The sequence below is a fragment of the Odocoileus virginianus genome, unplaced genomic scaffold, assembly GCF_023699985.2.
Source record: "Odocoileus virginianus isolate 20LAN1187 ecotype Illinois unplaced genomic scaffold, Ovbor_1.2 Unplaced_Contig_2, whole genome shotgun sequence".
In the NCBI taxonomy this organism is placed as follows: Eukaryota; Metazoa; Chordata; class Mammalia; order Artiodactyla; family Cervidae; genus Odocoileus; species Odocoileus virginianus.
Genome location: NW_027224319.1, coordinates 4,043,897 through 4,114,864, shown reverse-complemented (window position 1 = coordinate 4,114,864; position 70,968 = coordinate 4,043,897). Strand labels below are relative to the sequence as shown.

Below are 70,968 nucleotides of genomic sequence, written 5' to 3'. Positions count from 1 at the left end.
AGGCGAAAGTGTCAGATACTCAGAAAACACATAAAGGACCACGATAAAGATACCACACTGTACATCTAAGGTGGGTACGTCTTACTCTTTTGGATTCCCATGGATGCTACAAACTGGGAAGGCTGGTGACGAATTGCAGGCTCCTCTTGGGACCAAAGGCCATCATCTCTGAAGGCCAGCTCTCCCTGTGACGGACGGGCAAGTTCAAGGTCGCCCAATCCTGAATGACAAAATTAACTCCTTGAGTCTATGTTCCAGGCCACTTGAAAATTGCCAGTGATCAAAAGAACAAAGTCTCTTACCAGCAACTAATCCCAGTTCAAGTGCTCTGGAAAAGGCCATGATCAAAATCACACTAGGAAGAGGAAATCAGACCTCCATTAGCAAAACAAAGCAAATAAAATCCCTTTGAGTTAACACCACAGGCCACTAGGGAGAGAAACCTACAGCACCGCTTTCCTTCCCCCCACCCCCGGCCTGCCTCTTTTGAAATGATTAATTTATATAACAACCCAAAGAAAGATGATGAGAATAAAGTCCAACTAATTTCCAACTCTTTCCAATACATATCCTCATATGCATATAATTTTAAGTGTCTTCTACCTTCTATATCACATATTTTTCTCCTGCACCTAGTTTTCATAGTAATTTTAAAAGGCTGGATGACATTCAATGTCATTGATGAATCACAGTTCACAAACTATTTCATTTACAGCAGTCATTTAAAAGATGTTCAAGGTTAAACAACATTTCCCATTATTCTTAACAGTTTCCAAATATTGAAAACCTGTCTATAACTTCAACCTTCTCAGACGTGTATTTTAAATTTCATTGTAATATTGACCTGTTCTTACAAAAGAGGAGGAAACCACTAGACATGTCAGGCAGAGCCAGTAACCTGACTGAAGATGATAAAAGCCAATAACAAAGGTAGATGCAACTTTAAGTTCCAGGTCTTTTGGAAAAACAGCAGCACTGTTGTTGGCAACTCTTTAAGGTTTGAACGAGATGAAATAAAACAATGCAGAGATACAGAACACGTTTCCTAAGCTGGCAAACTCTAGTAATAAAAAGTTCACACTCAAGATCAGTTCATACCTGAAAGAGAAGCACTCCATCTTCCTCTGGTCTGTGGCCCCTAACAATTTAGGAGGAAAAAAATATTAACCCGGCTTTAATCCACAGTCATTGCCAAAACACCCAAAGGAAAATGTTAATTTCTTGACGTGAAAAAGAGCATTTTAAAGGAAAAATATCCCAGATGAAAAATATGCTTTCCCCCAAAGTTCTTAGAAGCAGAAGTCGGGCTGTCCGGCGAAACTAGGGTACGCCTCACGGGTCTGTCCTAACAAACGCTTGGACTGTAACCTTCAGGGAGATTCGCCTTCCTCAGTCACAAGCCCAGGGGTTGTGGGGACAACCCTCCGGTGGGCGGGGAGGCGGCGGCCCGTTCGCATTACAATGCTTAAACACTCCGGGGTGGAGGTGAGAGGCTGCGAGGCGGCCAAACAAAGACAGAATGGAAAAGGCCACTCTTGTAAAACTGTTGCTAATTAGCCCTAATGTCTGTATCATTAGTTTTGGGTTAAAAATATCAGATTTGCTGTTTAAAAAAAAAAAGGCAAACCAATTACCGTATCAAGGTGGTGGAAAAGTATTGCTTTAATCAGGAAAACTGAAACACCAAGTTTGGGTCTCCCAAGGAGTTGATGTTTTATAAGTTTTATTTCCCGAAATTTGCTTTCATTTTTGGTTTTCCCAGGAAAGGTGTGTTGAGCCCGTGGTCCGAGAAGGGTGTGTCTCCGCGGGTGGGAGGGAAAGGTGAGGACTCAGGGAAAGTTAGGGTTAGGACAGAAGTTCAGGGTCAGGAAGGGGTTCCTGCCCCGGCTGGAGTGAATGGGTGTGAATTCCAGGCGCACCTGAATTGCAGGGGAGGCTGGAAGGAAGCACAGCCGGCGCCAGGCGGGTGGGTGGGCCAGGGGAGGTGGGCAGCGAGGCGGAGTGTCCGGCCGGCCGGGGCCTGCGCCTTCCTGGTGGACCGCAGGCCGGGGAGCAGCCGCTAGCGGTCTGCGCACCGGCTGCCAGGCCTGCTCCAGGAAAAGGATGTAGAAATACGGTAGTCTAGACTGGGAGGCCATTTTAGCTTTGCCACTGGGTTTCATTGCATTTTAGCAGTCTCCCAGAGCCCAATGTGCAGCCTCTTCCATCCCCTCTTAGTCTGCCCTGCCTCGCCAGGACACCAGAATTAACCCGATTTAGCTGTGTCCTGTGATTACCCTAAAAGTATTAATTTGGTGATTTCAGTAAGCTCCAGATGCTGCTGCTGGAGAGACTTGTCCCTGAGCCCTGAGGCCTCTTGAAACAGAGCAGGACCCTTTGGGGCCTTCCCAGGTATTAAAAAGTCCCTCCGTGTCCCTTGTCTCCTGTAAGTCACACAGGAGCAGGCTCAAGCAGTTAATGATTAGGACAATAGAGTCACAGAATCTTCAGTTCCTCCCTGAAGGGGACAGATAACAGGGTCTGATGCACATTCCTGAGCTGTATTGCAGACACCAAAACTGCCACCAAGGGAAAAGGCTAACGGCACAATGACCAGACTACAGCCGTGACATACGCTGCTCCATCTTGAGCAGCACTGATTCTCTGAAAGTGAAAGTGGCTCAGTCGTCTCCGACTCTTTGTGACCCCATAGTCTATACAGTCCATGGAATTCTCCAGCCAGAACACTGGAGTGGGTAGCAGTTCCCTTCTCTAGGGGATCTTCCCAACCCAGGGACTGAACCCAGGTCTCCCACATTGCAGGTGGATTCTTTACCAGCTGAGCTACCAGGGAAGCGCTATGTCTGGCCAGCACAATTCCAAGAATTGGCCTCAAGAGAATGGGGGAAAAAATTGACCCTGGAGTTGAAGATTAACTGGGCTTGAAACAATCAAGATGACGCTGACGCAACCTGCTACTTGGCTCCAACAGACCTTAGCCCACAGTACTTCCCTATTTCAAGGTGGATGAGATTGGTTTACTAACCTACTTTCTTGAATTTCCTCTGGGAGTGGGTCAATGCTTGAAGGAATTCTTAAATTGGAATTTTATCTTCTAGTCAAGGGGATCATAATTGGCATGATGAGTCTTTGCAAAATGATTACTTAAAATGTTAGTAATGAGATGCATCTTTTGGAGTCTCAGTGGGCATGTGAGGGAACAAGAGAATATTTCTTACACCATGTCAGATCCTTCCACTCTAACAATTCTTTGTCGCCCATGTTCAGCTTGAAATTACAGAAGACTTCTTCACCCTTTTTCCCTAGACATGGAAGGAAAATCTGACAGTGGGTGTTGTAACTGAGGAAGTGAGACTCTAACTAGGGACTGTCAGCAACTCAGCATTCTATTTCTTTTTCTTTCTTTCTTTTCTTTGGCTGCACTGAGTGGCTTTTGGGCCTTAGTTCCCTGATCAGGGATGAAACGCGTGCCCCAACAGTAGAAGTGTGAAGTTCTAACTACTGAGCCACCAGGGAACTCTTCCAAATCTATTTCTTACTTTTTACTATGCCTAACTTAGCTTGGCTTAGCTTGCTACAGATAGAGAAAGCTGTTGATGCACATCAAGATTGAAGAGTAGTTTTTCTACAGGCCTCATTTCTGTTCCTTACTCTCCAGGACTAGCTGACCAAGGATTTGTTCCAACTGCAAGCAAGACCTGATGGCTAATTGGAACCTTGTGATGGGGACAGTCATCTCTGAATATAAAAGACTGCCCCCTCCCCTATACAGAGCTCCTTCCTCTTTTCCCCGGGGTAATCTCTGAGCAAACCTGGGGATTTGGTTCTTTGTGACCCAAGTCTCTGTCTCTCCAGGGTTGCTGGCTTCCTTAATAAGGTTATCTTTCCTTTTATCCAACACTTGTCTCTCAGTATTGGACTCTTGAGCAAAGAGCCGCTGAGCATCGGTTTGGTAACACTTTCACCTAACACCTGAGTGCTCCAGATCACTTAGTTTGTTATTAAATACATCCTAAGTCATGAGTGAAAGTGAAAGTGTTAATGGCTCATTTGTGTCCGGCTTTTTGTGACCCCATGGACTCTAGCCTGCCAGGCTCCTCTGTCCATGGAATTTCCCAAGCAAGAACACTGGCTGCTGCTGCTGCTAAGTTGCTTCAGTCATGTCCGACTCTGTGTGACCCCGTAGACGGCAGCCCACCAGGCTCTGCCCTCCCTGGGATTCTCCAGGTAAGAACACTGGAGTGGGTTGCCATTTCCTTCTCCAATGCATGAAAGTGAAAAGTGAAAGTGAAGTCGCTCAGTCGTGTCCGACTCCCAGTGACCCCATGGACTGCAGCCTACCAGGCTCCTCTGTCCATGGAATTTCCCAAGCAAGAATACTGGAGTGGATAACCATTCCCTTCTCCAGGGAATCTTCCCGACCCAGGGATCAAACCTGAGTCTCCTGCATTGCAGGCAGATTCTTTACTGTCTGAGCTACCAGGGAAGTCCCTGAAGTCATGAGTAGTTTTTTTTAATATCATCTACTCCTAATTTCTAAAGTAAAATCCCTGCATTTACCTAATATTGCCAGGCACACAAATGTGAAACTTTTATCTACTGATGAAATGGCCCAACTCATCTGAGGACTTAATGAAGCTCAGGTTCTTTATGTCTCAGTGCAGAAGGAATTCAGTAAGAGGCAAAGTGATAGGTAAGAATTATAGATTTATTAATATACTTTGTAATGAAGTTTCAGGAAAATGGGGCCCAAAAGGATGGTCTTGTCCCAGGTCTCAGGTGAGTTCCTGGGATGGGCCACCAAATGAAGGTGCTTGGCTTTGAGTAGGAAGGAATTCAAGAGTGAGCCGTAGTAAAGTGAAAGCAGGAATATATATTTCACAGGCAGAATGTGGTCCATCTCAGAAGGCAAGAGTGGCCCCGAAATGTTGGGGTGGTTAGTGGGAGGATTATTTCATCTATTTTGAGGAATTAGATCACTGCCCCCTTTTTGGCCTTCCCTCTCAAAACAGTCATGGTGCCACTGGATGTGTCATTTAGCATAAGCTAATATATTACAATGAGCTCATAATGAGGCTACCAAAAGTCAAATCTTCCACCATCTTGGGCCTAGTCTGCTCTAGCCAGTTTCTGTCGTCTCCAGTTTTTGTCAACGGCTGTGTCATTCTTTAAAGACTGTGCTCTGCCCCCTTCCCATGGCAGAACGAATTGCAGCAATGGAGACTATTTCAGCATTCCTGTCTACCTGTGTGAATGTGACGGGTCCACTGGTGCTAAAGAAGAGCACTTATTTGCTTCTACATCAGCATTTTAATTCTTGGGGGAATTAAATTTTAAATGATTTTTATTGGAAGGTAGGTCCCCATCAGAGCAATGGTGGAATGGGATGCAGCCTGTTTACTTAAAGCTGGTAGTTACTCCACAGTGGCTGACTAATTCCTGCTGTGCATCAGCTCCCTGTGTGGCCTTCCAACTTGTTAAAAAGCTTCAGGTGTCACTCTGATATTCAGACGGAATGAGGAGCTTGGCTTGAAGCTCTAGAAGCTGGACGTGGGGGAGGGCAGTGCAGAAAAGGTTAATCAACTAACCCAGGAGCTGCACTGAGGCTTAAAGAACAGTACATTCTTAGCACACCTTGTGCTTCGCAGCCTTCAACTATCCTATGTGAAGTAGATTACAGTATTGACAACGTTAGTCTCACTTTATGGATGAAACAATGAACTCCCATTTGTGAACTTACAGGTCTTTTCCATGGAGGCTGGGCAAGTCTGTGGCAGACCTGGAAGAGGGACACCACCCCTGCACTGACACTTCCTTGTTTAAAGGGGCTCTTGTGGAACTTTTAGAACTTGGATTAGAACCCCTGGAAATCACCTCCTCATTTTCAGGAGGGAATCAAGGCCCTGAGTCTGGTGACGTTTGCATGACTGGTGTGAGTTCAGCCTACAGCCCACACAGGATCTCGGCGTACCCAAAGACTGGAGCTCATTGAAGAGATCTGTGTTCCCCACAGGGACAGAGGGCAGAGAAAGTCTAGTGTATGCAGTAGACAGAATCTGGGCTAAGTTTTAAGATAGGAAGAGGATGAGGGGAGGGGAGGGCTGAAGTGTCTGAGTGGCTAGATATTTGCTATTGGGCTGGGGGCCCACAGGCTGTTCATTCAACAAGTATTTAATGAGGCTACTGTGTTGCTGGTCAAAGGCTGGGCTCTGGGGACACAGTGATGAGAGGTGACCCACTGCTCAGTCGGGGAGAAAGGACAGTCATGATTGTAGTTGTGCTGCTGTCTCTGGGTGGGGAGTTGATCGGCATCTCTGAGACAGTCTCTGGACACCTCTGCTTGGTCATTGCTGAAATTGACAGAGGCCAAGAAGAACTAAAGAGCCTCTTGATGAAAGTGAAAGAGGAGAGTGAAAAAGTTGGCTTAAAGCTCAACATTCAGAAAACTAAGAATCATGGCATCTGGTCCCATCACTTCATGGCAAATAGATGGAGAAACAGTGGAAACAGTGGCTGACTTTATTTTTGGGGGCTCCAAAATCACTGCAGATGGTGATTGCAGCCATGAAATTAAAAGACGCTTACTCCTTGGAAGGAAAGTTATGATCAACCTAGACAGCATATTAAAAAGCAGAGACATTACTTTGCCAACAAAGGTCCATCTAGTCAAGGCTATGGTTTTTCCAGTAGTCATGTATGGATGTGAGAGTTAGACTATAAAGAAAGCTGAGTGCCGAAGAATTGATGCTTTTGAACTGTGGTGTTGGAGAAGACTCTTGAGAGTCCCTTGGACTGCAAGGAGATCCAACCAGTCCATCCTAAAGGAGATCAGTCCTGGGTGTTCTTTGGAAGGACTGATATTGAAGCTGAAACTCCAATACTTTGGCCACCTGATGCAAAAAACTGACTCATTGGAAAAGACCTTGATGCTGAGGAAGATTGAGGGCAGGAGGAGAAGGGGACGACAGAGGATGAAATGGTTGGATGGCATCACTGACTCATTGGACATGAGTTTGGGTGAACTCTGGGAGTTGGTGATGGACAGGGAAGCTTGGCCTGCTGCATGCAGTCCATGGGATCACAAAGAGTCGGACACGACTGAGTGACTGAACTGAAATGAACCCAGCCTCTGGCCAGTAATTACTGTGTTAGAGACCCATGGAGGGTCTGGGGATAGGAGACCCTGGAATAGGGGTTTCCCAGTCACTGGCAGCCCAAATTCTCTCTTATGGAGGGCGCTGACAGATGGTCTTGGTCTCAGGATGGTTCAGTACCACCCTTTTGTCATCCAACCCAAGTGACTGAGCCAGTGCACAAAGAGGCCAAACAAACCTAAACGTGTATTGGACATGTGAGCCTGGGTTCGACAACACTCTTGGGTTGTCTTGTATTAAAGCCTGGGGCAAAAGAGAGTTGTGTGTGTTTAAGATACACAAGTAAGAATTTGACTTAAAACCAACCAACCAACCAAGAATAGTCGAAGCAAAAAAAATAATAATAAGTAATCCCAAAAGAGATTTCCAATGTCTGTCTCAATATCAAGGGAAAAAACACCTTTGGAGGTAGGATAAGTTTTTAGCTTTAAAAAGCCAATTCAGCATTTCAGTGGTTGAGACCATTTAGAATTAAACCTCAACTAAATAGTAAGAACAGCCATTTCTGCAGCATGATGATGAGGTTTAAGGTCAAAGGCTACTTTTTTCATAGGACTCCTAGGGACAGTTGTGTGGCGGCTCTGTCATTGTCTCCTCAGGCTAGAAGAACAGCGAGCTAGGCTGGGGAACTTCAGCTGAGGAATGTGGATGCTACCAAGCTCAGCACCCAACGGCTTCTGATAAAACCCAACTGACACTTTGGCAGAAGTGGAGCCCTTACCTGTTCACCAACAAGTAAATGGCTTTCTCTTTTCACCAGTTAACTTAGCAAGTAGTCACTGGAAACCTCTTCTGTATTTGCACAGACAGATTTGTGGGGTTTAGAAGAATAGATTCTTGCTCTCAATACTCTGCAGTCTCAGAAGGGAAGACTGTTCAAATGAGCCAGTTTAATGCTATACTGTTATCGAAATTGGCTTAAGAAGGACAGAGAAGGCCTTAGGAGGAGACTCTGTGTGTGTGTGTGTGTGTGTGTGTGCGTGCGTGCGTGCATGGGGTGGAGGGTATATCATACAATTTCTATATAGACATAAACTATCTTATCAAGAAATACTTGGTGTGTTTCTACATTTACAGTGAGCTCCCTTGAATGTATATCCTGGTGATTTGGGGGAAATATATCTAGCCAGTAAGCTTCTAGCACTGGAATTGTTTGGTTAAAGGGAGGACATTTCCACATTTATTTTCCAAGAAGGTTGTGCTGATTTCCTCTGTCTCCATTCTCCTCCCTTCCACACACATCACCCAGGTCCTTATCAGCTGGCTGCAACAAGCATCTTGTGCATGCATGCTAAGTCACTTCAGTTGTGTCTGACTCTTTGTGACCCTATGGATGGACTGTAGCCCACCAGGCTCCTCTGTCCATGGGATTCTCCAGGCAAGAATATTGGAGTGGGTTGCCATGCCCTCTTCCAGGGGATCTTCCCAACCCAGATTGAACCCAGGTCTCTTACATCTCCTGCACTGGCAAGCAAGTTCTTTACCACTAGCGCCACTAGGATCTTAGTTTCCTGACTGAGGATCGAACCTGCACCCCCTGCAGTGGAAGCAGAGTATCTTAACCACTGGACCACCAGGGAAGTCCCGCAACAAGCATCTTAATTTTTGCTGATTCTGTTTGTGAAAATAGTATCTCGTTGTTGTTTGGATTTGCATTGTTGTTTACTGGATGCTTGTATTTCTTTTCCTATGAACTGGCAGGTGGTTCTGAGAGCGCATTTGAACTGGAGTTTCCCTCATTTTGTCAACCCTGTTGTTAACTACCAGTTTTCTTGTCTTTCACCAGCCCCTCTCCTTATGCCTTATCCCCCACACCAGGAGATCCAGAAACCTGGTCTTCTGGAAATCTCTCTTCCCCAACCTCTAGAGCAGTGTCTGTCTGTGTTGGTTTCCTTTTGGCTCAGTCTTATTCTGTCTGCCGCATCTGTGGCTGACACATTACCTTTCAGCCTTACTTTATAAGTGAGAAGGTGGGGTGGGCGTGGACTAGGTCTTTGAAAAGCTCCAAAGGAAAACAACTTGCGCCCCCTAGCCTGAGCTAGGAAATACGACAAAAAATAACTCCCTGCCCACAACAGTGAAGGAAAAAATAAGTGAATCTTACATACTCTAAGCAGTGCTGAATTCTGGGCAACTTATTCAAGAGAGGTCACAATGTACAAGACGAAATAGTCTTGATGCAGTTACCGGAAACCATGTTAGGGTGGGGGGATTCTGATTTAGACTTCTTAACATGGCTATGGTTTAGAATTCTCACCAAAATTTTCCTCTTTTCAATCAAATTAATCAAATATTTACTCTGCTGAGCGTACTAGAGGAGACAGAGATCTCCTAGATTGCACTACTGTTCCTTTCCCACTTCCCCCAGAAAAGATGAGCCCAATAATGTATTCCAAGTACCGTTTTAGTGTTATCAAAAAAACTGCTGATGGGGAAGGAGCCATCATTTCCTGATGGCCCCTGACCAGGTCAAGGTCAGTGGTTCCGGACAGACAGACAGATAGATGGGCAGACAGACTCTTTGAAGGGACTTGGGAAGGTGAGCTGGGGTCCCACTTGGTTTCCTAAGACCTGGAGGATCTCATTTTAAAGTGCTTCTTAAGTGGATTTTGTATCAGATTGCATTCAGGCATTCTTCACAGCTCTTAATGGTTTTGAAATGGATGAAATGCAAGTGGAGGGACAGAGGGAGGCCAAAGTGTAAAACCCAGGCTGTATCAGAGATGGGTTAAAGTGCTCCAGGGAGAAGATTTCCTGTATGCAAATGACCCTGGGCACTTTGAGATGCTCCCCACTCTGGAAACTCAGTTGATCCAGGATAGATATCTGATGTACGGGAACTGTGAATAAATGGTATTCTATTAAGCCACTGAATTTGTGAGAATTTGATACAGCAATATAAGATGAATAGGTAAAGTTTTTTTTAATGAAGTATGTTTTACATCGATAAAAGTCTACAAGTAATTAGGGTTACAGGTTAGTGAATTATTCCAAAGTCAGAACCATGGAGCCACAACCCAGGTCAAGAAGAAGAATATTACTAGAACCCCAAAAGTCTACTTCCTGCTTTTTCACAACCACCCCTCACTCCCTCTTCATCAGAGCTTTTACTGTTTAAATTTCTAATCCCAAAGGTTGGGTTTCCATGGTTTTGACTTTTTTATATCCATCAGTGTGCATGTATTTCTGCTTCTTTTTGCTCTTCTTTGATGAGAGTAATCCATATTGTTTGTAGGGGCTTGTTTATATTCAATTGCTGTATAGTATTCCATTGCATTAAATCTATACAAAGATTCAGCACCACTAATTGAAAAGATCATTCCTATAATACTGATCTGTCATGTTATTTCATTAGCAGTCAGTTGTTCATGTGTTTGTGTGAAGCGTTTTTTTCTTTTCTAATGCCTTATTCTCTCTTCTTATACCAATCCCATTCAGTCTTTAATACTGTAGCTTTATACTTTATAATTAAAAAGTCCTTGATATTCAGCATAGTAAGTTATTTCCCTTCCATATTTAAGCTTATAGCATCTATTCTTGACCTTTTACATTTCCATATAATTTTTAGAACATTTCTAAAAATTTTTGCCAGGATTTTGATAAAAGCACATTGATCCTTTAGAATTACTATCTGTGTCATATTGAGTCTTCCAGTCTATGAAGATCTGTTTAGGGGCTGTTTAATTTCTTTAAAAAATTTTGTATTAATAATTTCTATATAGAGATATTATAGAATTTTGTTGGATCATTCCTAAATATTTATTCTTTTAATGTTAAAGTGAATGGTATCTTTACCTTCCATTTTTGCGGCATTAATTTTTATATTGATCTTGTATCCAATGCTCTTAAGAAATTTACTTATTATATTAGCTAGCACTGCCATAATACCACAGACCAAGGGTCTTAAACAACAGAAATTTATTTTCTCACAGTTCTGGAGACTAGAAGTCCAAGATCAAGGTATTACGAGGTTTGATTTCTTCTGAGTCCTCTCTTCTTGGCATGCACGTGGCCATCTTTTTGCTGTGTCTCCCAGAAATTTTACAAATTAAGATATCTGACCGATATGAGAGATCAGATCATCAGCGATTATTTCATTATTCTTTTTCATAACACTCAGCTTTTTTGATTCATTGCATTAACCACAGTTTACCGATGGATATTTAAGTGTTTGTTTAGAGGACACTCTTCTAACAAACTGTGACATTCCAAAGGGCAAGATCCTGTTTAATTCACTACCAAATCCTTAATACCAAACATATTTCCAGGACTATAGTAGGCACCTAATAAATATTTGGTAAATTAATGGATGAATCCCTGTGGAAGAAAATAAGTATGTATGAGAGATTTCTTTCAGTTAGTTTTATGATTGTAGTTTCCACTTTCGGTAATGATAGAAAAGGTAAATCAGATCTGCAGAAAACAGTTAGAAAGTCGGACAAAATAATTTTTAAAAACTGGCTTAATAATCAGTAGATCAGTTGGATTCAATACCTAGTGCAGCCTTCCTGAAGCCAGGGTGTTGAGCTCAGGCACGACTGAGTGACTGTGTCAGTGTAAACTAGTATACCATTTAAAATGGTAGCTTAATTAAAATGCCAATAGAAAATGTTCCATATAGAAAATAGTCCCTCAGAAATCAAACTATTTTCTAATTAGAGTTATTAGGTACATATTAGGCAAAAGGTGTTTTTGCTGTTTTAGGGTGAAGTGTGTGAGGGACTGTTGTCTTGAAGGGTTGTGTTGGACATGATTACTGCTTATTAAGTGATTATCACATCATTCCAATGTTGAATATCAGGAAAACATATTTGCCAAATTAGTAAAATCTCTAGCGAGAACCTAAACTCACATATGTTTTAGGAAATTAATTTCTTAATTAAATTAAGAAAAAAAATGTAAATGAAACCAAGATTTTGGACATCTGTTGCTTCAGATACAGTGCGGGTCGGGGGGGGGGGGGGGGGGGGGGGGCAGCCCTTACATTTCCTTGGTCATATGGCTTTCTTATCCTGCTTTTGGTTTGGTTCCTAGTTTAGCGGGCTAAGAACGCGCGGCACCCTTGGCCTTCTCTGGCCTGTTCTATTTAACACGCTTCAGGATTTCCAACGTCAAAAGGCACAGCCCACTGCAGGGAGGTGCAGATAATCCTGGGTTATAGGGCTCAGATTGGCCGGCTCGTCGTCTGCCCTGTGCCAAACCCTCCCCTCTCAAGTCTGTTTTGTCTCATGCAGGGCTGAGTCACATAGAATAGATAGATAGTCTATCAGCACATGTCCTACAGATCATATTATCAGCTTACAAATATAGCCCGTTAGCGCACAGGCGGGCAGGCTCCCCTGGTCGGAGCGTTTCCGGCCGCAGCGTGTGGCGGCTGCGGTGTAAACAGGCAGGCTCGGATTCCGCTCAGAGAGCCGCGGCAGGGGTTCAGGTTCGCAGCGTGAGCACGGGTAGGTGGGCGTGGGGGGGGGGGGGTCAGTGCGCGGCAGCTCCTGAAACTGGGGGTAACTGTGGGGAAAGCGAGGGAGGGGGTGTGTGGCACCTGCGGAGGGGGGGCAGTGCCACCTTGTTTATGTCTGTCCCTGCTGTGCCAAGGCTTGAACGCGGATGCAGGCAAAAGATTCCGCATCTATCTGCGTTTGAAGGCAGGGCCTGGAATTGAAGGAGAGCCCGCGGGCCGCCCTGTCCAAGCCGCGGGTCTGCTGGCACCGGCTCCACACATTCCTGCTCCTGCTTAGTGAGTTACTCCCAGCGTCACCCTTGTACCCAAGGGTGAACTCAAAACCTTCTGGTCCAAAGTGCTGGCCAGGGGAGATAAATCATCTTTGTTTGTGCTTCTGAAGTGCCGGGGAGGGGATGATCAAGAGATGGGGGAAGTCTGACCTGCAGGAGAGGCTGGGGGTGAGGGTGGGAAAGTGACTGGAAACCCAGAGAATTGTCTAGTTTTGTAAGCAGTTCCACTGTGCGGGTGGCTCTTCTCATGACCAGATCCTCTCTGTTAACTCAGAGGCTGAGTATTCTCCCAAAGAACCTTCTGTTACCATGGCTGATAGAGAAAAATCCCCAGATGCTCGTGTGTTATATCTCTGTGCCTATCTTATGTTTAATTGGGGACAATGTCTGTATTAATTTCTTCTTTTCTTTAAATAACTGACAGCTTTTTGAGCTCTACTAGGTGCCAGGTACTGTCTTAAGCACTTGACACAAATGATCACTCGTGATCCACCCACTAATCCTATAAGCTCAGTGCTGCTGTTACAGCGTGTCCGCATGAGAACACTGGGGTTCAGAGGGGTTAGGTAGCTGTCTCAGGATGCAAGACTCCAGCCCTGCAGGCTGACTCTGAGACTGTCCTCTGTCTGGAGCCTCTGCCTCCCATGGCCAGATTTTTCTAGCCTAAAAAATTACCGTAAAATAATGAGTGTCCCCGGGGAAACTCTGATCAAGGGACATGAAACGTGACTTAATTTAGAATTTGGCTGAAATAGTGTAGCTGTTGTGACTGACCTCACTTGAAGATTTAGCCACTATTTCCCTCACTGTTTCTATCAGAAAACTCACTCTGTGTGCCAACTCTGGGGTCCAGGCCTTATGTGAGGGTGGGAAAGAATTTGTGAGCCACTAAAGACCCCAGTCTGCCATATTATTCTCCCACTGTACCTTGGTGTCCCTGGAAGTTCCTGTTATAGTCATTCCCTTGGATCCAGCAAGGCTGATGATAGGCGTTTTCTGCACACAGAGAATACACCCGGAAGAACACTATCTAAGGCCTGGAGCCAGTCAGTCCAAGGGAGTAAGCGCCCCTGGGGGCTCTGAGGGGCAGGTGGGGAAGAGGAAAGCCAGCCATCTCTCCCTGTGTCTGGTCCAGGTGACCCCTGACACCTTCTCCCTCCCCTCCCACCTGGAACCCTGGCGTATGACTCCTAAGTGGAAACTGGAGTTCTGGCTCGGGATAGCGGACGATTCTATAAAGGGGTTCTGATGTACCTGACTTGGGGAGGGAGCACGGAAAACCATTCAACTGATCCCAGAAGAATAGTTCTTCCCGCTCTCTCACAGTCCCTGTGGGACTGTCCACCCTCCTCGCAAACACACTGGAGGGCATCCGTCCCCTTCTGGCTCACAGCAGCTCCTTCAGTCTCTGCTGTCGATTCCACACGCCGCTCTGAAATGTATCCCTTTAAACATCTGTTCACCCCTCCAGGTTGAGAGCTCAGAGACAAGGACATCCATCTTTCTGCATTTAATGAGTGTCCCTAAATGTCAGTTATTTAGGGCTCCTGGGAGTCAGTGAGCAGAAGTACACACCAGATAAACAGGCTGCATGTGTGGGGTTTCTGTGCTGAGGTTCAGAGCAGGAGCCTGGCGCTTGTAGCCCCCTCTAGTTCCTGCGTCTGTGACCGTGTGACTTGGCGTCAGGGGCTGACTTGAAGGGTCAGGCCCTGAGCCCCAGTCTGCAGCCCCTCGGTGGCGGCTCCTGTCAGTAAACCGTGTTTCTGTCCGTCCGTGGGCAGATAAAGCATAAGTGAACAAATGGTCGGATGATTCAACTTGTATGATATGCTGCGAAGTAAGTAAGGAACAGTCTCAGAGACAGAATCGCAGGGGGCTCTACCTTAGACGAAGAGGCCGGGAGGCCGCGCCAACGGGAAAACAGCAGAGGCTGAGTTCAGAGGTGTAGGGGTGGGGGATTGTTTGGACGGGGGAAGTGTCTCGGCAGAGGGAGCCGCCTGTGCAGCCTGAGGGGGGACGAAGCAGGTGGAGGGGTGGACAGGCTCTGAGGAGGAGAGCCGTGGGGGCGAGTGGGGGTGTGGCTGAGGGGAGGTCACGCCAGGGTCTTATTGGGCCCTGTGAGGAGCTGGGATCTCCTTCTCAGCCCAAAGGGAAGTCTCTGGAGGACTTGGGCCAGGTGGCAGCATGGTCGGGTTCTCCTCAGATGGTGATGCTCACCACTGTGTAGCAAATGGATTGGACGCGGGTGAGTAGGAAGTCGGGAGACCAGCTGTGAGGCTTTTCCACAACTGGGGCCAGATGTGGCATGAATTGGTGGTGAGAAACGCATGCCCTCTAAGACCCACAGGATAGATTGGTGTGTGAATGAGTGTGTGTGTTTGTGTGTGTGTGTGTGTGTGCGAGTCTTCACAGTGGGTGATCAGGGTGAGGAAACAGAAAGCATAAAGAAATGACCTCCAGACAAATATGAAGTCATCGTCGAGCTGGGGAATTAAGGCAGCCATGGATGGCTAGATTCTAGATGAGTAAGTTTGGAGGGAATCGTGTTTCTTTTGAGATATGTGTGAGAAGTGGGTATGTCAAGGAAGCATAGACACCAGATCCCACTATAAATTAAGACTAATTTTTATAAGTGCCTCCTTTTTACTATTTTACCATTTTTTTATTGCTGCATAAAAATTATCCCAACATTTAAAAGAATAAACATTTGTTCTCCCATACTTTTGAAGGGTCCAAAGCCAGGAGTGCCTTAGCTGAATGGTTCTGGCTCAGGGTCTCTCATGAAGTCCAGATTTTGGCAGGGCTACTGTCATCTGAAGGCTTGACAGGGTCTTGAGGATTTGCTGCTAAGACAGCTTCCACTCACGTGGCTATTGGCAGGAGTCCTCAGTTTCTCTCACGAAATTTCTCACTCAAAATTTCTCCATAGGGCTGCTTGAGCACCCTCAGGACATGGTGGCTGGCTTTCCCCAGAGTGAGTGAACTGAGAGAGAGGGTGATAATCCATCTCAGAAGTCACACACCATCACTTTTACCACATTATAGTCATTAGAACTATAGACTGGACCATAAGTCCAGCCCAAGGTCAAGGAGAGAGGATTAAGCTCTAGATTTTTAAAAAGAAGAAAGTTGACGCATTTGTGCGTGTAATTTAGAGTGCTCACATCCACCAGAACTTTGTGCCCAGGAAAACCAGGGCCATTCAGGGAGCAGAGAGGAGGCAGATTCAGGAGCTGGGGAGCAGGTGCCACTCAGTCAGCAGCCTGGGGAGTGAAAGCTGCTCTCTTATTGTTCACAAAAGCTGGGGTTGGCAAATGGTCACCCGCAGGCCGGGCACGGGGCACTGCCAGGGCAACGTGAGCTGTGGGGACCAAACCGGAGTAACACCCTTTGTTCCCATCCCCCGCAGACTCTCAGCACCTGTCTACCTGGCCAGCTGTATCTCAGTGCTGCCCAGGGCCCACACTGGTTGCCATTCACATATTTGAGACTCTATTGCGGGCAAATGCCAGGCCCCAAGCAGTCGAATCTCTGCTCAAGAGTTGGCGAGTTAGCATGTCACCGACTTTCAGCCCACTGTCCAGCTTGAGATGAGTGGGAGGGGAGGACACACAGGCATCACTGGGGCAGAGAGCGAAGCTGACTATAGCAGGTCGCCCCTCCCCTGCCCCATGCTCATGGCTTGCCAAGCCTTTTCCTCTTGGGTCTGTTGCTCACTCTGTTCCTGAGAATGTGTCCAGTGGGCAGCAGTTGGGCGGAAGCATAGATGTGAGTTCGTTGCTTGGGCAGGCCCACGCCAGACAAGCAGGGAGGCCAGGCATTTTCTCTTTTGTTATATAAGTACTCTCATAAAATATTTACTATCTTGCCCTTTACTAAAAGTTTGCTGAAATCTTGCAGTAAAGCAAATGGTTTTTCCAGGAAAAAAAAAATTTGTTTCCACTGTGAATCCAACCTTTGAGCATCTCTGAAGGTTGACCGTGTCACTCAGGGCTGGAAACACTGGAGGGGAGTGAACCTGACCACACTTTGTACCTGTGTCCTTTTCTGTTGTAGTGAGGGACACAGTGGTCCCTCCCCCTCACAGTCCCAAGTATTTTCTTATCTGGAAGGTGCTCCATGGCTGTAGACACTATGGCCAAATCTAGGGAGACTTGTTCTCATGATTCTGTGCTCACCTTGTGAAGCCAGATCTCCAGCAGAGAACTGGCATGAGAGTCCTCTTGGAACCATGAATCCTTGCTGTTAAGTTCATTGTGGACTCAGCCTAAAGCTCTGCCTTCTTATGCTGCCTCAGGAGAGTCTCCTTGGTTGTAGTGTTTTCTCTGAAAGGTTAATGTTTCCTTTGTGTCCAGGGTTTGCAGACTGGACCTAAAGAGGTTAATTTTTCTCTTCTGCTACGGTGTAGTATTGCTGTTGTTTAGTTGCTCAGTTGTGTCCGACTCTTTGCAACCCCATGGACTGTAGCCCGCCAGGCTCCTCTGTCCATGGGATTCTCCAGGCAAGAATACTGGAGTAGGTTACCATTTCCTTCTCCAGGGGATCTTCCCGACCTAGGAATAGTGGATTCTTTACCACTGAGCCACCTGGGAAGCCTTTGGTGTAGTATATTTGTGATATTTCTATAGCTCTGCAGAGAGTTAATGCTTAGAAAATTGCATTTTATGTAATTACCTGAAAGAGTGGGCTGAATGGAGGTCATAGTACAAAAAAAGAGATTAGCTTTGTGAATTTGCCAGGGGACTCTCATTCCCCTCAGGCTGCGTCCGTCCTTGAATCTGTCTCCTCTCTGGCTCCCCCATCCCCGCCCTGGCTCCAAATGGCTTTTTATCCCTGGATAGAATGACTCATGGGCTCTTGTCGTGAAACCACTTTCCCAGTCTCAGCCCCACCCGTGGGCTCTGACCTCCTGGGTTAAGGTCAAACCTGTTCAATTGTCTAGGGGCCCCTGGACTTCAGCCCTGTCCTGCACTGGGTGCCAACAATGGGGCTGGACCTGAGACTCAGGAGCTGGGGTTTCTCCGCTTCCCAGGATCTCTGCTTGTGTCGATCCCCAGCATACACAGTCACCACTTACTGTTCTTAGAGTCTCTAGTTTTCACTACGCACATTTGTAAGCAGAATATCTGACAGGCAATACTTTGACTTAAATCCTGGCACATTCAGAACCCCCTTAGTTGAAGGATGGTGTCTCTTTATCTGCTTCGCAGAAAATGAAAATAAGAACGTGGTTAGATGACAATCAGGATAGATTCTTTCCCACCAAAATACCGAGACTAATGTTGGTTTAGTGAAAAGCGTTAGTTGCTCAGTTGTATCCAACTCTTTGTGACCACATGAACTGTAGCCCACCAGGCTCCTCTATTCATGTAATTCTCCAGACAAGAGTAATGGAGTGGGTTGGCCATTCTCTTCTCCAAGGGATTTTCCTAACCTAGGGATTGAACCTGGGTCTCCCGCATCGCAGGCAGATTCTTTACTGTCTGAGCCACCAGGTTTACAACTATTTAAAAATAGAACACAAAGGCATTGATTGAGAAGAGGCAATCTCTATAATACAGGGACTTTAATTACATATCTCTAAATGCATAGAAATTAATGTACAGATCTGGTTACTTTTTGTGGATTTACTGACCTAAGAAAATTAAAGAAATACCACAAAAGAATCAGAGCCATGACTGGCTGATCTAGAACACACACCCTGGATGGCAAGCGAGTCTTCCAGCTTTAGTTATTCTTGGATGACTGGCTGTCTACACCACTCAAAAGCAGTTCACTTTATTTTGGCTTTTTGGTTTGCTTTTATGCATAGACTTGGATTATGTGCAGAGATTTCCTCAAAGAAACTAGGCTGCCTGATTCTTTCTTTTTTAACAAGTATTCTCCATTACTGGCTATAGTCTTTAACCTCTCGTTTTCAGGCTGATGCTTGGCATTCCTTTATGAAAACTTTTAAAGCCAAAAGTCAAAACTTTTTAAAGTCATAAGTTGAAGCCTTAAGACTTTTGCAGTTTAGGGGAATTCCCTAGTGGTCCAGTGGTTAGGACTCTGTGCTTTCACTGCTGAGAAGATGTGGGTTCAATCCCTGGTTGGGGAACTAATATCCCACAAGTCACAAGGTGTGGCTTTAAAAAAAAACAGTGTTCCTGAGCTAAAGGTAACAGAGTAAGGAAAGTGGTGACAGGAAAATTAAATGCAGAGATTTCTGGTTTGGAGTAAGATGGAGCAGGCAGATTCTTTACTGTCTGAGTCAGCAGGGAAGCCCAAGATGGAGCAAGCACACTTAACCCATCTCTCTCACTAAATGCAGCTTTAAAACCTGGACGTACTGCTCAGAACAGCAATATGAAGTCCCTGAAAAGTAAACAGTTGCAAGAGGAGAAGGGAAGGACACCAGAATTCAAAGTAGCACAGAACCTGTGGGCTCTTCCCCATTTTTTCCCCTCAAGTATTCCCCAGCCTGGACTCAAGGCAGCCTGAAACCCAGAATTGAAGACAAAGTATTTAATTTTGCTCCAGGAGTGAGAATGGGGCTCCTAATGCTCAGACACTGGGGGGAAATCCCTGTCTTTTATCTTTTTCTTTTCTCCACTCTCTCACACCTCAGCCCACACAGGATTGTGTAGCAGGAGCTGTGAAGGGTGCTGGGGAGGAGATGGGTAGTGGAGGACGTCAGTCACCCAGACTATGAGAGAGAGGATCCCTCTTTTCTGATTGGAGAAACTGTGGTCCCCAGAGGGTGGAGGAAACTCTCATTGAGTTTTCCCTCTCACTGTCCTCCTGATGCTTGAATCAGTACAGTTGTAGGACATGCACAGTAAAGCAGGGTAGCTAAAGTCTCAGGTCTCTGACCAGAGGACTGAAAAGTGAGCCCCAGGAATCTGGAAGGACCAGAGAGATCACCAAGAGGGAGGGGCTCTGGAGAACAACTCCGAAAGGTTGCTTATGAGCTCCTGGCCTCATCCCCGAGCTGCAGCTCTTCTGATCTGACCCTGAACAGCTTGTCCAAGTCTGTTAGAACCGACCACCAGGATGGACCATCACACCATCCCAGGTGGCCACTAGGTGGCACCCGTGGAGCAGCTGAAAAGTGCTGCCAAGTCAAGACGGATCTGTTGTGCGAATGACAACCTCAGGGGGCAGGTTGGAATTGAGGTCTGAACCCAACCAAACTGATCACCTGCTGTGTGAGCTATCCTGTTATTGCCTCTCAGCTCAGAGTGCATCCTTCAACGTGTGAACTCTGTGGTATACGATGGAATTCCTCTAGGTATGTGTCCTCTGAAGTGAACATCATGTTAACCTTTCTCCGGAGAGGACACTGCAGGGACTGTGTAGTAGGAAGATGTTTCCTGCTTTTCCCATGGTGGGTGGCTCACAAGACGAGAGGAAGTTTTTTGCAAATCATACATCTGGCAAAAGACCAGTATCTGGAATATGTAAAGAACTGCCACAACTCAACAATAAAAAGACAAACAGCCCAGTTTAAAAAATGAGCAGAGAATCTGAATAGCCATTCCTCCCGAGAAGGTATACAAATGGCCAATAAGCACATAAAAAGATGTTCTGCATCATTAGCTATCAGGGAAATGCAAAGCACAAGACTCCCTTCACACCCACTGCGACGGCTGTAATACAAAGGGAGATATTAACCATGTCATCGAGTATGTGGACCTACTGGGACCCTTACACACTGCAGATGGGAATGTAAAATGGTGCAAGTGCTTTGGAAAACAGCCTGGCAGTTCCTGAAAAAGTCAAACATAGAATTGACATATGACTCTCTAGTTCTACTCCTATGTATTTACCCAAGAGAACTGAAAACATATGTACACACAAAAACTTGCACCATTTGCACCTTTGTCAAAAATTTCCTTTAGGTAGAAGAGTTTTAAGGGAGACAAAAGACAGCCCCAGATGTCAGAAAGGAAAGAGGGGAATCAATTGAGGTCAGTATTTTCAGCTCTTCAGACTAAATTTATGGACCTCAGATGTTCAGCTGCACAAACATAAGCCAATTCTCTCACTCATATTGGCAAGCCATTTGTGGAGAGCGCAAACTTGAGGCAGAAGAGGAAATATTTGGTTTTGTATCCCCACTGACCGCTATTTAAAAGTTTCTGGAATTGAAACAGAGAATATTCAACAGCCATACTATTTGCCAACTGACGCTCTATGTATTTTGCAGATCAGGAAATGGATTTAGCCAGATTTCAATGCTGTAGGTAGGGGAAGTTTAAAACAATATCTAGAAACTTGTGTTACTTCAATAAGGGAGAAATTATGCCTTAATGGAATGAATATCGAAATGTACTTTTGATCTTTTTTTTTTTGCAGTGAGCAAATAATCACCTAAAACAAACAGTAAAGTTGAGGTGGGAAAATAAAAAGAAGAGAGAAACATCACTGAGTGGGCTGAGAGTGAGGCAAGCTGGGTGCAAATCTTTTATTCACTTTCTTTCATTTATTCACTTATTCTTTCAATAAATATTTATGGAGAGCCTACTATGTGCCAGGTATCATGCTTGGTCTCACCAAGAGGTGATGACCAAGATGTACCTGAGTCTGAATTTTCTTGCATTTGGAAAACCACATAAACAGAGATCAGCAGCTTGTGAGCGTTCATGTCACAGGAAAAACCTACAGGACAAGTGCCCAGGCCATGTGGTTAGTCCCAGGCGGGAAAGCGCTCAGTGGGGTTTGGTACAATGCTTGGTTTCTTACTTAATGGTGGTTGGTGTTTAGCCTCAGATAACCAGCATGTGTGTTTTAATTAATTCATCAAATTTATCTTTGAGCGTGTTACAATGTATTTGGAAGATCAGATCCCAGTAAATTTAATAGAATGTGGAACCATGAAGCTTGAGGAATGCCCAGGGGGCTTTGGGAACCCATGTTTCAGCTGAGGGGTAAAGAGATAAGTGTGATGTTCTAGAGGAGATGACCCCAGTTGAGTGCTGAATTTTGACTTACAGACAAGAGTCCTCTCAGATGTTAAGGACATTAGAAACTGCCCTTCTGGAAGCAACGGGGCATTTCATCATTAGTGATAAAATTGATTCATTCATGTTTTAAAGTCCAAGTTAAAACTATTTTCTTCTCTGTGTGTATGAAGCTGACATATATATGTTTCTTCAATAGGTAATTTCATGCTTCCAAAATGGGACATAAAGTGGTCGTATTCGACATTTCCGTCGTCAGAGCCTTGTGGGAAACTCGTGTCAAGAAGCACAAAGCCTGGCAGAAGAAGGAGGCAGAAAGGCTTGAGAAAAGCGCTTTGGAAAAGTATGTGCTCTCTGTACTTGCTTTGCACTTTCTTTAGCGAATAGGGAGGCTGCAGTTATGTTGTAGAGGGGGTGCCTCTCCTCTGAGATTTCTCCCTGTCAGTGACATGTGCTCACTGGACTTCAGAATCTTCACGCTGTTGCCCACAATGAACGTTCGATTCCTATAACAGTAACACGCATAGCTATAAGGACCCACATACATTGCAGGCGCCGTGCTCCTATGGAGAGACAGCAATGACACGATAAATGTCTCCATAGTAAATTCTGAGAAGACTGCTTAGCTGCCCTCAGCAGGCTGTCTGATGCTCTCCCCCTGTGTGACCACGTGAGGGCTGCTGTCTATCTTGCACTCAGCCCTCCCCTGTTGAGCTGAACACTGGGTAAGATTCATTGCATCGATGCCGTTTTTACCTAGATTGGAATGATGTGGTTTGACTGCTATTACACACTCATGAAGTATGAGTAAAAGAGAGTTATTGTGTATATGAAAACTAAGTTGAGTGTTTTGGAAAAACGTGTGTGATCAGTATGAATCACACAATTGAATTAACACTGTGCAAGATGGTTACAAGTACAGTGAGCTAGAAAGGTTGCATATTCAGGTGGCTTTGCACATCTGTAATTTTTACTCCTTGTGAAGAAACTCAAGCTAGAAGTCTTGGATGATGTGTTATGGGTGTGGTTTATATAAGAAAGGCAGAGTGGGATTCTAATTGCAGATCCATTCTCAAAGGCAGTCCATGATAGCCATATCAAGTTGGCAAATGGTGACATATGTTGATGCTTTAGGATAAAATCAAAATGTGTAGGATATGAATGTCTCTTTATTCTTGGTTCTCCACTTCTCTGAACTATTTTGACCAAACAAATACCTATTCTGATCATGCTGGGTAATGAAACTGCTACTTGTAAACATTACTGCGAGGGGCTCTGTTACCTCACTTCCTGGTGTTTCATTTTGTAATACTGGATTTGTCCCAACACTTAAATGTTATAAGTAGAGATAAAATAGATAACATCATTCTACATGAATGAAACTCAGTCATTTGGAGGGAGAGCTAGAGATGCTATCGTTAGGCTCTAAGTGAGGAATTTTTCATCCACTGAGGCTATTGCCATCTAGGCTGACTGTGGGCTCATTTCCTAAGGAAAGAGTTTTTATTTGCACAATTACTGATTTAATTAATAGAGTCCTAATGACATTATTTTGTATGTTTATATTGTATTTGAAATTCTACCAAAATTGACTCAAGGGGAAGATTATTCAGTTAAATGAGTGATAGAGTATAAAGACAATGACATTTTATTTATGTTAGTTACTCTCAAGGAAGAGAATGGCATTGTAAAAATAGTTTATATTCTTATTGTGACCGTCCTCTCATTAGGTTTCAAAGGGACTAAGACATAAACATTTAAAAAAGAAATCCAAAGAAGATTTAGTATTTAAATATTTTTAAAGTCGCATATCTGATTTCCTTTTTTCCTCTGTTCTATGTTGACTACCAAGATATGTGAAATAGTCTCATCAGTTTGTAATTTGTGATATAGGAAAGATGTATTGGGTAGGACTGAATGGGTATCTTTTCATTGCATTGCCAGAATCTACTTTTAGGTTCAGTCTAAGAAATGAAGAAGGAAAAATTAGAAACATTAGTCTGAAAAGTGCTCAGTGAATAGAAGACCTCACTGTGGCTGTGCTGTTGGCTGTGAAATTTCTGGAGGACTTCTTTTATTAGTTCAACCAGTATCTTGTATCTAGGGTCTGGCCGGAATCCCTGACTGCTATTAGAGCTAGCTGCTGCTGCTGCTGCTGCTAAGTCGCTTCAGTCGTGTCTGACTCTGTGTGACCCCACAGACGGCAGCCCACCAGGCTCCCCCGTCCCTGGGATTCTCCAGGCAAGAACACTGGAGTGGGTTGCCATTTCCTTCTCCAATGCATGAAAGTGAAAAGTGAAAGTGAAGTCGCTCAGTCGTGTCCGACTCTTTGCGACCCCATGGACTGCAGCCCACCAGGCTCCTCCGTCCATGGGATTTTCCAGGCAAGAGTACTGGAGTGGGTTGCCATTGCCTTCTCCATTTAGAGCTAGAGCTACAGGCAAATATTTAAGTTCATTTTTATCAGATGGTATTAAAATATTTAAATTATACTGAAAAACTAATAATGAAAAGCAAATCACCCCAAACCCCTGCTAATATTTCCCAGAGGAGTCCACTTCTAACTTTTTTTGGCATTTTCTTCTGGTATTAAGTTCCTATCTCTTTGTGTGCTGGCATTTTTAAATGTATCTGTTTTATTACATTGTTTGGTGCAGTGGTAAAGAATCTGCCTGCCAATACAGGAGATGCAGGAGATGTGGGTTTGATCCCTGGGTTGGGAAGATCCCCTGGAGTAGAAATGGCAACCCACTCCAGTATTCTTGCTTGGAAAACTCCATGGACAGAGGAGTCTGGCAGGCCATAGTCCATGGGGTCACAGAGAGTTGGAGATGACTGAGCATGCACGACATTATTTATAGACTCCATATATAGATCTTGAAGCACCGGCCAGTCAATTACCCAGTGCTATTCTCCAGCTCAGCTCCCTGTGACTAAGACCTTCGAGGTAGTGTGCCAGTGCCATCAGCAAGACAGTTTTCTCAAATGCGCCTGTTCTCCTAGATTAATGCCAAAGCATGAAACTCCACTGATACATGAAGTGGTGTCTGAAGAGCAAAAAGTCTGACTAAGGGGGAAATATTTGCACATAGTCCTGGGGAACCAGCCCTGCAGAGATGGGATCAAGAACTCCAAGCCGACATAATAGCAAGTGCAAACACCGTCAGGCAGGGGTTTGCCTGGGTGGTTCAGGGAAGAGCCAGGAGGCTAGAGTGATTGGGCCAGAAAAAATAAGGGAGGGGGCAGAAGTGGGTGAGGTCAGACAGGCAAGGGGAGGGCACCGATCTGCAGGGCCTTAGGCCGTAGTGAGACAACTGCTTTATTGGGTGAAATGAGAAACCAGTGAGAGGTGTGGGCAGCGGCATGACGTGGTGTGACTGACACTGTCACAGGTCTACTCGAAATGCTGGATGAATGTAGACTGTTGGGAGGCAAGAGTGCTCGCTGCTTAAAGATGCTGGTGACTTGGGACCAGGATGGGAGCAGTTAAGATGGTGAAGAGTGACCAGATTCTGGTAAAAATGACCTTATTTGCTGATGGGCTTGATGTGAGATATGAAAGAAAGCACAGAGTCAAAGATGATCCTGAGCTTTGGGGTCAGAGCACCTGGGAAGTCTTTTTACTAAAATGGAGAAAGAAGCAAGTTTTGAAGGTGGAGATCAGGAGTTTGGGTTGGAACTTGTCAACTTTGGGATGCCTTTTACTTATTCACGTGGAGCTGTTGGGAGGCAAGGAGGCTGGATTCACTGAGGATGCCTTGGCTGGAATGATATAATTGGGCCTTGTCAGCATTTGGATGTATTAAATGCCAAGAGACGAGAATGTCTTCAGACAAGGATGATCTATATCGCTATCAATTTTCTACATGTTGACGTCAGTCCCTGCCGAGTTGTAAAATAGCTTAGCCTAGTCAACAACAAAGGTGCATACCCCTGTAGGATTGGATAAAATCCACCAGGGCTCTGGCATTCCAAAAAGATATCTACCAGTCTCTTGCTTTCCTGAGCCTTCCTTTTTTTTTTTTTTCTTACAATTGGCAGTGTTTGGTAGTTAGGGAAAAGCCCTGCCCTCAGAGATGTTCCCATGCCAGACTCTTTGCTCTGTTCCTGCCCCTCCTCAGCACTTGGCTCCTGGGCTTGCCTGAGACCCCAGGGCCAACTATGATTCTAGTGCATTTCTCCTTCAGGATACCACTTGAGAGTTTCCACGCTAGGACTGACCCTCTGCTACAGGGTTTTTGTTTGTTTGTTCACTCAGCATTTGTGTTGCTTTGGGTCATGCAGAGACCAGGGCTGCAGTCGCAGCCTGTTTCTGAAACAGCCCCCTTTTTAAACCCGGGACCCCACCTGCCACCAAGTCCCTAAGTTGGGCTAAGAAGGGCCCAGATGCCTTCCTGAATGTTTTTTGCACCAAGTTCCAATCCAAGGCAGGCTACTTATTTTGAGACAGTGTCTCTGTGTGATAGATTTGAAGGACAAGCACAACAATACTTGTTTTGTATCACACTCTAGGTTAACCTATTAAATGCTCCAAGCAGATATCCAATCTCTAAATGGAGAAAGACCCCCGCCCTCTGCCAGGTGCACAATACTGTTCTAATGGCCACGTGGGCCTCAGAAGGGCAGTGAGATGTAGTCCATCATCATGGAGCTTATGACCAAGCTGGAGGAAGAAGAAAACTATAAAATGATAGGCTAGAGAAGTATTCTGGCCTAGAGAATTCCATGGACTGTATAGTCCATGGGGTGTAAAGAGTCGGACACGACTGAGGGACTTTCACTTTATGGAGGTAGCAACGAGAAGGTACTGGGAGTAATGGGGAGGCTGAGGAGTCCTGGGCCACTCCAGTGTCTGACTCAAACTGGGGTTTATGAATAACAGCTTCATCTGTAGGAGTGAAGTTTCCCAAGGTGGCTGGTGGTAGACCTTCTAAAGTTATATTTTATAAACTGGGGCTGTCTGTATATTTCTATCCATACACTCCTGTGTGCGTGCTAAGTCTCTTGAATAGTGTCTGACTCTGTGCGACCCTATGGACTGCAGCCCACCAGGCTCCATGGTATTCTCCAGGCAAGAATACTGGAATGGGTTGCCATGCCCTTCTCCAGGGGATCTTCCCAACCCTGAGGATCAAACCTTGGTCTCTTAAGTCAGGTTCTTTACCACTAGCGCCACCTGGGTTGATGGCTCCTGAAATATCAGCAAATTCCTGAATTTTTAATAGTTGCATTTAAAAAAATTTTGGGTTGGCACCTTATAATATCAAAGGATATTGTAATTAATTGAAGGAATAGGTAATTTTGGTAAAAATTTCAGCCGGGTAACTCTTGTATTTTTAAGTCAGATTTGCTGATAATTCACAACTCTGAAGGTTTAAGATTCCTACCCACTTCCCACCTCCAGATCCCCCACTGCGGAGGAAACAAGGAAGGAGGGCGGGGAGAGGGGGCGGAAGTGGAGGGGAGGGCTAGTCTCCGGCTGTTGGGAGACTGCAGGTGATGAGAAGGACTGCGCATGCGCCCAGGTGGCCTGCCCGGCTTCTCCAGGCAGGTGACCGCGACCTCTGCTATCCCGTTTTAGGATAAAGGAGGAGTGGAACTTCGTGGCCGAGTGCCGGAGGAAAGGCATTCCCCAGGCCGAGTACTGCAAGAACGGCTTCGTAGACACCAGCGTGAGGCTGCTGGAACGGATCGAAAGGCGCTCTCTCGCTGCGCAGAGCGCGCTTTCCAAGGAGAGAGACAAACGGAGCAGTGAGTTTGTGTTTGAACTTTCCGGCGATCACTGGAAGGTGAGTCCACGCGCCCCTGTCCCCGCAACAACTGGAGGCTGGGTGCCGCGCTGCGGCCGTCTGCTGCTTAGGCTGAGCTCAGGGCATTGACCTTGGTCCAGCGCGCGCTCTTGTCTTGAGAGAGATTTTCTCTGGATGCGGAGGATCCCTTACCCGCTGTAAGCGGAGTTCCTGCATATTTTCTGCGGCGAACGACTGTATAGTCCTGAAAAGAGCAGCGGGATCCCCTTGGGTCTCTCTGTGAGGGACTGGGCCCCCAGCGGCTCCCCAGGCTGGCCCAGGTCTTTAAAATGCCTGATTCTGCCAACCCACTGACATTAAAAAATAACTCTTTGCCTTTTAAAAAAAAAAAAAAAAAACCCTGAGCATGCAACCTGCCTAACACTCCTCTGACTTCGCTGACTTGTCACAGAGGGCAGGGATGCAAAGGAATTTTGCAGCCAGATTTTCTCTGAGATTCTGAGGCCAGGGAAGAGATGTCTTCTCTTTCTTTCCTCGTGTGTATGGGTCCTTCCTGCTTCCACTCCCCCCAGGTTGCTGCTTGGCTTGGAGAGGCTGCCTGTGGTCTGACAGTTCCTGGTTGAGGCAGCACCTGGTGTGGGTGTGCATGGGGTGGGGAATGAGCTCAGAATGTCTTCCCTTCAGTGGGACAGGCTTCTCTGGACCCGCCCTCCATCTTTTTGTGGCCGAAAGGCCTCTGGACCAGGAAACTGAGCATTTGGGGGGTGACCTTTACTGGCCCCGTGACCTGAGGCAGTTCACTCCACTTCGCATGCATTTTTACCTCCTTCTCTGTCAAATGGTGCTGCTACTTGCCTTGACCCCCTCTGAGGGCCCCTGTGAGGGTTAAATGAGCAGATACTCTGTGACACTGACCCATTAGCGACACGTCCCTATAAAAATGGGAGAGACTATGGCTGAAGCCTCTTCAGTGGCCTTTCTCCTGCATCCCCATCACTGAGATCAGTGCCGCCTTTTCTGGGGCAAGAAGGAGGGCCTGTCTGGATTTCTAATTAGATATCACAGATAAATCATTCTCTTGTACCATCATCAGACCTGATCCCAGCCCCTCCGGGGAATCTGCTGAGTCTTCTCGTCTCACAGCACCTTTGGAAAACCACTTTACAGAGCATTTAGTGAGTGCCTGGTGTGGTAAGGGGATAGGTTACGAGCCAGGCGGCTCAGGAGACTCCAGGGTGAACCCTGTGGACAGTGTCTTCATTACTTACAGTCTTTCCGTCCCCTCCCCTCTGTTCCCTGAGCTGGTACCCTATCCTCACTGTACTCACCCCGGGAGAGACTCTGGGGCCTTCAACCTTCATCAGTATGAATTTCAGTTGCTGTTTTCCCTCCCCAGAGAGATTTGTGCTTCAGTCTTGCCTCTACATAAGGAGTGAAAAGCTCCATTAAGGGATTTTCGCCATGAGTATTAGAGTGCTCCTGGCAGCGAGGGAGTTCTGGCCTCTAGCATCACTCCAGGCAGCAGGCCTGGTCCCTGCAGGAGGCCAGCATGGGATGGACAGGGCAGAGGAGCTTCTGGGGCTTTGGGAACTGGGTGGAGTCCCTGAGAGCTGGCTGTGGGGCCGTGATCTGTGGCTTTGGGTGCTTGTTTGGAGTTGGAGCTAGGGGGGCTAAGTCATTCCTTGTGAGCTGGAGGCACCCAGGCCCTGGGCTCTGTTCTCTCAGGGAGATTGCCCCCAATTTTATTGAACAACTTTTCAATGGAAAATTTCACTTCTACTATCAGGTTTTTTAAGAAAACTTTTTGTTTTGTATTGAAGTGCAGGCAATTGACCAAGTTATGATAGTTTCAGGTGAACGGCGAAGGGACCCAGCCACACACATACTTGTATGCATTCGCCCCCACCCTACCCTCTCATCCAGGCTGCCATGTAACACGGAGCAGAGTGCCCTGTACTATACCTGTGCTGTTCTCTGTACTATCAAGTTTTTAATGTCCAAGAGCTATTTGTTTTGTAAATGAACGAATCCTGTGATGTGGCTTTATTTTTCTACTTTTATACGTAACTCTTTAAGTTGGCCTTTAAAAATTTTGTCCTCTTTTCATGTCATGGGGACTTTTCTTATTTATCTTGGGATTGATAGCTTTTTTGGAGGCAGTTTCCATCTTTCAGGGTCTCCTCTTTTAGGGTGTTTTGTTTGGTCTGGCATCTGGGACTGTCTGGGAGCTCTGGAGACACGGGGTGTTGGGAGCACTGAGAAACTAATTGGAAGGTCCTGTGTCAAGTGGGGGCTTTGTGTTTTGAGGGAGCCCCCATATCACCAGTGTGCTCCCCTCCACCGCCGCCCCAGGAGTACATATTTATGATTTGTTTGCAGCTGGTGAGAGCCCACAGAGAGAATACTCTCTCCGGGCAGGGACAGGCCTGGCAGGCTGTGCCCTGGAGAGAGGAGGGCTGGGGGCGGAGTCTTGGCATCCATCACTCACCCTGTGGTTGCTGCCTCCCCCACTAGATGTGCCTGAAGGTCCCCAGTCCAGGGACTCTGGTTAACCCTCCAGTGGATAAGCCTCAGTCTCCTACAGGGGCAGTAGCTCTGTGCCGTGGATAGGGGCCGAGATCTGGTCCTAGACTTTGAACCTGACCTCCTCCTTTCAGCCCTGCCTTCCTCCCTCACCTCCGCACTCCCTGGCTCCTCCACTTTCCAAGCTTCGAGGGCGTCTGGGGAGAAGTTCAGGTTGTGTCTTATCGTTCCTGCTGCTGCTGGCCTAAAACTGAGCGGGTCAGGGGGTGCTGCGTTACCATCTTCCAGCTTTCTAGCTACCAAGACTTTGTTGCTACTGCCTTTCTTCTCTTTTTGCCCTCTTGTAACGTTTATGCCTTCAAAAAGGAATTCTTTTACTGTCTTTTTTCATAGAGAGGAGCAAAAGTATATGTGTGTTCAACCTGCCATCTTCACCCTGTTCCTTTTTTTTTAATTTAATGTGCTATCTTAAGATTTTCCCCATGTTATTAAAAATGGTTGTGGATATAATTTTAGAAGGCATTGTAACTTTTGCAAGAATGTTGTTGTTAGAAGAACAATGTGAGAAAAGTTATTTATGATGCACTTGACCATTGAAACTTCAAGAAAGAGAGCGTTGTTATGACCTGGGGTCAGCTTCCTGACGCCCCAGCTCCTATCTTGTCTGAGCTGCAGAAGGAAACCGTCTGGTCTGGAGTGGGTGGCATTCGGATCAGGATGAGGAGGTGCTGAGATGGGATTGCCAGACTTGTGTGCTGGGGTCAGTTACACAGGGCCCTATGCTGGGAAGGGCCCTGGGCTTGATTTAATGCTCTGCCATCTCCATCTTGAAATTCTTAATAATTTTTAGAAGGGGCTTGCATTTTCATTTTGTCCTAGTTCCTGAAACTACGTAGCTGGAACGTACCCTAAGTAACCCATTTAAATGTCTTTGGATTTCAATGTTCCTCGTTTATTTATTTTTAATAATTAATTAATTTTTTGGCTGTGCTGAGTCTTCATCGCTTCTTGGGCTTTTTTCTAGCTGCGGTGAGCAGGGGCTACTCTCTGGTTGCGGTGCACGGGCTTCCCATTGCAGTGGCTTCTCGTTGCAGAGTGCGGGCTCTCGGAAGCACAGGCCTCAGTAGTTGCGGCTCTCAGGCTCTAGAGCACAGGCTCAACAGTCGTGGTGCATGGGCTTAGTTGCTCCGTCATGTGGGATCTTCCCGGATCAGGGATCGAACCCCTGTCTCTTGCATTGGCAGACAGATTCTTTACCACTGAGCTACCAGGGAAGCCCTCAGTTTTCTTCTTTAAAATGGGCCTCAATCATGCCTATTTTACAGCACTGTTACTGTGAAAGCATATTAAAGATGAAAGGACTTCTGTAAGTTACAAGCTTAATCCATAAATCCAACAGCAGTGATCCTAAAGCCCATTCCAAGTACAGGTACCAAGCAAAGGGTCACTGTGGGCGGTCTGATTGCTGCCTCCACCCCGCCCCACCTCTCCCCGGTTCATTCCTGCCCCACTCTGCTGATATTGCGCTGTGGTCAGCTCTGTGAGGTCAGGGGACATGCATGTCCCTCAATGCACAGCACAGCTTGTTGAAGTGGGGGCTCATAAGCCTATGAATTGAAATTCAGCTGGCCAAATAGCCCCTCTAAGGTCTAAGACATTTCTTAATACCTTGATGATTTTATCCCAGAACACTTGAGGCAGGGAAGATCCTGGATACAGCTGAGTTGCTCTCTGTCATTTCAGAAGTGAGGGCCAGAAAAGGAGTGCCTTTGAGATGTGGCTCAGCATCCAGGTCTCCCCACTGACCATCTCGGCTCTTATCCTGTTAAAGACTCAAAAAAAAATTTAGAAATTTGGCACAGCAAATATTAAGTCTTTATCAGATATTTTAAAAAGCAAATATTAGTAGTACAGAGGAAGGGACATGGAGCACACATTTTAAAATCTAAGTCGTGGCCAGATTTTATTTTTAGACAATGTTAAATCCGTATGTGGTAAATAAATAATATGTATGTGGCTTGGGGTGGGAGCCTGGTTATCAGTGTCCAGTCGGCATTTGATTTTAATAATATGAATTCATGGCCCTTTTGAAATTGGGCTCATCTGCTGCTGTGGAGTTACTGACAGCCACAGCATCTTGCTTTCTCTTTGGAATGTCTGCAGAGCTGGCGTGCGTGCGTCCTTGCTAAGTCAGTTTAGGCTAATGCTCTGACCCAGGCTCTCTCTCCTCTGGGTTTTGGAACAAGTGCGTGTTTTCCTTGGCTTCATGCATTCTGCCTCTGAACTCCTACGCAGGGAGGAGCTAGTTCTGACCTATGGGTTCCCTTCTGTTCTAGGAGTTCCCAGATTCTTTGAAGGAGCAGACGCATCTGAAAGAATGGCACATCAGCAATACTCTGATTCAAATCATTCCTAAGTATATAGAACTGTTTCAAGCCATGAGGATTCTGGATCTGCCAAAAAACCAGATCTCCCGTCTTCCAGCTGAAATCGGTATGTTCCTTAGCTGGAACCTTCAGGCCCCTTGTCTGGGAAGCAGGTGACACGGAGAACTCTTCCTTCTCCTGCTGCTCCAGGACGTCGATGGGCAGGGCTGTTTCACGTGTCTCCAGAGATGCTGGTTCACAGTGTCCCCTCTAGGCGGTGATGCCAGGCTCTCCCTGCGCAACTCAGCAGTGCTGACATCTGCCACTTCCTTAGAAATGGCAGAGTGAGCAGCGCTGTGTTTAGAAACTTTTTGTTCTTTTTCTTTTAGCTTTAGAAATACAAACATGCAATAATGTATTTATTATAAATATAAGATACAATATATTGTTGCCACATATTAGTCCACTGATGAGTTTAGTTTAGCTTATGGTATTATTTTGGTCCAGATTCTTTCTTTTCAGTCATTCCGTTGTTCACTCGCTTCACTGTCAGTGAAGTCCATGATAATGATCGTCACTGCTTCTCTTTCTTTCATGTGTGAAGCACATGGCTGTTCTGGGCACATAGTTGTTATGATTCTTCTAAGACACTCATGTCTTTCTGGAGACATATCATCCCCATAAACCTCTGTCACGAGCAGGGTAAAATAATGAAACATTCTAGAAAGACATAAAATGTAAAGTCAACTCTCTCAGCAAGGATTGTTTCCTGGGTATCAAAATTATACACATATCCAATGTTCTTTTAGAGCTCTACACTGTAGCCATATTTATTAATATATATTAAAGTATATGCCTGTTAAATATATTTATATGTATGCTTATGTTAACATATATGCACACTAAACATACTTCCATAGAAGAGCTTACACCATGTTCTCCAGCCTAAGCCTTGTTTTCCCTTATCATACCATGAAGATGGGGATGGTCTCTAGGGTCAGGCTGATTGGGTCTTTCACTTACTGGAAGGTCACCTTAGGCAGGTCACTCACTGGTTTTCAGTTTCTCTATCTGTAAAATGGTGATAATAATAATATCTACTTCACAAGGTTGTTGTAAGGATTAAATAGTTAATACAAAGAAAGCATTTAGAACAGATAAGCCCTCCACATTTGCTAGCCACCGCCACTATCATCAAGCTTCTCTGGTGGCTCAGCTGGTAAAGAATCCACCTGCAATGCAGGAGACCTAGGTTCGATCCCTGGATTGGGAAGATCCCCTGGAGAAGGGAACGGCTACCCACTCCAGTATTCTGGCCTGGAGAATTCCATGAACTGTATAGTCCATGGGGTCACAAAGAGTCAGACACGACCGAGTGACTTTCACTTCACCCCTCTCATCATCATCATCATCATTGTTACCATTACATAAATTTTTTTTTCAATATCAGAATATCCTATCCTTCCTCACTCTCCCTAATGGCTGAGTGATGATTATGGTATGCTTTATTTAACTTGTTCTTTAAGTATTTTACATTTAAACTAAGTAATTGGATACTTGATCTAAGATTCTAAAGATAGATACAATTCTAGACTGAGTAACTTGGGCAAATACTTTCATTTTTTTGCATCTTAGTATCCTCCTTTATAGGATAAGGGGTCAGACTAGGTGATTTTTAAAATAATATTTGCCACCTTTAAAATTCCCTAGTTGAGTGTTTCTGCATGTCAAAAACACTGTGGGAGGGGAGGGGAAAGAAATCTCAGAAACTTTACACATTCTATACTGGATATAAGTCATACATAAATATCATATCCAACTTGTAACTTCAAGTCTATTTCAAGTCAACTGAATATAATTCAGCCAAATATACCTGTGACTTTGGCAGAGTCACAAAAATTCTCCTCACGTGGCTGAGAAAAGATCATATCCCTAGTTTGAAGATTCTTGTGATGGGTGAGTATAAAATTTTTATCATTACATAGGGCATTCATAAGAAAAGTAAGGGTCAAAAAAAAAGAAAAGTAAGGGTCAAATAATAAAAAGAGAGTCTTGGAATCATTTAGGCAATGTAACTAGCCTCTTGTTTTATTCTAGGGAGTTATTTTCTATTGCTTGCTTGCTTCTTAGATGCTAGTTGAGTTATTAACTTGGAGTGTTTGGAATACATCTTCTTTTCAAACACAATTATTGTGGACATTTAGGACAAATCATTCCAAATGTGCTGAAAAGAACTAAACATATACTAATTCAAGACATGGTCTTTTCCTGGTGGAGTAGGTATAACTCCTTACACACTAGAGATAAATTAAAAAAAAAAAAAATCAACAGAATGTGATAGGCCAGAAAGAGGACTGAAGAGTTGTGGTTTTTTTGTTTTTGTTTTTTAGCTCGTTTATGTTGAAAGGCTGTCTTTTGTAAAGGAGTTGGAACTGGATCTCTTACAGAGCTGTCTTAGAAAACAACTGAGCATTGGCTGAGCAGAGGGGGTGAGGGGGAGTGGTCACCAAATGGGGTATCCTGTTTCTCATTATCAGGACAATTATTTCTGACATTTGACATCAAGGAATTAAGCATGACAGTTAGTGGGCCTCTTAACTCTGAGGAATTATCATTAAATGGGTTTAAAATAGCTAATTATTGAAGTAGTTTAAAACTGTTTACTCAACTAATTTAAAGTATGTAAATTCCTTAAGGCTTTCTTTGGGCTCTAGAAGCTAGAAGCCTCTGGACAACAAATTATACCCCAATTGGATTATATTCTGCTCACTGGAAATTAGGTCTGAGGGCCCTGGGAGAATGGGCTGTATAAGTAGGGAGATTTCATTTCAGTTGGAAAAGATCCTAGAACATTGCAGGAAAGGATAGACTCATTAGCTCTTAGAAATATAATATGCTGGAGCTATGATGCCTGTCTTAGTCCATTCAGACTGCTATAAGAAAAAACAGACTGGGTGGTTTATAAACAAAATAATTTTTTTTTTGCTTACAGTTCTTGAGTCTGAGATCGGAGTGCCAGCATGGTGGATGGAGGGACTTTTTCTGGGTTGCACACTTCTTACTGAATCCTCATGTGGTCGAAGGGGCCAGGGAGCTCTGTGGGATCTTTTCTACAAGACCATGGATCCCTCATGGAGCTCCACCCTCATGATCTTACCCAAACATAATTAGCTCCCAAAGACCCCACCTACTAATAACATCACCTTTGGGCATTAGGATTTCAACATATGAATTTTCACACCATAGCGTGCCTTAAAAGTTTTATTTTGGTTTTTATGACTTGGGACCCTTGTCACACTGAAAAGCTGTTTTTTCCTGGAACCTCAAGCTCATGGTGCTTGACGATAATGCTGTTCACTACCGCTGATGGGGACTACTGAGTTCATCTCAGATGAATAATGCCAAGTTCTTACCAGGATGTTGAGAAAGGAAAAATAGTGTTTGTATAATGAGATCAGGCATCATGAAAAAAAGTGGCAAGGAGAACAACAATGTGAATACAAACATATACAATTTCTTTATGTCTGTAAATTATTAAAATGTTATATCTGAGGTAGACTTTCCAAAGCTACTACTTTTTCTTTGCTCTAGCTAGAAGGAACTTGTATACAGCTTTCTCTCCAGTTACCTCATCTTCTCTTTGCATCCTCTTGTGATAAATGAATGTATGGTTGGTATAAATGTGTCCTTAATGTACTGGAGCAAAGGCCTCCACCAACCAGATCAGGTAACTCTTTAATAGATAAGTTTACTCTCCTGAATCTGGAGACTAGACAGATTAGAACAGTCACACAATCTGTGCCAATCTTAACTTCACTTATTTAAACTAAAGACGGTTTGTGCAGTGTGACCCTGTCTTACAGAAGCTGGGCCTACGGAGAGCATTAGTCTGATCACACGCTCCCCAGCCCTCCCCATGAGAGAAATAGTTTTTTGTTACTTTATATTAGCCCCCATCCATCCTGCTACTTTGACACCAACACCTGACTATAAGGTTACAGTTGCAGCGTATGCCAGGTGGGTAAGTTAGAGGGGCCACTGATTTGCACAACATCGTCATCATCTTCTAACAGTGAGACCACAAAAACTGACTCAGAAGTGGCCCTACCTCCAATATACTGTCTTTCTTTGTTTCCCTTTCTCATTTATAAAATGGCAGGAAATTTTGTATTTTGAGTGCCTGCTCTGCAAAAGTAAAAAATACTTTTGGTTTTCTAACTTTTAAAATTAGATTAAGAATGTTAAAGTAATGCTTTAGATCATGCATGACATGATTTTTGGAATATTAAATATATTTACTCTTGTACTGGTTTCTGATTTGAAATTGGTCATATGTTTAGTCAATCAAGGCAGAAGTGGAATGCGGTGTTTCTCCATCAATCTGTTATTGCCTGATATTCTTAGTGTGTTCGCTTCCTGCCTGTGAACGGGATTTAGGCTTTTTAAAAGGACACATATTCTTTAGGAAGCACAATAACTCATAATTAATAAATGCAAATATGAAGCAAAAGATAAATGAATTTCATGCAGCCTATGAACAGTCTCCTTGTTGAAGTCATTTATCGTGTACATTGAGCTTTGTGTGTATTTCAATACTTAACTTGCCTCCCATCAGAGTTTGCCCCTATGAACTGGACACATCAAAGCCATTGCCTGTTACTTCATTCATCATATGATTTCAGAGAGGGTTGCACTCTGTGGGTTTTGGGCCCTGACTCAGTCTATGTAGAAGAAAGCCCCCCCACGTCACCCTTGCCTATAGTTTTACAAAGGATAAAAAAAAAATAAGCAAAAAATGCTCTGATCTATGACCAAAATGCTCAGGATAAAAGATGAGCGGACATTTAATCAGAGTGCTTAGAAAACAAACGCAAAATTATATTTCATGCCTTCACCACCATCATTTATACAAATGTTTTACATCTTCATTTTGCTTTTTGTCCTTAAAAGACCTTAATGAACCTGCACCATGCCTGTTGATTTTTTTCTAACAGGTTGCTTGAAGAACCTCAAGGAACTCAACGTGAGTTTCAACCGTCTGAAGAGCATTCCTCCAGAACTGGGAGACTGTGAAAATCTAGAGAAATTGGATTGTTCTGGAAATCTAGAATTAACCGAGCTCCCTTTTGAAGTAAGAAAGAAACATTTCTGCATGGTGATTTACTTTTACTTGGTTTATGACCTGGAATGGTCAGAAGATGAAATCCATCTTTACTTAAGTCACATTTTCATGACATTTTAATCATCGTAAACCTGCTAATATGAAGTCTTTAGAAACGTGCTTTAAAAAAAAAAAAAGAAACATGCTTACACTTGGCTAGAACCCAAATTTAATTTCAGAGCTGCTATCAAAAGGAAACTAGGCAAAATAAATCCTATTTTCATGCAAGGTATTTTTATCTAATATCTACTTAATATATCCATAATGCAGATCCCAACTTGTTTATCCATAATGGAGAAAAAAAATGGTAACAATTGGAAATAAAGTGGATAAATAAAGTGGAAATAAAGTGGATAAAATTTTTAAAAATTTAGATGCAGATAAGTAAAGCAGTCCAGAGATATGATTCGAGAAGTCCATTAATTAAAATATATCCATTTGTTTCTTTTTTGTCTGTATTCATTGGGGAAATGATTTTAAATTATTTTCTGATAGAACAGATGAAAGTCAATAGTTTTTGTTGTTAAATAAGACTCAACAGGCTTCTTGTGCTTGAAGAGCAATAGGGATCTCACAAATCCTGCTGCTAATGAATAGGCTAAAAATAGTGTCACTGGTGAGGCTCTGACAAGGCCCTGGCCACTGAATCTGTCTAGTCCTGGAAGGCGTATTCTTCTTCTTTCCTGGAAACGTCTGGGTGAGAGAGAGGGAGTGGCTGCTTCCACTCTTAGCACCTGTGTGACCCAGGAAATGCCGAGGGATGGTCCTGGTGAGGGGGCACAGCCAGGGCTTAAAGTTCTCCCACAAGCTTCTCGTTCCCCAGTCCTCCCATTTTTACAGAGAGGCCCAGTCCTTTCAGATGTGCAGGCTGGTGGCAAAGCCAACTCACCTTTGACCTCTCTTGCTCCCGTGCCCCATGTCCACTCCATAAGTAAGTCCTGTTGGGCATGCCCTTCGGAATAACAGTTGAGATTTCTGATCATTTGCCATGCCTCTTTACCAGTTCAAGTGTGAGTCTCCTGAAGATTGACCAAAACCCATTAAGACAGGCTTCACTAGGTCGCACTACTCTTTGAGGCTTATACTTTTTGTCTTCTCTGGCTTTGCACGTGCTGTTCCCCACCCGGAGTTTCCTCCCCAACCTTTCCACCTGTCAAGGAACCACAGGACCCAATTCAAACACTCCATTCTCTGTGACCTCTTTCCTGACCCCTGACCCTCACCTCACTCCTTTCTCTGTGTTACTGAATGTTGCAAATTGGAAACTTCCTCACACTGGTTCTTACTGCATAAATTTACCTTGCTCATTTATGAAAGTATAAACCCCTCAAGGGCAGCCACTGTGAGCTATTCAGTCTTATCACCCCCCAGAAAGTAGCACAGTGAAGAACACACAATAGGTGTTCAGAATACATACTATATTCATCTGTTTTGCATATGTTCATATAAATGCCTCTGGGAAGAGATGTCAATCTAAAAATTATTAGTTGAATTTAATTCCCACTGTTAAAAAGTAGTTAGACACAACATTGTAATAAATCAATGATTGCCCCAATAAAAGTTTTAAAAAATAAATGAAAAATTTAAAAAGTAATTAGAATATTTTGTTATTCCTTCCTAGTTAAGTAATTTGAAGCAAGTTTCATTCGTAGATATCTCAGCAAACAAGTTTGCCAGTGTCCCGATCTGTGTCCTGCGGATGTCTAATTTGCAGTGGTTGGATATCAGCAACAATAACTTGAATGACCTGCCACAAGACATAGACAGGTAGCTACTTGCATTCTGAAGGCGCGGTATGTGAACTAGTCACTAACATTTTAAACATGCCTGACACATGAATGTTTTTGAAGATCAACTGATTTTCCAGGGTTTCTTGTTTCTGAGAAATTAGTTTGGTTCTTTATAGAATAAGACAGTTGTCAGTCTACGTCATACATATTCACATACAGCTGACCCTTGAACAACGAGGGACTTAATCTGCATATAATTTCTTGTTGGTCTCTGTACCAGGGGTTCCTCTTCATCTGCAGATTCAACTAACCACAGACCCATGCGATATTGTAATATTTACTGTTGAAAAATATCTGCATATGGGTGGACTCCCACAATTCAGACCTATGTTGTTCAAGGGTCAACTGTATATATATATATATGTGTATATATATACAGTTTAAACACAATATATATACACATGTATATGTGTATATATATATATATATATACACAATTTGAACACATCTTTGTTTTACTTTAGTCCTCAGTAGAATGGAATTTTAGCTTTCCCTTACTCCCCAGGAGTAGAAAAGTAAATAATGTGTGGAATAGAAACATATCATTCTATATAGGATATCAGAATAATTTTTATTAGTTCATTTATTGCTTTATTATACATAATGTTTCAAACAAAATTGACATGCTTAGTAAGGTTTTCAAGTTCTATCCTTGCAGCTATTTCGTTTTTAAAAAATATTATACAGAGTCATATATGATAGCTTCATTCATTCAATCAATCAGCCGGTATTACTAGGCTTCTGTGTGGCAGGCCCAAGAGTGGGCTGAGTTCAAAGTGTGAATGAAACAAACTTTCTGCACTCCTGGAATCCATAGTGTTCATCATAAAGTAGCATAGGAAGCTGTTGGGACACAGGAACTGAAAATGGCTTGGTCCTGAATGCCATCTCATACGACCTTTCTCTACTCCTGGGACATTTGATGTATATGGATGCTTTCCTGGCTTATGAGACTAAGTGGGAATTGTTTTGGTTTGAAACACAAGGGGAACTTTGTGAAATATTTTGTGGGATCAGTAAATTTTGCAGATGAGTGAAAGGAAAAGCTAGAGAGGCAGGCAGTGAGCTAGAAGAAAATGGAAAACAGAGTAAAACATTTGGACGGTATTTTTGCTCATTTCGTTTTCACTCTGCAGGTTTATTTATATTTTAAAGTTAAAGTATGATGAGAGAATAGTAACTGTTCTCACAAAAGGAAATATGTTACCAAAATTTGTTTATTCTCACTGCAATTCTAGTATGATTTCTTCCCATATCTACCTGTGGGAACAGAGTAGATACTAGATAGAATGGCAGATACACTGATTTTATAAGTTCCATCATGGCCTACTATATATTGTGTAATTTGCTTATCCTGCTGCTATATCTGTATCTTCCATTGCCAACTAAGTCAGTAAAAACTTAAAAAACAAAAAACCCAAATCATGTCACCTAATATGACTTTATTTAAATCGTATAGCCAGCTTATTCTTATACGGGTCATATATAAAAAATAAACTAAGTAGGGATTGCCTACTAGAATTTATCTGTAATTCACTTTTCTTAACTGTGAGGCTAAGCCCTTGAGTTTTAATCCCTTTCACATCTTCTTAGGCTAGAAGGACTGCAGACCTTTCTCCTATACAAGAACAAGCTCACCTACCTTCCCTATGCCTTGCTTAACCTAAAGAAGCTCACCTTGTTAGTCGTCAGCGGGGACCACTTGGTGGAGCTCCCAACAGCCCTCTGTGACTCCTCCACGCCTTTAAAGTGAGTAGACGGCCTAGTAGAGACCCATTCAGACCCAAGGTAAGATCGAGGAGCCCCTGGAGCCTGGGCCTCCATCTCAGGAACCATGTTCGATGGTTCTCCCACTCTGAGAACAAGAACTTCTGGTGCTTTCATATGGAATTTTGAAGCCTTTGGCCAATGGCATGGGGAGGCATAGCTCAGAGAATTTCTGGATAAATGCTACCTACTGGCTGAAGGCACAGAGAGATATGTGCCCAGGGCACAAATACCACACATGCACACATAGATAAATACATATAAAATCATAAGTAACATATAAAGAGAAATCTGGATTAAGCCACAAATTAAATATAGGAAGGAGGCTATAAAATGAATGAGAATTGCCAGGTTAATGATGATAACGATGATAGATACATGATGATGTATTTAATACCTGTCCATCTTGAGACCCCATTAAAATGAGGGGAAAAAAATGTATAGACCCACAATGATGAAGGAAGCAGCTAAGGCCCTCACAGAATGAGAGGTCCCAACGCATTTCTGGGAGATACTCAGCAGAGGTGACTGATGGATATAGGATGAAATAGGCTGAAGCTCAGAGGGCAAACGGAGAGATGAGCCATATCCTGGAAGACTCCAAGGATGAGTGGTAGTCGGATTTCAGGTATGGAAGGTGTAGACTGAGTCATGGTGCTAAAAGCAGAAGGAGCAAAAGGAAAGCTTCATACAAACAGGTGATTCCTTGCCTTCCAGATCTCTTCCTTGATTTCATTGGGCAGATCACTTAGCACCAAGAGTCTAGCCCACTGATCGAAAGTGTGAAGTTTGCTTTAGGGAGGCCCTGAGGGAATGACCCTGGAGTTTTGTGTTTGGAGATTCCCCAGGGGACTGATTTGCTCCCTGAGTGGTCAGCTACAGCGGGGCTGTCCCCTGGGCAAACACTGTCTGCATAGAAAGATGCCCAGACAACATTTTGCTGTTTCATTTTCAAAATACGAAGGTATCTGTAAGACTTACCAGATAATTGTCACAAACATATAAATATTATAAACTGGTTTTCAACTCTAGAATCCAACTGCAAACAAGATAGAAAAGTTAAATGTAGTTACAGATTGGAACTTGGATGGTGTTGACATTAACAATGTAAAACTACACAATGTCTGTGATGTGCTTTGAAATGCTTCAAAAAACCAGGTGGCTTGATGGGTGGCTAGAGGAGTGGGTAGATCAGTGGATGGGTTTGTGATAAAGCAAGTACAGTAAAATGTTAAATGTGGAACCTAGGAGTGGGTACGGGGTGTTCATTGTAACATTTTCCAACTTTGCTGAATGTTTGAAAAAGTTTCATAATAAAATGTTGAAAAAATAAAAGTATAGATAAAAATTGGGAGGGAGGAAGGTTAGGGATATAGAGGGAGTTGAAGATAAGGGGAGGAATACCTTCACCTGATTAAACAACATTAAAGTATTTTTCCATGGTAAAAGATAATTTCAAATAGATTCAGTAAAAACAGTGATTGACCAATGACACATTTCTTTGAGATGGGAGAGGAGCTATTCAAATTTTAAGATAGGTACAGTGATTACTTTGATAAAAAATGAAGGATGATAAAATATAGATATATGTCTTATTTTTGGGTTTAAAAAAGTGATAAAAATTCAATGAAAGAAATTGCAAATGAAAAGTTAAATGGATCTAGCTATATAAAAAGTAAAGCCTTTTTGCTTTCCGCATATTTAGGTATCAAATAAAGTTAAAAGGAAAATTAACTGGGATATATATATATATATATATAAAGCTAGCAGCTATGTGGCTGATATCACATATATATACATATATGTATATTTGTAATATATGTATGTGACTCCTACAAACCAAAGAGAGTAGACTAAATTCCCCAAGACTTAGTAGGGCCTACAATTGCAGCCAAGAAAAGATTTCCTATTTTGAATAGAAATATTTGTATAATCTTTCACATCAAAAGATCTTTCAACATTGTGAAGAAATTAGGTCAAATGCCATTTTGGTTTGTCTCCTTTAGCTTTTTTTTTTTTTTTTTTGTCACAGTAGTCCATATTTTAAATATTTCTTTGATGGGGATTTTATCTGAGTCCTTTTCAACACAGCCACAACATTTTAAGAGTTTGCTGTCACTAATTGGGAGTAATATCAAACATAGTAAGGCATCATATCTGACAGAGAGGTGAAGTGTTATTATTGTTCACCTCATGCTCACTGTCCTCTGCCTGTGGCTAAGTACCTCTCATTTTTCCCATAAACCTCTGCACAGTCTGGTATAAACTGAATCCAGTAATCCTGTTGGATTACTGCACAGTGAAATTCCACTGGTGACACTATTATTATGTGGTCAGCTGTGACTTCCAAGAAGTGAGAAATTGGGATTTAGTGCCACAAAGGTTGACTTCTGAGAAGATTTTTGCTCAATTACAAATGCACAGGTGAAAGTGGTGGTATTTTCCATATTCTCTTGAATAGATTTGTAAGTCTTAAGGACAATCCTCTTGAGAACACCCAGTGTCAAGATGGTGATGAAATGATGGAGAGTGAACGAGATCGCCAACATTTTGATAAAGAATTTATGAAAGCCTATATTGAAGATCTTAAAGAAAGAGGTAGGTTTTTCATATGTAAAATTATTTAAAATGAGTGTATAGAATTCCAATCACTCATGCAACACATTTATTGCTGTAAGCCAAACTAAAGAAAACTTGATTAGTTAGGGGCAGGTTACTTTGTAAATTATTTTCTGTTTACCAAAAAAGAAAAAGAGAGAGATACATTTCCTTTCGTTTAATAATCAAAGTTTTCTAGTGTATTAGCCTGCTTAATACATCCTCAACCATGTGACAGAGAAGCTGGGAAACATGCACTTAAAATGTGAAGGTTACATTACTAGCTTTATGTGTGATTGTAATGAAATGATACTGATACAATAGTATTTTAATTAATAGAGTGGAAGTTTCCATGTCAAAATCCATTTAAATTTACCTTTTAAAAAAGTCATCTCTTATATAAGTCAAAGTACACCTGTAAAACATCACAAAAGGAAAAAACCAAATGTGTGCATACATTGTGTGTATGCTGAGTCGCTTCAGTCATGTCTGATTCTTTGTGACCATATGTACCGTAGCCCTCCAGGCTCCTCTGCCCATGGGGTTCTCCAGGCAAGAATGCTAGAGTGGGTTGCCATGCCCTCTTCCAGAGGATCTTCCTAACCCAGGGATTGAACCCACATCCCTTACATTTCCATTGGCAGGCTGGTTCTTTACCACTAGTGCCACCTGGCCGATTAGTAAGTAGATGCATTTAGTTTTGGTTTCCCATAACTAAATGATATAGAGGAACAGGGCGGTCACAGTACCTCAGGAAAGGGCGGAAGTGTTTTTCCCAGTGGCTGTTTCCAAAGTGTTCCAGAAGCCTTAGAACCCCGTCTTCCTGTCAGAAACATAGACTCAAGGAAAGGCATCAGTCAGTCTTTGTTCTTCTTTTTTGCTGCCTCTTTGCTTTTTTTTCCTTTTCTGAGTGTGGGTGCCCACAAGTTATCTTTTAATTCTTCCAGTTCTCTTTTTTTGATAAGCTGGGTGCAGACCTGAATGAAAGATGTCGTGCATGTGGATTTGGGGAGGATATAGCCCTGGCCCCGTGACTCTGAAGACATCACTTGTGGACAGGTTCCCTCAGTCACTCTCAGAAAGTATCATACATGTGAGCTTACTGCTCCCTTGTTAGTAGGAATCTGAAGATGATAAGTCACAGTCAGGTATTCAGATATCTCATGACATTAATGAAAAATACCATTTATTGGCAAAGCAAAATTTTTCCAGTTAAAATAAGAAAATTTCTATAAAGTTATCTCTCGTGTGTTCGTCCATCCATCCTGAATCCTGAAATGTTATGAAATAAATTAGAAATTTATATTAAACATGAAACTGAAATACCAGAACCATTTATTTGTCAAAATTTATCTTTGGGTTGTATAATTTTCCTCTCGCAGAAAACTTTCTTGTATTTTATTCATTTGTTCATAATTCTGTTATAGTGTTATAAAAATGTAAGAATGGATTAGAGAAAATAGGTATTAATCTTTCCATCTATGTGAAGCAATAAAAACGGTTTGATTTTAAAAGTTAACTTTAGTGATAATAGGTTTTGAATTCATTTGTTTATTTCTAAATAATTATAATTCTGTCCTTCATATGGGCTTCCTGGTGGTTCAGCGGTAAAAGAATCTGCCTGCAAGGTAGGAGATGCAGAAGATGTGGGTTCAAATCCCTGGGTAGGGAAAGATCCCCTGGAGAAGGAAGTGGCAACCCACTCCAGTATTCTTGCCTGGGAATCTCATGGACAGAGGAAGGAGCCTGGTGGGCTGCAGTCAGTAGAGCCGCAAAGAGTCAGACATGAATGAGCAACTGAGCATGCACGCACACGCTCACACATCCTTCATATACTCATATTAGGTTGAACTAAATGATATTGACAATATTCAGCTGTGTTTGACCTACAAAAATGGTGATTTCTTAATAGATCAACCTAGATGTGGTTGGACATATGCTTTGACTTTAAATTTCTTTCTTCTTCATCGTGCTGTCTTCTCTCTTTTCTCTCCTTCCCTCTCAGACTAATGTCTGAGTTAGAGAGTTCATCACTGTAAGGGAAAGAACATAGATTTAGTGGGACTTCCTTGGCAGCCCAGTGGTTAAGACTCTGCCTTCCAATGCAGGGGGTGAGGGTTCAATCCCTGGTTAGGGAACTAAGATCCCACATGCCACAGGGTGCAGCCAAAAAATAAATAAATAAATAAATAAATAAATAAATAAATAAATTTGTTTTAAAAAGTAGATTTAGTGAGTCTGTGTGGATGTCCAACCTTGTACGATTCAAGAATGTTGAAGAAGTGAGGCCTCTCCCTGGTCCTCACACTTTAGTGAACATGAGATCAGCTACAGGCTCCACTCTCAGAAGTTTTGAGTCATCAGGTCTGGAGTGGGGCCTGAGAATGTGCATTTCTAACAAGTTCCCAGGTGATACTGATGCTTTGAGTCTGAGAACCATTGGTATAGACCAGCCCTTGAAAAAATTTGGCTGTGAAGAGAGAAAGAGTATGCAATAACCAGTGGGAAGAGCAATAATGATAAAATGATTATTAATAAGATGGTGCTTGGTTTAGGAATAGCCCAGACTTGTCTTATAAACCATATTCCCTTCTACCTGGCATCTATAGTCCTTGGCCATATATTTCTATTTTATCAACTTTTATTATTTTAGGCTCATACAGTTTCCAGTATGTTGATGTAGCTTGTGTAAGGTGGTTGGAAAGATTGCAAAAGAATGAGAATTGGTAATAAGTTTATCTTCAGGACTTCCCTGGTGGTCCCGTGGTTAAGAATCTGCCTTCCAAGGCAGGGGACACAGGTTTGATACCTGGTTGAGGAACTAGATCCTATATGACACAGAGCAACTAAACTTGCATGCTGCAACAAAGACACAGTGTAGAAAAGAATATATATAAATTTAAAAATTAAAAATCAATCTTAAATAATGCATTCTTCTTTCTATCTTGAGTCTAAATATCTCTAAAGCATGACTATACATTTGTTGTGATTGACTTAATGATGATAAATAAATGCATTTATCTCTATACTTGGAGTATGAAATGGCAGTGATTTGTATTTTGATGTGGTTACACTTCATAATAAGATGTGGAATGGTTGAGTATATTTTTTTCTTTTTGTTGCAGATTCTGTTCCCAGCTATACCACTAAAGTATCTTTCAGCCTTCAGCTTTGATGCCATCCATCAGAAGACTACAGAATCTTCCTGACCTGTGGAGCTATAAATCTTCCTGTTGTGGGTTGTCATAGAGGAATAATGGCTTGGGCTTAACGGCAAAGTCTAGAAACCACTGTCATAGTTGTTAGGAAAAATGATTTTCAAATTTCAAATATGTGAATACCTCTCTCTGTGGACTGGAGAATCGATAAATGGGTTTATATATTGATATTTAAAGGTTCATTTGCATTTACTTGTTTCCAAATAATACACATTTAATGTTTTAGAAAATGTGTTTTTTAAAAAATTATCACTTAAAAGACCAAATTTTGAAGTTGACTGCATTGTTTTCAGAGATCCAGGGATAAAGGGGTGTTGAAAAGAGTATTTATATTGAACTAATCAGATGAGAGTTAATTTTGTTATTTTGAAAGAGTTTTAATGCATCATATCTTTTACTGAGGATGGTTTTCCTTGGGTTTATACAAATTGCTATTTTCGTATGTTTTAAGTTGTATTTTACCGAGTTTAGGCTTTCAGGAAAGACTTTAGGTATAATCTGGGCCTTGAAGGTAGAAAGATGGGCTGGATTGTCTGCCCAGGCATTGGGCTCAGATGGTGGCTCTAGTGGAGGATGTGTGGGCCTGGCTGATCATGGGAAGCCTGGTGGGGCCTACATGGATGGTCAGCCTGCCACAAGTGGGCCTCCTGGGGGTCCCAGGATGCATGCCAGAGCACGGAGCAGAGGCATTGCCTCCAGGGACCCACCCTCCAAGATGGTCATATAAGGTAGCAGGAATGACTAGTCCACACTGATGAGGAGTCCCTCGCAAGGCTTCCCTGAAGGTGCCTCAGGAAGGCTTTGCTCACGGGTGAGCCACTCTGGTCCAGAGAGAGCAGAGGAGACTGAGTTTCCATTGGCAAAGAAGGAGTTGATTAGAGGGCTTTGAACTTTGGTATCACATTATAGGATGTGGAGAAATTATACAAATATCTATTTTTATACTATTATCTTGGGCTAAAATAAACAAGATTGTGAATATGTTGAAGATAAGTTTAAACAAGTAACTTTTGTGACTAAGATGGAAAAATTGCATATATTCATATATGTTTATATCAATCCACTCCTCTGTGGTCTAGCTGAGCGCTGTCCAATAGAACTTTCTGCTGTGAAGGAAGTGTTCTGCGTCTGTGCTGTCTAATTTAGTAACTGACAGATGTATGTGCTTCTTGAGCTCTTGAACAATGTCTGGTGTGACTGAAGAAGAAATTTTTAATTACATTTAAATTGAAATAGTCAAAGGTAACTACCATGTTGGACAGCACAAGTCAAGTCAGTTGGGTTTTTCAGAAGTTAATCGGGACTAGAAGTGAGCAATTTTTATTTCTTTATCTGAAGAACCAAAGTGGTTAATACTGACACTCAATATTTTGTCTTCATAGGTTTACTCATACTTCTAAATATTTTATCCTCAACAGATATAAAGCAAGCACAACAGTCTAAAGCCATACAGTAATGGTTCCATAGAGCATTGCTTCAACTTAAAGGCAAACTCTGAGAGGTAGGTTAAGAGATGAAAAGAGTAGGAGAGTCTCTTTTCTCAATTAATGAGAAGTCACTTTAATTGAACCTAAAACAGTTGTGTTTTTATTTATAGCACTTTAAAAATATAATGCAAATTTATCAGTTGTACTATGTGAATGACTTTGGGATTTTATTTCACGCCACAGTATATGTTACATAACAGCCAAATGGAAAATTTATCTCAAAAGGGGGGAAATGAGGGCTTTCACATAAATTGACTGTCCATAACTCATGTAAAATTTATTTCAATAAAACCAGTCTTGTGCAAAAAAGACCCTTACATCGATGTTACATAAAAATAACTGAAAAAGTATTGAATATATTGATATGTAATTATTTCATATTACATAACATCCCATGTTTATTATGTTTAATAACATAACTAAAGAAATATAGACTAAATATGAGGCTTGTAGAAATAGTCTTTACTCATATAAATGTAAAAATGCAGAAAGATTCTAAAGTAGAGTAAGCATCTTAGTGGAAATAAGAGAGATCTGAACATTTTACATGATGCATATGGATTGACTCATAATTTGGAAAAGTAATTTACGTAGACTATAGGTATGAATAGTAAAGCAATATGAATGAAAGAAAATATAATTCTTGGGAGAAAAATGTTCTGGTTCCAAAAGCTTATTATGATGCCCATTTTTCATATGTTGAAAGTAAAGGGGTAAAGACACTTGGTGAAATCATTGAGTAGTGCGTTTTAATTAATAACAAGACCTACACTAGATTCCTTGACTTTAGCTGTCTGGAATGACCGTTTGACATGCTTGCCAAACACCAGTTTAGGGTAACTCAGGGCTGTGAGGAGTCATCTCTGGAAATCGGTTACTGTCTTTCCCTCCTATTCTTTCCTGCCTTGGTGCATCTCCCTACTTTTGAGTGGAAAGAAAACTTAGATCTTTGAGTGATTTTTTTTTTTTAATTGAAGTGTAGTTGACGTATGATGTTGTGTTAGTTACAGGTGTATAGCACAGTGATTCAGTTATACATGTATTCATTCTTTTTCAGAGTCTTTATAGCTTATTGCAGAATATTGAGTAGAGTTCCTGTGCTCCTCGGTAGGTTAATTTCCTTATAGTGTCTGTATGTTAACCCCAAGCTGCTAATTTATCCCTCCTCCCCACATTTCCCCTTTGGTAACTGAAAATTTGTTTTTGAAACCTGTAGAGTCTGTTTCTGTTTTATAAAGAAGTTCATTTGTATTATTTTTAAAAATTAGATTCCACATATGAGTGATATATATGATATTTGCCTTTCTGTCTGACTTAGTTCTCTTAGTATGATAATCTCTAGGTCCATCCATGTTGCTGTAAATGGCATTATTTCATTCTTTTTTATGGCTGAGTAATATTTCATTGTATACACATACCACATTCTTTATCCATTCCTCTGTCAATGGACATTTAGATTGCTTCCATGTCTTGGGTATTGTAAATTGTTCTCCTGTGCGCGTTGGGGTGCCTGTATCTTTTAGAAGTATGTTTTACATCAGGTGTATGTCTAGGAATGGGATTGCTGGATCATATGGTAGCTCTATTTTTAATTTTTTAGAGGAATTGCCATACTGTTTTCCAGCTTTCCTGGTGGTTCAGTGGTAAAGAATCTGCCTGCCAACGCAGGAGATGTGGGTTCAGTCCCTGGGTTGGGAAGATCCCCTAGAGAAGGAAATGGCAACCCACTCCAGTACTCTTGCCTGGGAAAAATCCCATGGACAGAGGGGCCTGGTAGACTATAGTCCATAGGATCACAAAGGGTCAAACATGACTGAGCGACCGAACACACATACTGTTCTCCATAGTGGCTGTACCAATTTACATTCCCATCAACAGTGTAGGAGGGTTCCCTTTTCTTCACACCTCTCCAGCATTTATTGTCTGTAGATTTTTTTGATGATGTCACACTTTCTGACCCGTGTGATGTGATACCTCATTGTAGTTTTGACTTGCATTTCTCTAATAATTAGTGATGTTGAACAGTTTGTCATGTGCTTTTTGGCCATCTGTGTGTCTTCTTAGTTATTGTTCTGCAGTGTACATAGGTTTAAATGCTTATTTTATGGTATGTATATTGGTTTTATTTCTAAAAATTAGGAAATTATATCTAAGTTTTAAAATTTGAAATGGTGCCAAACTTTAGTGTTCGTAGGCAACTCAAATATCTCTGCTTAGAGTCTCCAGCTGTGTCATCAGAATGAAAAATTGAGATGCTTCTGTCATTTTATTGCAGTGTAATATACATTCCAGGAGAAGAAAATTACAGTTGAGTAGGCCTTAGCACCACTCATAATTCTTAGGAAAGAAAGCAGCAGAACCCTGGTACTGGGACCAAAGAAGATATGATGTTACATAGATGAACTTGCCTTGACTGTGGAATTCACCAGGGGGACAGAGAGGACCCAAGTCTGAGCCTGCACCAGTAGCGGTGTGGCTTTGAGGGAAGGAGGGACACTGTCTGGGGTTAGGATTTCAGTCTTTACTAATCAGCTGCTACACCACAATCCATTTTCACTTGTAACTGGTCAACCCCAGGTAGCTCCTGTAACTCAGGTACTAGTGATGAATTGGTCCAAAATAGATCTGGTTCTCACTGAGAGCATGTTTATTCTTGTGACTTTCTGAATATATTTGGTAACCTCCTGAAGGGACCAATAGTCAACACTGGAACTCAAGCAGCTAGGATTGTAAGGCCAGCTCTTTTACAAATGCACTATACTGTCCTGAGAAAAATCACTTCACTTTGGGGGAGTCTCATTTTTCCCACCTGCCAAAAATAGAGTTGGGGAAGACAATCTTTGAGGCTGATCCCCACTTTTAAGATGTAATGATTTGCCTTCCACTAGGAGCCCCCTTTTTAAAAACAATTTTAATTAAAAATATTTTAATCTCCTTTTTATTTTTGGCTGTGCTAGGTCTTTGTTGCTGCACAGGCTTTTTCTCTGGTTGTGGTGCGCAGGTTTCTCATTGTGGTGGCTTCTCTCGTGGAACATGGGCTCTAGGGCACACAAGCTTCAGAAGCTACGGCACGTGGGTGAAGTAGTTATGGCTGCTGGCCTCCAAAGCCCAGGCTCAATAGTTGTGGCATAGGAGCTTTAGTTGCTATGAGGCATATGGGATCTCCCAGGACCAGAGATCGAACCAGTGCGTCCTGAACTGGCAGATGGATTCTTTACCACTGAGGCATCAGGGAAGCCCTGAACTCCTTTTTATGTTAATGATCCAGCATGCCTTCCCCACCTCACTGATCACCCAGCTTCCAGGTGTTTATGGGCTGTGGGACCCCCCTCATTTCTCTTACATGCTGTTTCTTAGGCATGTATTTGTTCTGTCTTGTCCTGCTATTCATTTTAAGTCTAATAGCAGCTTGTCTAATACAGGTATGTAGACTGTGCTCAAGTCTGTGAAAAATTTACCCACACATTTGTGTTGTGTTCCCAGTAGTTATCTCTGTGCTGAGTTCTTACGAATATTATTTCTGATATTGCCTTGGAAGATTAAACTTACATCATAAAAAATTGCATGGTCTAGAAATGCAAATCAAAAATACTATAAGATATCACCTTACACCATTGATATGATGATTACCTATTAAAAAAAAACCCAGAAAATAAATGAAATAAATGTTGGCTAGAATGTGAAGAAATTGGAATCCTTATGTTGGGATTGTAAAATGGTGCAGTTACGGAACAGTTTGGAGGTTCCTCAAAAAATTAAAATAGAATTACCATATGATCTTGCAGTTCCACTTCTGAGTATATATCCAAAAGAGTTGCAAGCAGAGTCTCAAGAGAGATTTGTGCACCCAAGTTCACAGAAGCAGCAGTTCCAACATCCAAGAGGTGGAAGCAACCCAAGTGTCTATCAACAGATGACTGGATAAACAAAATATGCTACATACATAGAGTGGAATATTATTCAGCCCCACAAAGGAAGTGAAATCCTGTCAACATGGGTGAACTTTGAGGGTATTATGCTAAGTGAGATGAACCAGTTACAAGAAGACAAACACTATATAATTCCACATATATGAGATACCTAGTCAGATTTAAAGAAACAGACAGAAGAATGTTGGTTAGCAGGGCCCAGGGGGAAGGAGAAACCGGGAGTTGTTGTTTAATGGTTACAAAGCTTCAGTTTTGCAAAATGAAGTAGTTGTAGAGATTGCCCCGGAGGGAGCAGCCTGCAGGCTGGGGCTGGACCAGACCAACCCTGTGCCTGCAGAAATCACTGACATCGATGAGGGGGGCAGACGGATGGAGAAGGGGACAAGGGTAAGGGAAAAGGAGCATTTGCTGTAAGTGACTTTTGCTTTCATTTTAGCCACGTAAACAGGAGGATTCCTGTTTCTACAATTAAAAGAAAATGTGAGAATGAGTCTTAAAATAGTTCTCATTAATCAGAACAGCAAACTTGTACAAAAACAACTGCATTTCAGAATCTTGCTGAGAATTCATGCACAGGCTTCCACCCTTGGTCCTTCAGAGCAGGGTCTCCCCAACCCTGATGATTTTGACTGTGCAACCCTATCAATGAGAAACTGAACGCACATGCCAAATGGCTGTGTATTTATTTATCACATCACTATCCCATTCTACTAATAACATACATTACAAAACATGTGACAAGAAATAGTAAAGTACAAAGAATAAGTTAAATGGACCTTGGAAGGAAAACTGCTGACCGTGGTGGAACTTTCTGCCTCACCCCTCAACTGTGTGTTAGCACCTCAGTGGAGACCTCTGACCTAGAACCCAGATTTTCAGGCAAATGCTTTGAACAGTAAACACCTCCACAGACTGACAACAGAGGGTCTGTGCAAAATTTTCTGGTGAGAGGGGCCTGGGGTTTCATGAAATTTCCAAATGGTTCCATGGGCCATAAATGCCTCAGTCTCAGTTCTGTAGAGAATGAATGAAATTGCAGTGTTTTTGTGGGTTTTTTTTTTTCCCATTGAGGTGAGCTTTACATTATATTAACCATTTTTAAAGCAAACAATGCAGTGGCATTTGGTGGGTTCACAGTGTTGTGCAGCCATCACCTCTAAAACATTTCTGTCACCCCCCAAAAAAACCATATAGATTATGTAGTCATTCACCATTTCCCCTTTCCCCATCCTTTTTTTAAAATATAAATTTATTTATTTTAATTGGAGGCTAATTACTTTACAATATTGTATTGGTTTTGCCATACATTGACATGAATCCGCCACGGGTGTACATGTGTTCCCCATCCTGAACCCCCCTCCCACCTGGATGATTATAATTACAATTAAAATTAGGATAAAACAGCAGCAACGCATGCCTGTGCTCCTGTGATGCTGGGCTGGGTGGGAATAGAAGCTCTGATCGCAGGAGGAATCATGGTCTCTTCTCTCCCTCTGGAAACTGGTGTTTGTTCTTGGGCTCCAGGCAGTAGGGAGGCTCTCAGCTGGTGTGGGCTCAGGAAACCACGATCTGGGTAATACCTTCTTTTTCTTCACTGCCTCCCCTCTGGTGCTCCCACTCATGGGAGAAGGCATTTCAGCAGTGATCCCGAGGGTGGGTGAGCTTATTGTGGGAAATGACAGGGCTATAGGGGACTGCACGGCCAGACCTACATCATTCTGGACACAAAAGCCCTGCAGACAAGCCTCACAGTTGTCACTGTTATGTGGCCCTTTGAGAGCAGCGTCCTTGATCATAGGACTCTTCACGAACTTAATTCCTTCTCTATAGCATTTCTTCAGAATTTGCAACACCAGGTTGTTCAGGATCCTTGAGATGTTCTCTTCTGTGAACTGGGGAACCTCAAACGAAGGCTGGGAGCACTTCTGACATCTCTGGGCAAAGACTCTCATCTTCACCTGCCCCCTGGATTCCCCCTTACTCCAGTGCATGTGGAAAAGGACCTGAACTTGGGCGGAGGCCCAATTTCGAGAGCACAGGGAGCACTGGAACCTGAGGAGACAGAAGACAAGACCTATTACTTGGCTCAATGTGCCCAAGTTGGGGGCTGTGTGGGAACGACACACAGAGACGTGATTTGATATGGGTCATGGATTAGCGGGGAAGAAATCCTGAGCCCCACGTTCCTATCTCCATTGTGCCACTGACACACAGTGTGACCCACGGGTATGTTTGCCATGAAAACAGCAAATCACAAACCCTTGAAGCTGGAAGGGACTTCGGGCAAATTCCAAGCCCAGTGTGATCATTTTAGAGATGAGGCACACCCTGGACTCGTGTCATGCCCGGAGACCCAGCAGGTGGAAGAGCCAAGACTGGAACGCGTCTCTTGACCCCAAACCAAGGCTTCCTCACATGTAGATATAAGTGCATCAGAGGTTACGTGTGCAAGAGTCCCAAGAACCCTGAACTGAAATCCACAAATAGATACCAGTGGATGTGGATAAGTGCTGCAGTCTGAATGTTTGTGTACCTCCCAAATTCCCATGTTGGGATCCTAACACCCAAGGTGATGGTGTTAGAAAGTGGAGCCTTTGGGAGGTGATTAAGATGTAAGGGCGGAGCCCTGGGGAATGAGATTAGTGCTCCTACAGAAGCAAGCCCGCAGAGCACCTTAGCTCCTTCTGCCACATAAGGACACAACAAGAAGCCTGTGGCCCAGAAGAGCAGCTAGCACCTTGATCTTGGACTTTCAGCCTCCAGACTGTAAGCAGTGAGCTGAGACTCTGCTCCGATGCTCCTGGCCTGGGAAAACATGCACCACCAGGAGAGAAGAGCTCTGCTTCCTCAGCCTGGACCCTCTCACGGAGAAGGGATTGAGCACGGCCCCAGCCCCAGGATAGAGTCCCAGGTCCCCACCCCCAATCCTTGAGGTTCCACTCTCCCACCTGGAAAAGAGAGGGCTAGACTTTGAATGACCTCAGAAGGTCCCATTTTAAAAAAGACTCCATCAGACTTCCGCAGTGGTGCAGTGGATAGGAATCCGCCTGCCAGTGCAGGGGTCATGGGTTCAGTCCCTGGTTGGGGAAGATCCCACTTGCCTCAGAGCATCTAAAGCCTGTGTGCCACGACTGCTGAGTCCATATGCTGCAGCTACTGAAGCCCGCATGCCTACAGCCTGTGCTCTGCAAGAAGAGAGCCCTCTGCGCTGAGAAGCCTGTACAAAAGCAGTGAAGACCCAGCACAGGCAAAAATAAATAAATAGGTAAAATTCAGTTTTAAAAAATTAAACTCCATCAGCTCGGAGGAGAGAGGGGAAAGGTTTGCTGTGTGCTGCCCAGCTCCCCACTGCCCTCCGCCCCTTCTCTGAGGGGGTCTTAGCACACAGGGTCTCTCCCCCGCAGACTCTGTGTTGGATCCCAGGTGTCCCCAAAGCAGGAAGCATGTGTCCTGAGCCTTGCTCATCCAGCTCTCGCGCAGTTGAGCGCAATAGCCTCCGTTCCTCCCCTTCTCTTTTCCTCCCTTCTTCTCACCCTCACCACTCACAGCTTGTTTTTTCTCTTTCTGAGCATTAGCTCAGTCTTGCTTTCATTTTGTGGTTCAGTGTAATAAGGACAAAAATTTTAAATGAAGCTAAAGCATCTTGGATGATGGGCACCTCCCTGTAATCTCCAATTTACAAGCATGAGCAGAGGAAAAGTTACGAGAGTATGAAGTAAGAAGAAATGAGCAAGAATTTTCTGGAATATTACCATCGCACTCCCTACTCACCAGGCGAAGGTCCACTGCTGGTATTGTGCCCACCCTGGCTTCAGGATGTTAGGAAGAAGGCTTTTTTCCAGTGTGAGTTGCCATGTGTGCCACGGCTTCACCTCCCGAATTAATTCCTGGAACACTCTCTTCCACACCTTCATGTCCAGATCCATCTCTGCTGTCGCAGTGAGCTGGGTGTGGCGGTGTCTCCCCGGCTCTGACGGATCTGGAGTGCGAGGTGAGGTTTCCTACTTTAGAAGAGCTCAGATCCACTCTCTCCTTATGTCCCTGGACTGGGCTCCTGAACCAGATCTTTGCCTCAGGGACAAAGGTCAGTTGATTCTGGCTCAGTTTCAAGTACAGGACATGGATCCACGGGGGATTTTAAAAGACGCGGAATGTGTGGCTTCATCCAGCGAAACATTACCAAAGGAATTGCCCTGGACTCCATCCGGAGGGGTGAGGCTCAACCTGACTCTGCTGTTTGCGCACCTTTAAGTGGGAACACACCTTTATATCTCCAAAGCCCTGTTAGTGGTGGAGACAGGCTCAGTTGCCCTTCCTCATTCTAACATTTGAAAGTGCTTATCAACTGGGCTGCTGTCCTCAAACTCCGGGAGGAGAGACACAAAGCAAGACACAGCCATCCAGGGCCCTTGTTCGAATGCCTGTGCCTCTGCATCCTTGCTCTTCTCGTCTACTTCCTTGCTTGTGCCAAGCCTCTGGGGGACAGTGTTTCACAGACACTAAGCGTCCAAGCCTACTCTTCCACCCACTGGAGACAAATGCTCCTGCAGTTCCTGTGCCCTGGAGATGAGGCTACAAGGTCCCCATGTGGGTGGGAGGGCATGGCCACACCCAGAGGTGCTTCATCCCCTACTTCCTTCAGGAGAGGCTTGGGGCCCTCTGAGACCCGAGGTACCAAACTACAGAGCTCCCCACCTGCTCTGGTTTGAATATGGAGACCCTCAAAGTGAGCAAAAATACTGGAGTGGGTTGCCATTCCCTTCTCTAGGGGATCTTCCAACCCAGGGATTGAACCCAGGTCTCCTGCGTTGCAGGCGGATTCCTTACCATCTGAGCCACCAGGGAAGGCCCTTTGTCCTCTCTTGGAGCATCTTTATTTGTGTTTTGAGTTTTATTTTTCCATAATTCTGTTAACGTTGAAAAAAAAAAGTGAAAAAGCAAACAACCATGATTTTTTATTTATTTGGCTACACCAGGTCTTGGGGCACACATAATCTTTTAACTGTGGCATGTGGGATCCAGTTCCCTGACCAGGGATCGAACCCAGGCCCCCTGCATTGGGAGCATAGAGTCTTAGCCACTGGACCACCAGGGAAGTCCCCTATTATATTTTTAATAAATGTTATCATTAAAACGTCTAACACAGCCCTCTGTGTTAGAGAAATTAAACAAGGAGTCCGCCAGGACGAGGTGGTCGTGCATGGTAGCCTTAGAAAGCAAAGTGAAACCTCAGCCAGAAGTAACACGCTGGAATCCGAGAAAATGAAACTGAAGAATGACCAGCCGCAAGCGGCCAAGTAGACTTTGTCATATTATGCCACCGCCCAAGCTATAGCCAATCAGATAATTTCCTTGTTTAGCTTCTGTGTCTTCTCTATAAAAGCCCCCAGCCTCTGTCCGTGGAGCACACCCAGCCAACTTCAGCTTAGAGCTGCCTGATTCCAGCTAATATATGCTCAAAATCTTGAAAATGTTGATGTGCCTCCGTTTATCTTTTAACATGTCTCTTCCCCAGTAGTATGCATGTGAGATTCATCCATGTCGTGCCATGTCGGCATAATTTTTTGATTCTCCATCTTACATATTCCATTGGATGAAAATTGCAGTGTATTTGGCCACACCAATATTTGCTTAATTACAAATAGTGGGAATGTGTGTATTCTTAAGATATGTTTTCTCATGCATTTCTGTTGGTGTATGGTCAGGGTGTTCTCTTGCTCTCTGTACATCTTCTCTCCGACCAGTACCTACTTCACCTGTACCCTGCTTACGTGACTGAACTTCCTGCACTGTTGTCTCCACTCCAACTGCTGATTCTTCTTATCAAAGGGGTGGTGAGGGGTGTGCCTCTCTATTGGTTTTCCTGGTAATTACTGAGCCCACCTGACGATCAATCTTCCTCCTGGGAGCAAAGACTGTCACCACGTTCTGCCCACCTTTCACCACACATGCTGGGGTGTTGCTCCCAGGTCTTGCTTCAGACAGGTAAGCTCCCCCATCCTTTAAACTGCTGGTGTCTCTGTTCCTGACTCCAGGCTTTCTTTGGTATTGAGGGGGGGCAAGCACAGGCCTTGCAGGCCTGTGGGGTGCAGCCCACCAGTTGGGTAGACATACCAGCTTTTTTTTTTTTTTGAAAGTTTGAGTATTTCAATTGCTCTAATCCTCGCCAGCACTTGGATTTGTCCAGCCACCAGCCCAGGGGCACAGCCACCAGCCTGAGCCTGCATTTCTCATCTCACTGGCCTTGGCCCCAAGCGGCCGTGATGGGGCAGCTTTATTAAATCAGGACACGTTTCCCTGGAGCCAAGGCTAACTGTCTCTCCCCTAGGGAGTCCTCCTAGGGTAGCAGAAGAGTTAATAAATAATCAATAATATAAGAGTAACTCTAAGGTATAAGGAAACTACATAGTATTATAGGGCTGAGGGAGAATGCCGAAGAGAGAACAAATTTGCAAGGGGTCTGGGTCTCCCTGGAGAAGGTGTGGTCAGTCCAGGGACAGCAGAGATGGCCACCAGGAGCCACGGGGCCAGGAGGCCTTCTGAGTGCCTGAACCGTGTGGAGCCTTGCCCTGCGGCTGCAGCTCAGTGTGTGACCCTGGGCTTGGAGAGGAAGTCTGGGGGAGTTCAGAGCCGGCCACACAGGTTGCGCGGGACTCCCAGATCTCTGTGGACAGGCCTCTGGAAAAGGCCATCACCAGACCCAGGCTACAAATGGGCAGCCCAGACCGCCTGCGCTCAGGCCCACCCTGCCCTCCCCCCGCCAGCGCTGGAAATGGCAGAATGCCTTTCTCCTGCTGTGTTCTTCCAGCTCCCCCTACTGAGAAAGCTTACCGTCGCGCTCCCTCTAAAGGAGTTCCAGCTCAGAGCACGCGCTGACCGCTGATGGTGCATTCTGAACTGGGAGGCAGTAAGCTGATGACTGACACAACTGTATACAAATGCATGACAGGGCCCCATTGAAGCAGCTGACTGGGAAAGGGGCTGATCTGAATCACTGGAGCAAACAGTGTTTTGCCTGGAAATCACAAGGCTAAAGATGAAAGGAGTTGGAACGAGTGTACTCTAATTGTAACTGGTAAGCATGTTTTCTAGAGGGCTGCAATTCCAAAATTGCCTCACAGGTGTGCTGTGATAGAACAAAGACGTAGATGGATGATAGAAGGTTGTTTGTAACGCAGGAGAGGGAAGTTACACACCAGGAAGGAAGGCTGGAGTGAATCCTGAGGACGGCTTAGATCGTATGCAGCTCAGTACGCACTCAGCCGGGTAGATACAGAAACAATGTGAGTACATCTGTGCACGGGATTTACACCTGTTACCTTTTCCTTTGGTACCTCCCTCTGTTGGGATGGGCCAGCAGCAATAAGAACACCTGGTGTTAAGACTTTGGTTTCTGATTCTCATTGTGCAGTAAAAGGAAGGAAGACTCCTTGGTAAAATAGCTGATTGTAGGCTTCGGGCAGGAAACATACAAGGTCAGCCTGTAGCATCTTGTGGTGCCAGAAAATAAGGAAGTTCTCAAAAAAACAAAAGGATGGGGGCATGCCAAAAGGATGTGGGAACCAACTTGAAACAGATCCCAGCTGGCTAAAGCTGGGGCTAACATTTCTCTAATGGGCCAGACACTGTGCCAAGTTTTTTTTTTTTTTAATTATCGAATCCTCTCTACAGCCTTGGGAGGTTATTTCTCCCATTTTGGAGATGAGAAAACTTGAGGTCCAGAGAGGTGAATTGAAAATGCCTCTCCTGTAGCCCAGGCGTTGAAAGCCGAAGGCTGCCGTTTGTCTTGTGGCTGGTTGGTGTGGCCCCCAGGTGCCAGGTGACTGGCTCCTCTGCGACCCCTTCCTCTGGCTCCCCTTCCCAACCCTGACATCATTTCTCCCTTGGGCTGTCCTCCCCCCAGCCTGAAAAGGCTCTGCTGTGGGTGAGGAAGCAGGAAGCCAGGCTGCTTCCTTGTTCCTGCCTGGCCTGAGGGTGGGGGTGGGGCGTCTGTCTGTGTGGCTTCCAGGGGTGGGCTTTCCCTGCGGAGCGGCTGGCCCCAGGTGGAGGGCAGCTGCTCCCCGAAGCAGCATCCGCTCTTCACATAACCCAGCCATCTGTGCTCCTTCCTCCCCCTCACTTCTAGAGGACAGGCTGGCCTTCTCCCCTTGTCCTTCCTCTTCCCGCTGTGACAAGCCTTAAAGGATTCTGAGGAAGCTTCAGCAGGGCAGTTTCTCTTTTAAGAACTTTATGTGGAGGGCAGCAGCTCTGGTGTGTATCTCATTGACGTCCTCCCAGCTTCAACTCAGTCCACTGCCTCAGCCCCTCACCCCCATCCCCACCTCCCTGGAGCCCAGGATGCCTTGGTTCCCAACTAGCTGATGTTAGCCACAGCTAACCCGCTGCAAGTGGCCAGCATCACAGCAGTGAACCCTGACCCAAAACTTTGAGGAAGACGATGTAGGAAGAACCACTTTACGAGTGTGACTGCCAACATGCGTGGGAGCAAAGGTGCCAGTCAGCATGAGTGGGTCCTGTGAAGAGTCTGGACACAAGGAGGGTGTGGCTTGCTGGCTTCCTAGGGGGCAGGTGCCTCCTGTAGTCCTCTCCTCTGAGGGTGCCCCTCCTCACCTTAGGAGCCCCGCGAGTCCTCAGAGCCGCACCCCACCCCCTCCGGGCTCAGCCCTGACCTCAGCTCCCGTTAGTGACCGACGTTAAGCCCACGGTGGCCCCTCGCTGCCAGCAGCAGGGAGGACAGGAAGGAGCTGTGCGGACATGCTGCGTGGCATGGCTCCCTGCTTCCCACCAGTTCTCCATCTTTGCCCCGCACCCCGTTCCTGCTCACGCCTGCTTGGAGAGCTCTGCTTCCCTCCCCAGTGGACAGTGTCTTGCAGCCCTTGTGGCTGGTCTGGGTGAGCCCAGAGCACGGCCGGAATCCAGGGGAACATCCTGGAGCCCAGCCAGCAAACCTTGTTGTCAGCCTCCAGGCTGCCTGCCTCTGACTCAGCCAGCCTGTACCCCTGAACTCTCTGCTGCCAGCTTCCCGGATCCCTGTTCCAGCTCAGCACAGGACTGAGGTCGGCCCGATCAAGAATTGAACCTACAGAGAGAAAGGAGGAAGGCTGGCTCCCGTGGGGCTGGCAGGGGCTGGGGAGAGCTGGGGTCTGGCCGGGGAGGAAGCGTGGCCTTGGGCCAGGCCCGGGCGTCATGGAGACTCTTTCCAGTTGGGAGCTCTTCAGCAGCCCCCGAGGGTGTGGAACAGTTGGCCTCTCTGCCCCAGGGTGGCAGGTTCTTGCCCCGCTGGACTCTGAGGTGGGCAGGGTGGGGGCGGGAGGTGAGACAGACTGTGAAGCTCGAGGTAGCCGCCCTTGCTGGGAACATTTGGCTCGATGTTTCAGTTGCTTCCTTATTCCTCCTGTGGACCCCTTTGATGTCCCTGCTTCAAATGATGTTCACAGCTCATCGTGATCAACGGCAGTGTGCTGGGGCCTCCAGAGTGGAGGCTCAGTGCCAGCGTGGGAGGAAGGTGGACACTGCCAGGACATTCAGGCCCTTCTTGGCACTGCCTTCCCAGCAGGGACACAGAGTTTCCTAGGGGAGCGGGGGGTGGGGTGGGGTGAGGAGAGCCCACAGCCCCTGGGATCTGAGGCAGCCCAGAGGGGCTTTGGCGTCACCTTGCTGCCAGGCCTCGGTGTCCTCGCCTGTGAGATGGGCAAAATGATGGGGGGGACCCACCTTGCAAGAATGGCTGAGGATCCGAGTTGTGCACACACAGCGTCTGGAACAGCGCCCGGCTCTGCGCTCAGGGATGCTTATTTCTTTTTCTCTCCCTCTCCCGCATCCTCCTCTCCCTTCACTTCTTTCCCAGAACCTGTGCCCAGCTCAATACCATCCCACTGCGACTCGAGTAACTGCAACTTTTGTCCATTTACAAGTATCCTTCCCCCTCCTCTCCCCTGGGCTTTCCTGGTGACTCAGATGGTAAAGAATCTGCCTGCAATACAGAAGACACAGGAGACGTGGGTTTGATCCCTGGGTCGGGAAGATCCCCCGGAGGAGGAAATGACTACCCACTCCAGTATTCCTGCCTGGAGAATCCCACGGACAGAGGAGCCTGGCAGGCTACAGTCCATGGGGTGGCAAAGAGTTGGACACAACTCAAATGACTTAGCATCTCCGCCTTCTCTCTTCAGCCACTGTCAAATGTTGCCACTTGAGAGAGGGAGCTGTTTTTCTTTTTAACCTTTTTATTTTGTCTTGGAGTGTAGCCAATTAATAAACAATGTTGTGATTGTTTCAAATTCAGTGAGGGGCCATCCACATTGACAATGTGAAATCAGTCACCTTGGGAACTGGCAAATGCTACAGATCCGGGCTTAATAGACAATTGTTTTTTAGTGATTGTCTGGAGAAGGAAATGGCAACCCACTCCAGTGTTCTTGCCTGGAGAATCCCAGGAACGGGGAACCTGGTGGGCTGCCGTCTCTGGGGTCGCACAGAGTCAGACACAACAGAAGCGACTTCGCAGCAGCAGCAGCGGAGTTAGACTTAAGAAAGTGGTAGGAAAAAAAAAAAAGAAAGTGGTAGAGAAAAGCTCCATAATGCAGATTAACTAATGCATGTGTCATCTCTATAGTTATAACATTGTAAATAGCACAAAAAATTGAGAAACTATTTTTCCAGCACTGGATAATGCTTATATATCTGATTCAGGAAAGATGCTGCTCACATCATTGACAAATAATTGAAGTTCTGTCATGCATCTAGTTGTTTCTCTTTCATCTTGCTCTTTAACATAAAAGAAATATGAAACAATAGTCATGATGGAACTACGCTCCCAGAGCCAGTTAGTAAGTACTTTGTAGCCCAGCCCTGGTCATGGGGTGGACTGTGCTTCAACTCATACTGCCCACTGGGTCTCCAAGGGGGGGTTGTACCTGTTTTTATGTTCGTTGGTGGGGTTTTAAACAAAATTCATTTGTACTTTGTAGTCATATCTCAGGACCAGCAGTTTCCTAGAAACGAAGTCCATGACTGAGCAGACTAGCTGACCCAGACTGGTTGAGAATTACCCGCAGTAGATTCCGTAAGTAAAGGTACTTCCGTAGGGCCACTTGCTGATGTAGGGTCCGGGAGGGGTGGTGGGCCGCAGGAAGGAAGTGGTGACACAGGTGCAGCTGCTCGGCTTCCTGGAGGGGCTCTGCTCAGCTGGCCCTGAGAGTTTTTAATTAAAAAATTTTTTTTAGTTATAATTCCCCCATTTAATATTTGTTTATTTTTAATTGGAGGATAATGGCTTTACAAGATTGTGTTGGTTTCTGCCATACAGCAACATGAATCAGTCATAGGTGTACATCTCTCTCTTGACCTCCCTCCCACCTCCCACCCCATCCCAGCCCTCTAGGTTGGCCCCAAGAATCTGAGTCGGGAAGGAAGGGCGCAGGCATCAGGGCAGGGGCAGCCCGTGAGCACTGCGGTGCAGAGTCCAGCTGGGGCATCTTCCCACAGACGGTGGCAGAGGGCGCAGGGCGGGGGGCGGCTCCCCTGGCCATGGGGTCCCCACTGTCTGGGGCTCCTGTGTGCATCGGCCGCCCGGCCCACCTGGGAGGCGGCCGCAGCTAGGCTGTCCCGGGGGCAGAAGCCCCGGCTGAGGAAGCCGTGCTCTCCTCCTCAAGGCTTCTTGAGTTTAATTCATTGGTTTAATTCTCACATCTTATGGATCACTGCCCAGATCTGATCTCAATAAATCCTTTAGTGCCCTGAAGTCTGTGGGCAACACAGAGCAGCCTGTAAAATGATGAGTAAACATTGTTCAGAAAGGCACAGAAACCCTTCGGGGGCTTGTGAATGTGCCCATTGTTCTCCCTGCAGCCGGGGTGGACATTTCCTTCTGTCTCGCTCTGGGAGAGGCCGTGATGTGGTCAACAGTCATCACAAAGCAGGGTTAGTCCTGACTCTCCCAGAGGCAGGCTCTGTGCTAGGTGTGGACCATGCGGAGAAACCCTTCAACCCCCCTGAGTCCCTCTGCAAGGAAGGCACCCACATGCATGGAACGGCGCGGATGAGCCAAAGGCTTGAATGGGAGACAGTGTGCACTCCACTGTTGCAGGCAAGGGCAGCACAGTGGCAGAAGCGTCAGGGGAGCTCAAGGGGGCCATTAGGGAAGTTGTCCCAGACTCCCAGCATGTAAGAATGAGCCATCGGCATGATGCAGAGTGTTTCATGAGCCCCTGGAGCTGGACACTGTTTTGGGTAATTAGGCATCAGCATTATCCAGGAGAAAATGAATCCATGGTCCAAAAAATAGTTTTAAATAAAGCTCCAGACCTCTGTGCCTTTGGCCCTTGTAGGATCAGCATACTCTGGGCAGCTGTGAGGGGGCTTCCCCTCTCACAATCCACCTGGAGGTCCAAAGGTCTGTCAATACGATGGTGCCCAGGATGGAACTTCTGGTCCACCTACCCCTAGTCTGTTCCATCCATGGTCTTCCCCATTTCAGTTAATGCAAGTTCATCCTTTAGCTTCTCAGGCCAGGCACCTTGGTGTTGTCGTCTTCCACTCCTGACCTTCACACTCCATATCCCCTGGAGATGTAAGCAAATCCCATCACATCCACCTGTAAATCACGCCTAGAGTTCAACTTGTCTTGCCGCTTCCCTGCTGCTGCACCCCAGATGAAGCTGTCTCATTTCTCTCTCGCTGTTATTGATGGTAACTGTCTGCTCACTTACTTGTCTGTTGTCTTTGGAGGCTGGGATCAGGTCTGGCTGACCCTTGTAACCCCAGCCCTTGACAAGTGCCCGGACCACAGTAAATGCTCCTTCAACTGAAGGAGACTCCTCTCTTCCCTTAGTGCAAGGAGTCAGGAAGCCAGATTCTACCTGGCCCTACCAGGATGGGTCCAGGGCTCTGAGGTTAGAGACCCCATTGGTAAAATAGCATCAAAGGAAACATTCAGCTCTGAGAATGTGATTTTTTTTTTTTTTTTGCGCTGGGGGGGGGGGGGGGTCAGGTTATTTCATAGGAGCAACCTCGAGCCAGAATATTTCCAAATATCCTGGAAATTGCTCACTTCCCTGACTCTTTCTTCCATTTCCAAATAGCCATCAAGTTCTGCTTTGTGTAACAGGTCCCCAGGCTTTGCTACCAGTTCTTCATTCTATGAGTCATCTGCCACCTTTAAGCCCTCATCTTGGCCTCTGGCATCCGTGCGGCATCACGCTGCTGCTTTCTCATCAAGGTGCCCCTTCTCGGATGACCAGGGAAGGACTGAGGTTCAGAGTTAGCTGGCCCTGGACTCACTCTCAGTCCCTGGTATTCTCCACGGTCCCTGCAAAGCACATCACCTGTCCTTAGTCACCAATGTAGTGACCCTCTGCTCCTGGGGAAGTGGCCAAGTGGCCACATGGACTCTGGGAAAGCTTCCCTTGTAGCCCAGAGAACGCTGGAGGCATCAGAGAGAATATGTGGAGCAGAGGTAGGGCCTGAGAGTCAGGAAACAGCTGGCTAGGAGACAGATTAGAAATGCCAAGATGAGCTACAGAAGCTGCTAGGAGGGGCCTGAGAAGTAATAAGTGAATTCAATGAGGTTGCCAGATATAAGGATAATGTTCAAAAATAGATTGTATTTGTAATATTAGCAATAAAAAAGGGATGATCTCGCTAACATAAATGTTGACTGAAAGGAATCAGAAACGAAAGAATACATACTGTATGATTTACATAAAGTTCAAACAGGCAAAAGTAAACTATAGTGTTAAAAATTAGGATAGTAGTTTTAACTCTGGGGATAAGAGAGAGGGTGCTGGTTTGAGTGGGGTATAAGGGGGCTTCTGAATGTTGGCAGTGTTTTCTTTTTAGCCCTGAGTGGTGGTTATATACATGTTCTTTTTGGGATAATTTATTGAGCTCTACATATATGTTTTTACACTTTTCTGTATGAGAGAGATTTTTTTTTTTAAGTTAAAGAAAGACTACTCAGCCAGCTTGAGTAAGTGATCCACAGTTTAAGTCAGTTGACTGTAGCCAGATCAAAAAAGCCATGTGTTTCAAAAGCAGCCCTTTGCAGGACAGTATGAGAGGGGAAGGGAGAGACGTGGGGGAGGCGAGAGCCAGAGAAAGTGACCTCGTTTCATGGGGGGGGGTCCCCAAGGAATAATGGGTTCTCATTCTGTGTGTGTTTCACCCTATATCTGCACATACACACCTGTGTTACTCAAAAACTTGGCTTGGCTGCTTGCTTGAAAACTAATTGGGTTCTTATTCAAAGTGGTGGCTTCATTTTTGTTGTTTGGGAGGAACTCAAGCTCCCCATTTTTGACTCTTTGACCCGTTGATTACTTAGAAGTATGACACTTGGTTTCCAAGTGTTCAAAGGTGTTCCTATCTCTTTGTTCTTGATTTCTAGTGTGATTTAGTTGTGATCAAACACATTTTGTACAGTTTGAATGCTTTTAAATGGGTTGAGGTCTGGTTTGTGTTCCAGGATGTAGTCTGTCTTGGTGAATGCTCTGCGGGTGCTTGAGGAGAATGTGTGTTCTGCTGTTGGGCAGTGTTCCACAAATGTCGATTAGATCTTGGTTGATGGTGCTGTTGGGTTGGTGCTTACACATTGCTGATTTGCTGTCTCCTTGTTCTATCAGTTGTTGAAAGAGGAGTTTGATGCTTCTGACTATAGTTACAAATTTATCTGTTTCTCTTTTCATTTCTTTTTTTAAAAAAATATTTATTTATTTGTCTGTGCCAGGTTTTTGTTGCAACATGCAGGCTCTTTAGTTGAAGCATGTGGGATCTAGTTCCCTGACCAGGGGATCGAACCTGGGCCCCCTGCATTGGGAATGCAGAGTCTTAGCCACTGGACCACCTGGGAAGTCCCTCTCTTTTCATTTCCAGAGCTCTGGTTTTTGGTGCATACACGTTTAGGATTGTTGTGATGTCTTGATGTGTAGACTCATCATTGTATAATATTTCTTGCTGCCTGTAATAATGTTCTTTACTCTGATTTGACCTTATCTGATATTAATATAGCCACACTTTCTTTTTTTTAAATTACTGTTTACATGGCATATATTTTTTTTTTCCATGCTTTTACTTTCAACCTGGCTATGTTGTTATATGGTTTAGTGAGTTTCTTGTAAGCAGTCAGTGCAAGATTATTTGTTCAAAGCACTCCTCCAATCTCAGTCTTTTAACTGGGATGTGTGTGTGTTAGTTGCTCAGTTGTGTCTGACTCTTGCAACCCCGTGGACTGTAGCCCGCCAGGCTCCTCTGTCCATGGGATTTCCCAGGCAAGAATACTGGAGTGGGTTGCCATTTCCTTCTCCAGGGGATCTTCCTGACCCAGGGATGGAACCCTGGTCTCCTGCACTGCAGGCAGATTCTTTGCTTAAGAGGGAAGCCTCTTAAGTGGGATAGTTAAACTATTTATATTTGATGTAATTATTGATATATTAGAGCTAAGCCTGTCATTTTATTTTTGCTTTGTTTGTTTTCCCTTTTTTTTTGACATTTTCACTGTTTTCTTTCACCTAACATCTCATAGGTTGTCTAACATTTTTTAGAATTCCATCCTGATTTATCTGTAGTGTTTTTGAGTGTTTCTCTTTGTATAGCTTACCTAGTGGTTGCTCTAGGTATTATCGCATATACACAGTTTATCATATATACTAGTCTGATAGGTTGAGTATGGACCCCAAAGATGTACACCTCCTAATTCTTGGAACCTATAAATATGTTACCTCATGTGACAAAAGGGACTTTGCAGATATGATTAAATTATAGATCTTGAGATGTTTTTTACCCTAGTGGGCCCAATGTCATTACAAGGGTTTTTATAAGACAGAGGCAGGAGAGTCAGAGTGAGAGACTGGGCTATGATGATGGAAACAGAAGGGGGAGTGAGGTGGGGCCAAGGCGTAGAGTGCGGTCAGCCTCTGGAAGCTGGGAAAAGCCAGGAATCGGGCTCCCTGGGGCCTCCAGGAGGAGCACAGCCAGGCGTTCTGTAGCCTCTGAGTCTGACTTCAGCCTCTGCTGTTAGAGCTATGAGATGATTCATTTGTGCTGTGTAAGCCACCGTTTCTATCACCTCCAGGGTTTAAGCTGTATTAGTGGGGGTTGGGGGAGGGATTAGGGAGAGATGTGTCTACTCCATCATGGTCCAGCACTGGAAGCTGAGTATGCTGCTTTGGGGTTCTGGTGGGACTTCAGGCAGAGTTGTCTGGGTCACGGCTGAGATAAGACCTCAGCCGTGGGTGGGTAGGCAGTACGGTTCTGGGAGGTTTCAGCACATCCCAAAGGGGAAGAAGGATGAGATTCTTCAGGGACAGAGTGCAGGGACCGGAAACGGGGTCAAGTGGAGATGCCTTGGCACCGCTATCAGCTCTGTGCTTCTGAAAGAGTGATTCCTTCCGGGACAGACTGCAGCGGGGAGTTGAGAGGCAGGGGAGAGGTCAGGAGCCCAGGACCATCTTGTGACCATGGGATAGAAAGGAATGTGTGGGCACAAGGGCAGAATGAAGAAAGCCTGGGTGCAGTTAAGCCCTAGATAGCACATTATGGGTGAAAGAGAAGGGGAAATCAAAAGACACACAAGTATTTTAACCCCGTGAGACTGAGAACTTGAGCCCAGCCCTGCCAGACTGGAGTGAAGAGAAGACCATGGGGAAGGGAAGTGTATAGAGAAGGGGCAGGAAAGACAAGCAGAGAAGCCCTTTGATCGTTGAGTGTCCTTTACAAATGGGGCCACCATGGGCAACACCGCTATTGGTTCAGAGCCCTTGCTCTCCTGGTCCCCAGTCCCCTCCCCTCAGATTCCTCCAAATCCCCCACAAACAACATAGCTCCAGGGGACCAGCTCTCTTTTCCAGAGAGCTAACCAGGTGGCTGAACTTTAAGAGTCTTTCCTCAAATGCATTTTTTTGGAAATTAATTCTCACCGAATGAAGATTGTGCTCAGAGTCAAGATCACCTTGGTGGGTGACAAAGAGGAGGAGGCATCTTAATACCCACCCACCCCCCGCCCCGCCCATCGGCTCATGCTGAGTGTGAACTCACAGGAGGTTAAGGATGAGTGACAGGATGCCCAGAGGGAACCCTGGGCTGGTGCCTGCGGAGCCACCTTGGGAGAATGTCATTTCCAGAGTAAGACAGCTTGTAGGATAAAGGCCACAGCTCCCCGGCAAGCAGCTCCTGAAGGGCCCTGGGTTTGTGCTAGTTCCACTTCTAGTTGTGGCCACAGACCCTTTCCCCCAGCGCTCAGCATCAGGGAGGTGGGGTGGGGGTGCCAGAGAGGAGTTAGTAATTGCGATGACTGGGGTAGAAGGAAGCTCAGCCAGGGTCGCAGCAGGATCCAGGCAGTAGGGCATCCAGGACAAATGCAGACGCATGTTTCAGGAGGGAAGGAGCGAGAGACAGAGCTAGACACAGAGAAAGAAGCCAAGGAGAGAGAGACAAAGTGAGAGGGGGAGGAGAGGAGGCAGGGGTCATAGACAGAGACCCAGAGAAGGTGCCAGAGAGCAGGGCAGGGTAGGACTGAATGCTCCAGAAAATGGGGCACCTGGGGGCACCCTAGGTGGGCTGTTCCTGTGTCTGTCAAGGCTTCCTGTGACACCGCGTGAGCACCTCTCAGCACACACAGCCCTCCTGGGCCCTGTGCCCCCAGAGGCCATTTCTGCTTCCCTTGTTACCCTCTGCTTAGCCAAGCCCCACGCGGCCAGGGCTCCTGAGTACCTGTAAATATGGACAATAGCTCGCCTGTGCTGAGCCTTTGTCAACATCTCAAACACCAGGTCTGAACTCTGCCTACTTCAGGAGCTGATATTATCTGTGTCCCTTTTTTTTTAACACCTGGGGAAACTGAGGCTTAGGCAGGTTGAGAGATGGCCAGGTCCAGGTGGCAGTTTAGGCTGGAGAGGTGGGAACCCCATGTCCAAGCCCACCTCTTGAGTTTCTAACCTTATCTCCCCCGTGCCCTCCCGCATGCCAGGCTGTCCAGGGAAGACATGGATGGAGGGGTGAGGAAGGGAAGCCTGCGTGGAGCAGTGGTCTGGGCGCTGGGCACTCGCAGCCTGGAGGAGCTGGGGCTGGAGGACCACAGTGGTTCCTCGCTCCTCTGAGTGTGCGTCTCCAACTCCTTCTCAGTGAAGGTCATCCTAACCTCTCTCCGGGGGTGCAGGCAGCAGACACGGATGCCTCCAGCCAGCTGAGCCGAGATGCTCAAGGCCAGAGAGCAGGCCCCCTCCCTGCCCAAATGTGACCCTGGCGAGGAGCAGCAGAAGGGTCCCAAGGGCTCAGGTGCTTCCTGCTTGTGGGTTTCCCTGGGCAAGGGGCTCATTCCTTCTGGGAAGAACTTTGCATGGCTGGGCTGGGGCCCGCCCCCACCGTCCTCCAGGCTGCCCTTGATTGGCACCTTCCTGGAAGACTCTCCCAGGGCCTGGCATGCTGCACACTCTCACCTCAGTGGATGCCACAATCAGGTGCTCATGGAATCCGATTGCTGCCAGGGATGTGGGGTGCCAAAATTGAAACCTTGCAGCTGGGTAAACCTGGGGTGTTTCCACTGCCCCTTTGCTGG

General features: G+C 44.8%; 2 protein-coding genes across 3 annotated transcripts; one reads left to right on the top strand and one right to left on the bottom strand.

The window, feature by feature from the left end:
• The first annotated feature begins 12,332 nt into the window (after window positions 1-12,332).
• LRRC2 (leucine rich repeat containing 2) lies at window positions 12,333-48,798 on the top strand. Of its 2 annotated transcripts, none has more exons than XM_020916122.2 (9): window positions 12,333-12,604; window positions 22,029-22,172; window positions 27,411-27,618; window positions 32,439-32,595; window positions 37,463-37,599; window positions 39,251-39,396; window positions 41,013-41,168; window positions 43,648-43,784; window positions 46,910-48,798. In XM_020916122.2, exons 2-9 carry the CDS (start codon window positions 22,048-22,050, stop codon window positions 46,957-46,959), a joined length of 1,116 nt encoding a protein of 371 aa, XP_020771781.1. In that variant the 5' UTR covers window positions 12,333-12,604; window positions 22,029-22,047; the 3' UTR covers window positions 46,960-48,798. The 2 variants fall into 2 exon arrangements, with proteins under 2 accessions (XP_020771781.1, XP_020771782.1); XM_020916123.2 differs by lacking the exon at window positions 12,333-12,604 and adding an exon at window positions 14,519-14,724.
• A 3,866-nt stretch (window positions 48,799-52,664) lies between these two features.
• On the bottom strand, window positions 52,665-56,489 carry RTP3 (receptor transporter protein 3). Its single transcript, XM_020916125.2, has 3 exons — window positions 56,190-56,489; window positions 53,783-54,470; window positions 52,665-52,727 (listed from the first exon to the last, which is right to left on the bottom strand). Exons 1-3 carry the CDS (start codon window positions 56,342-56,344, stop codon window positions 52,665-52,667), a joined length of 906 nt encoding a protein of 301 aa, XP_020771784.2. The 5' UTR covers window positions 56,345-56,489.
• Between the last annotated feature and the right edge of the window lie 14,479 nt (window positions 56,490-70,968).

Bases quoted from the DNA above. Each gene is read 5' to 3' on its own strand.
- RTP3 (XM_020916125.2), bottom strand. From the start codon at position 56,344: ATGGATCTGGACATGAAGGTGTGGAAGAGAGTGTTCCAGGAATTAATT. The intron at 54,471-56,189 runs GTGAGTAGGGAG...CTGTCTCCTCAG, and splicing joins CAGCAGTGGACCTTCGCCTG to GTTCCAGTGCTCCCTGTGCT. The intron at 52,728-53,782 runs GTGGGAGGGGGG...GGTCTGGTCCAG, and splicing joins TTGTAATTATAATCATCCAG to CCCCAGCCTGCAGGCTGCTC.
- LRRC2 (XM_020916122.2), top strand. From the start codon at position 22,048: ATGGGACATAAAGTGGTCGTATTCGACATTTCCGTCGTCAGAGCCTTG. The intron at 37,600-39,250 runs GTAAGAAAGAAA...ATTCCTTCCTAG, and splicing joins TAACCGAGCTCCCTTTTGAA to TTAAGTAATTTGAAGCAAGT. The intron at 43,785-46,909 runs GTAGGTTTTTCA...TTTTTGTTGCAG, and splicing joins TGAAGATCTTAAAGAAAGAG to ATTCTGTTCCCAGCTATACC.